The sequence below is a fragment of the Bombina bombina genome, chromosome 8, assembly GCF_027579735.1.
Source record: "Bombina bombina isolate aBomBom1 chromosome 8, aBomBom1.pri, whole genome shotgun sequence".
Classification (NCBI taxonomy): Eukaryota; Metazoa; Chordata; class Amphibia; order Anura; family Bombinatoridae; genus Bombina; species Bombina bombina.
The window spans coordinates 259,704,147-259,776,235 of record NC_069506.1 but is presented as its reverse complement, the minus strand read 5'-3'; the positions used below and the strand labels follow the sequence as shown (position 1 = coordinate 259,776,235).

At 40.6% G+C, this 72,089-nt stretch overlaps 1 protein-coding gene across 1 annotated transcript; it reads right to left on the bottom strand.

Moving 5' to 3' along the window:
• Positions 1–37,427: 37,427 nt before the first annotated feature.
• LOC128638170 (trypsin) lies at positions 37,428–70,472 on the bottom strand. The gene is made up of 5 exons (XM_053690033.1): positions 70,392–70,472; positions 68,831–68,987; positions 54,090–54,343; positions 48,381–48,520; positions 37,428–39,293 (listed from the first exon to the last, which is right to left on the bottom strand). Exons 1-5 carry the CDS (start codon positions 70,429–70,431, stop codon positions 39,087–39,089), a joined length of 798 nt encoding a protein of 265 aa, XP_053546008.1. The 5' UTR covers positions 70,432–70,472; the 3' UTR covers positions 37,428–39,086.
• Between the last annotated feature and the right edge of the window lie 1,617 nt (positions 70,473–72,089).

Sequence of the window (72,089 nt, the reverse complement as noted above, 5' to 3'; positions counted from 1 at the left end):
TTGGAAGAAAACCAGGCTTAGTACGCAAAACAACCTTATCTGAATGGAACACCAGATAGGGCGGAGTACACTGTAGAGCAGATAACTCTGAAACTCTTCTAGCAGAAGAAATAGCAACCAAAAACAAAACTTTCCAAGATAATAACTTAATATCTATGGAATGTAAAGGTTCAAACGGAACCCCTTGAAGAACTGAAAGAACTAGGTTTAGACTCCAGGGAGGAGTCAAAGGTCTGTAAACAGGCTTGATCCTAACCAGAGGCTGAACAAATGCTTGAACATCTGGCACAGCTGCCAGTCGTTTGTGTAGTAAGACAGATAAAGCAGAAATCTGTCCCTTTAGAGAACTCGCAGATAATCCTTTATCCAAACCTTCTTGCAGAAAGGAAAGAATCTTAGGAATTTTTATCTTATTCCATGGGAATCCCTTGGATTCACACCAACAGATATATCTTTTCCATATTTTATGGTAAATCTTTCTAGTTACCGGTTTTCTGGCCTGAACCAGAGTATCTATCACAGAATCTCAAAACCCACGCTTTGATAGAATCAAGCGTTCAATCTCCAAGCCGTCAGCTGGAGGGAGACCAGATTTGGATGTTCGAATGGACCCTGAACAAGAAGGTCCTGTCTCAAAGGTAGCTTCCATGGTGGAACCGATGACATATTCACCAGGTCTGCATACCAAGTCCTGCATGGCCACGCAGGAGCTATCAAGATCACCGAGGCCCTCTCCTGTTTGATCCTGGCTACCAGCCTGGGAATGAGAGGAAACGGTGGAAACACATAAGCTAGGTTGAAGGTCCAAGGTGCTACTAGTGCATCCACTAGAGTCGCCTTGGGATCCCTGGATCTGGACCTGTAGCAAGGAACCTTGAAGTTCTGACGAGACGCCATCAGATCCATGTCTGGAATGCCCCATAATTGAGTCAACTGGGCAAAGATCTCCGGGTGGAGTTCCCACTCCCCCGGATGGAATGTCTGACGACTCAGATAATCCGCTTCCCAGTTTTCCACACCTGGGATGTGGATCGCAGATAGATGGCAGGAGTGATCCTCCGCCCATTGTATTATTTTGGTCACTTCTTTCATCGCTAGGGAACTCCTTGTTCCCCCCTGATGATTGATATACGCAACGGTCGTCATGTTGTCTGATTGGAATCTTATGAATCTGGCCTTTGCAAGCTGAGGCCAAGCCCTGAGAGCATTGAATATCGCTCTTAGTTCCAGAATGTTTATCGGGAGAAGAGACTCTTCCCGAGACCATAGTCCCTGAGCTTTCAGGGATTCCCAGACTGCGCCCCAGCCCACTAGACTGGCATCGGTCGTGACAATGACCCACTCTGGTCTGCGGAAGCTCATTCCCTGGGATAGATGATCCAGGGTCAGCCACCAACGGAGTGAATCTCTGGTCTTCTGATCTACTTGAATCACTGGAGACAAGTCTGTATAGTCCCCATTCCACTGTTTGAGCATGCACAGTTGTAATGGTCTTAGATGAATTCGTGCAAAAGGAACTATGTCCATTGCTGCAACCATCAACCCTACTACTTCCATGCACTGAGCTATGGAAGGACGTGGAACAGAGTGAAGAACTCGACAAGTGCTTAGAAGTTTTGACTTTCTGACATCTGTCAGAAAAATCCTCATTTCTAAGGAATCTATTATTGTTCCCAAGAAGGGAACTCTTGTTGACGGAGACAGAGAACTTTTTTCTATGTTCACCTTCCATCCGTGAGATCTGAGAAAGGCCAGAACGATGTCTGTATGAGCCTTTGTTTTTGAAAGGGACGACGCTTGTATTAGAATGTCGTCCAAGTACGGTACTACTGCAATGCCCCTCGGTCTAAGAACCGCTAGAAGGGACCCGAGTACCTTTGTGAAAATCCTTGGAGCAGTGGCTAACCCGAATGGGAGGGCCACAAACTGGTAATGTTTGTCCAGAAAGGCGAACCTTAGGAACTGATGATGTTCTTTGTGGATAGGAATATGTAGGTATGCATCCTTTAGATCCACGGTAGTCATAAATTGACCCTCCTGGATAGTGGGTAGAATCGTTCGAATGGTTTCCATTTTGAACGATGGTACCCTGAGAAATTTGTTTAGGATCTTTAAATCCAGAATTGGTCTGAAGGTTCCCTCTTTTTTGGGAACTACGAACAGATTTGAGTAAAATCCCATTCCTTGTTCCGTCATTGGAACAGGGTGTATCACTCCCATCTTTAACAGGTCTTCTACACAATGTAAGAACGCCTGTCTCTTTATTTGGTTTGAGGATAAGTGAGACATGTGGAACCTTCCCCTTGGGGGTAGTTCCCTGAATTCCAGAAGATAACCCTGAGAAACTATTTCTAGTTCCCAGGGATCCTGAACATCTCTTGCCCAAGCCTGAGCAAAGAGAGAGAGTCTGCCCCCTACTAGATCCGGTCCCGGATCGGGGGCTACTCCTTCATGCTGTTTTGTTAGCAGCAGCAGGCTTGTTCCAGCCTTGCATAGGTTTCCAGGCTGGTTTGGGCTGTGAGGCATTACCCTCCTGCTTAGAGGATGCAGAATTAGAGGCCGGTCCGTTCCTGAAATTGCGAAAGGAACGAAAATTAGACTTATTCTTGGCCTTGAAAAGCCTATCTTGTGGAAGGGCGTGGCCCTTTCCCCCAGAGATGTCTGAGATAATCTCTTTCAATTCTGGCCCAAATAGAGTTTTACCTTTGAAAGGGATGTTAAGCAATTTTGTCTTGGATGATACATCCGCTGACCAAGACTTTAGCCAAAGCGCTCTGCGCGCCACAATTGCAAACCCTGAATTTTTCGCCGCTAATCTAGCTAATTGCAAAGCGGCATCTAAAATAAAAGAGTTAGCCAACTTAAGTGCGTGAACTCTGTCCATAACCTCCTCATATGGAGTCTGTCTACTCAGCGACTTTTCTAGTTCCTCGAACCAGAACCACGCTGCTGTAGTGACAGGAACAATGCACAAAATGGGTTGTAGAAGGTAACCTTGCTGTACAAAAATCTTTTTAAGCAAACCTTCCAATTTTTTATCCATAGGATATTTGAAAGCACAACTATCCTCGATAGGAATAGTAGTTCGCTTGTTTAGAGTAGAAACTGCCCCCTCGACCTTAGGGACTGTCTGCCATAGTTCCTTTCTGGGGTCGACCATAGGAAATAATTTCTTAAATATAGGGGGGGGGAACAAAAGGTATGCCGGGCTTCTCCCACTCCTTATTCACTATGTCCGCCACCCGCTTGGGTATAGGAAAAGCGTCGGGGTGCACCGGAACCTCTAGAAACTTGTCCATCTTGCATAATTTCTCTGGAATGACCAAGTTGTCACAATCATCCAGAGTAGATAACACCTCCTTAAGCAGTGCGCGGAGATGTTCTAATTTAAATTTAAATGTCACAACATCAGGTTCAGCTTGTTGAGAAATTTTTCCTGAATCTGAAATTTCCCCATCTGACAAAACCTCCCTCATGTCCACTTCAGATTGGTGTGAGGGTATGACAGAACAATTATCATCAGCGCCCTCCTGCTCTTCAGTGTTTAAAACAGAGCAATCGCGCTTTCTCTGATATGCAGGCATTTTGGATAAAATATTTGCTATGGAGTTATCCATTACAGCCGTCAATTGTTGCATGGTAATAAGCATTGGCGCGCTAGATGTACTAGGGGCCTCCTGCGTGGGCAAAACTGGTGTAGACACAGTAGGAGATGATGTAGTATCATGTCTACTCCCCTCATCTGAGGAATCATATTGGGCAATTTCATTATCTGTGGCAGTACTGTCCTTACTTTGTTTGGACGCTATGGCACAATTATCACACAATTTTGAATGGGGAGACACATTGGCTTTCATACATACAGAACATAGCTTATCCGAAGGCACAGACATGTTAAACAGGCTTAAACTTGTCAATAAAGCACAAAAACCGTTTTAAAACAAAACCGTTACTGTCTCTTTAAATTTTAAACAGAGCACACTTTATTACTGAATATGTGAAAAAGTATGAAGGAATTGTTCAAAATTTACCAAAATTTCACCACAGTGTCTTAAAGCATTAAAAGTATTGCATACCAATTTTCAGAGCTTTAACCCTTAAAATAACGGAACCGGAGCCGTTAACAAATGTAACCCCTATACAGTCCCAGCTACAGCCTTTGCTGTGACCTAACCAAGCCCAGAGGGGAATACGATACCAAATGACGCCTTCTAGAAACTTTTCCAACTACTTTCAGGTCCTCACACATGCATCCGCATGTCTTGCTCTCAAAAACAACTGCGCAGTAATGGCGCGAAAATGAGGCTCAGTCTACAACTGGGAAGGCCCTCCCTGACTGGAAAAGGTGTCTAACATAGTGCCTGACGTTAAAAAACGTTCCCCAAGTTTATAAGTGTGAATTATCAGCATAAACATGTATAAAATGTCCAAATAAAGCAATCGATTAAGCCCATAAAAGTGTCTACCAGTTTTATATCCCATATTAAGCCCTTTATTCTGTTTGAAACTAAGAAAATGGCTTACCGGTCCCCATGAGGGGAAATGACAGCCTTCCAGCATTACACAGTCTTGTTAGAAATATGGCTAGTCATACCTTAAGCAGAAAAGTCTGCTAACTGTTTCCCCCAACTGAAGTTACTTCATCTCAACAGTCCTATGTGGAAACAGCAATCGATTTTAGTTACTGTCTGCTAAAATCATCTTCCTCTCACAAACAGAAATCTTCATCCTTTTCTGTTTCGGAGTAAATAGTACATACCAGCACTATTTTAAAATAACAAACTCTTGATAGTTTAAACACCACATACTCTTAACCATCTCCGTGGAGATGTTGCCTGTGCAACGGCAAAGAGAATGACTGGGGTGGGCGGAGCCTAGGAGGGACTATATGGCCAGCTTTGCTGGGACTCTTTGCCATTTCCTGTTGGGGAAGAGATATTCCACAAGTAAGGATGACGCCGTGGACCGGACACACCAATGTTGGAGAAAATGTGTTTATTTTTTCTTTTCATACATAGTATAGAAATGCATAATGTACAGATATTTACTTCCTTTATATTTCTGCCTTTCAGAATATTTTATTACTTTGGTGACATTTAAAGAGATTGTTAAAATTAAATTTTCATGATAAAGAGCAGGCAGTTTTAAGAGATTTTTCAGATTACTTCCATTATCAAATTGTCTTTATAAATGTGCACTTACCAAGGCACCAGATCCTCCTCAGCATATATAAGAGTTCACAGTATTTACATATATGTCTATGATTGGCTTATGGCTGTCACATGATACAGTGGGGCGGTAGATTAACCGTTTAACGAACAAGGACATGCCAGGTACGTCCTACAAAAAGTGTCAGTTAATGACCAAGGACGTGCCTGGCATGTCCTCTGGGGTTTCAAGCACTGGAAGCGATCCAGGCACTTTCAGGGTACTGCAGTGATGCCTCGATATTGAGGCATCCTGCAATACCCTTTTTTTACCCATTGATGCAGAGAGAGCCCCTCTGTGGTCCTCTCTGCATCAGACAGCGATGGTTCTGATCATTGGTGGGAGGGAGCCATAGCAGTCCCATCGCTGAAGTAGTTCTGGCCATTGTTCCGGGAGTGCTCAGAGGTAGGTGGGAGTGCATGAGGGGGGCGGGAGCCTGCATGCGCAAAGAGGTGGCCACGCGCAAACAACCGGTACAATGCACAGTGTCTAAGGGAAAGAGGGAGAGGAAGAAAAGGGGGAATAATTATTGGGAAAGGAGTCTGGAAGGGGAGGGGGTAGGATATTGAGGGGGGCAACTACACTACGAAAAAATGGGGTTATAAAAAATAAAACAAAAACAATGAGAAAATTTGATTAGAAACTGGGTACTGGCAGACAGCTGCCAGTACCTAAGATGGCCACAAATAGGAATTGGGGGAGCTTAAGAGAGCTGTTTGGGGGGAAGGATCGTGGAGGTTGGGAGGTTAGGGGGAAACCTACACTGCAGAAACTATTTATATACAAAAAAATGCTAAAAGGCTTTTATTTTAGTACTGGCAGACTTTCTGCCAGTACTTAAGATGGCGGTGATAATTGTGGGGTGGGGGAGCGAAGAGAGCTGTTTGAGAGGGGTCAGGGAGAGATCAGGGGGTGGGATATGTCAGGTAGGAGGTTGATCTCTACACTAAAGCTAAAATTAACCCTACAAGCTACCTAATTAACCCCTTCACTGCTGGGAATAATAAATCTTCACTGCTGGGCATAATACAAGTGTGGTGTGCAGCATCATTTAGCGGCCTTCTAATTACCAAAAAGTGATGCCAAAGCCATAAATGTCTGCTATTTCTGAACAAAGTGGATCTCAGAGAAGCATTTACAATCATTTGTGCCATAATTGCACAAGTTGTTTGTAAATAATTTCAGTGAGAAACCTAAAGTTTGTGAAAAAGTTAGGAAAAAAGTTAACAAATGTTTTTATTTGATTGCATTTGGCAATGAAATGGTAGCATGAAATATACCAAAATGGGCCTAGATCAATACTTTGAGTTGTCTACTAAAAAAAAATATAACATGTGAAGGGTTATTCAGGGGTTCCTGACAGATATCAGTGTTACAATGTAACTATCGCAAATTTTAAAAAAAAAATGCTTTGGAAATAGCAAAGTGCTACTTTGCCCCATAACTTCAAAAAAAGCAAAGAACATGTAAACATTGGGTATTTCTAAACTCAGGACAACATTTAGAAACTATTTAGCATGTTTTTTTTTTAGTGGTTATAGATGTGTAACAGATTTTGGGGGTCAAAATTAGAAAAAGTGTGTTTTTTTCCATTTTTTCATCATATTTTTTTTTATAGTAAATTATATGATACTAGTCCTAAAGCCCACGGGCCATTTTTTGCAGGGTACAGCGGTCCCACCCCTTGCGCTCTCTCCCTCCCCCTCTCTTTTGCTCTCTCTCTCTCCCCCTCTCTTTTGAGCTCTCTCTCTCCCCCCTCTCTTTTGCGCTCTCTCTCCTCCCTCTTTTGCGCTCTCTCTCCCCCCCCTCTTTTGCACTCTCTCTCCCCCTCTCTTTTGCTCTCGCTACCCCCCCCCCCCTTTTGCACTCTCTCTCCCCTCTCTTTTGCGCTCTCTCTATCCCCCCTCTTTTGCGCTCTCTCTCTCCCCTGTCTCTCTCCCCCCTCTCTCTCTCTCCCCTCTCTCTCTCTCCCCTCTCTCTCTCCCCCTCTCTCTCTCACCCTCTCTCTCTCACCCTCTCTCTCACCCTCTCTCTCTCCCCCTCTCTCTCTGTCTCCCCTCTCTCTCTCTCTCTCTCTCTCTCTCCCCTCTCTCTCTCTCTCCCCCCCCCCCCCTCTCTCTCTCTCTCTCTCTCTCTCTCCCATCTCTCTCTCTCTCCCATCTCTCTCTCTCCCCCTCTCTCTCTCTCTCTCTCTCTCTCCCTCTCTCTTTCTCTCCCCTCTCTCTCTCTCTCCCCCTCCCCCTCTCTCTCTCTCTTCCCCCCCTCTCTTTTGATCTCTCTCTCCCCTTTCTTTTGCTCTCCCTCCCCCTCTCTTTTGCTGTCTCTCTCCCTCTCTTTTGCTCCCTCTCTTGTGCTCTCTTTTTCTCCCCTCTTGATCTCTCTCTCCCCTCTTGATCTCTCTCACCTTTCTTATCTTTTCCCTACCCCCTCTCTCCCCTCTTTTGAGCTGTTTTGAGCTCTCAGACTGCACAGCCTTTCACTGCCACCTGGCCCCGCCCCCTACACGCTCGACCATGCCCCCTTCATGGCCGTTCACGCTCGGCCACGCCCCATTCACGCTCGGTCACGCCCACTTCTGCTTGCACTGCAGAGACTTAGGGACTGTAAGGCCAGGTGTGTTTGTCCTCGTGCTGTCTCTACTGCGCATGACAGCTTCGGACAAACACACTTAGCCTTTTATAGTATAGGATGATGAAAATAATGGTGTCTTTAAAAAGTCCATTTAATAGGAAAAAAAGACAAAAAGCTAGCTCAACTATAATATGTGATATAATATCTAGAATCTTATAAATAGAATCTTATGAATGAGGTGCATTATGGGTACAAATTATACAAAAGGAGTAATGAAGAAAAGTGGATGAACCAAAATAAGGTACGTCCAAAAGACCAGATATAAAGCACACTCCATTTAATGGCGAGAAAAACGGTATATAATATGTATGGGTACAGTAAATGAGTAAGAGGAAAATTACAGTAAAAATAGCCCTGGCCCCTAACGGTAAGAAAATTGAAAAATGGTCCGGTCACTAAGGGGTTAAAGAAAAATTAGTCAGAAAAAATACTGTTCATTTCAAATTAAGAGTAAAAACTGTTGGACTGTCTTTTTATTATGCACTTGTTAATTACACAGTTATACAGAAATTATTTTAATGGTCCTTTAATTAATTAATTAATTAATTAATAATGAAAGTTTATATTGTCACATTTTGTTTTTTACTACATGAATCTTTTATGGCAGCTCTACTTCTGTCTTTATGCTATGACAAGAAAAGGATTATTGCTGGGTTTCTTCTGTATGTGTTTTAGTTCATGAATGTTTTTCTTGGCAACTTTCATATAGGTTTAACTTAATATTTACTGCTTACATTCTGTGTCAATATTACATTTGATTTTACTTGATACATTAATCTCACATTCTGTTTCCTGGTGTGTGTATGTTGTTTTTCATTATAGTTTTATGCACTGCCCATATTGGTATTCTCTACTTTTTATATGAATAAAATGAGCAGCGCCTTGAGACCCTTACGGGGGATTAGCTGCGCTTTACAAGTACCCCATACATCCATTGAAGCTGATGAACTTATTGAACAATATTCTCATATCAATTCCCCATTTCAAGGAAAAATGTATCCATAAATATGTGTTGAATTTGAGTTTACCCTATTGTTCAAGTGGTTTAACAAATGTTTGGAACCATTCAATAATGTGCACCCACATACTTATATATTTATGTGTCAACAGGCATGTTCTCAACGTTCCATGTAATACCACCACTAGCCAAGCACCCTCAACCAATAACAGCCACTGTAGTTATTTTGTGCTTTTTATATTTCAAACTACCTACAGAATCCTTGAATAAGCAAGATTCAATGATAATAAAAGTGCATTAGGAAAAACTGAATATAGCTGCATCTACTTTAGGATCCTTCCCCTAGAGTTGTATAACTAAACAAGGAGAGCTGAAATGCACCTGCAGCCATTATAAAATCTCTATGGGTCTACTGAATTTGACCTAAAAAAATCGTGAATCTCAATTCTTTAGAAAAATGTATCAAAGGATTAATCTACAAAAATCTATATAGACTTTTGATGAAAAATCATTAGATAAACTTTTCTAAAGAATTGTGATTGCCCCAAAATTCAGATAAAACAAAGTCAATAGAAAAAGTCTCCAAATTCTGAGCACTGCCCTCAGAAGGAGAACAAATATATACGAGGCACAGAATCAAGTCTTTACAAGGTAAAAAAAGGGAAAATCTATGTTGTTGTCTTTTAGAAACAATAGATTCATAAAGGTTGAATTAAAAAAGAATATATTTTACTGCCTTAAAGAAATATAAAGAACCTTGTAATTTCAAGACTTTACTGAATAATGAACTGTTGAGTATAAAACCTTTAAAAAAAGCATGTTTGCTGCAATTGCTTTTTTCATCTCCTCCCCACCCAGGCAATGTTCATTACTGTTATTTTTGTTATGTTTTATTATTTAGCAAAACTTGTATCCCCTCTGCTGAGGTCACTTACTGACAGATATGTAGCAAAGCTAGATTGTGAAGTCTGCAGCATGCAAATCAAGTGACATAATTGCAATAACCACATACATAAATAATAAAAGTATATTACAATGTGTTTTTTAATATAACAGATAAGGAAACACATATTGGGCTAGATTACGATTTTTTTCCCTAACTGTAGTGTGCAAGCAATAAGATCACCCTACCTTGAGCCATCTTCACCCAGCCGGGCACAAGTGGTCCTCCATACGGCAGAATTCTTCATCCAATCGGGGCAGAAGAGGTCCTCCAGATGGCAGAAGTGTTCATCCAGGCGGCATCTTCTATCTTCATCCTTCCGGAGCGGGTCCATCTTCCATCCAGCCGATGCGGAGCATCATCTTCAAACGAAGTCCTAACGAAGAATGAAGGTTCCTTTAAATGACATCATCCAAGATGGTGTCCCTTGAATTCCGATTAGCTGATAGAATCCTATCAGCCAATCGGAATTAAGGTAGGAAAAATCATATTGGCTGATGCTATCAGCCAATCGGATTGAAGTTCAATCCTATTGGCTGATCCAATCAGCCAATAGGATTGACCTTGCATTCTATTGGCTGATTGGATCAGGCAATAGAATGCGAGGTCAATCCTATTGGCTGATTGGATCAGCCAATCGGATTGAACTTCAATCAGATTGGCTGATTACATCAGCCAATAAGATTTTTCCTACCTTAATTCTGATTGGCTGATAGGATTCTATCAGCCAATCGGAATTCTAGGGACACCATCTTGGATGACATCATTTAAAGGAACCTTCATTCTTCGTTAGGACTTCGTTTGAAGAGGATGCTCCACGTCAGCTTGATTGAAGATGGACCCGCTCCATTCCGGAAGGATGAAGATAGAAAATGCCGTCTGGATGAAGAGTTCTGCCGGTCTGGATGTCCTCTTCTGCCCGGATCGGATGAAGACTTCTGCCCCTCTGGAGGTCCACTTGTGCCCGGCTGGGTGAAGACGGCTCAAGGTAGGGTGATCTTCAAGGGGGTAGTGTTAGTTTTTTTTAAGGGGGGATTGGGTGGGTTTTAGCGTAGGGTTGGGTGTGTGGGTGGTGGGTTTTAAGGTTTGGGGGGTATTGTTTTTTTTTTTTACAGGTGAAAGAGCTGATTACTTTGGGGCAATGCCCCGCAAAAGGCCCTTTCAAGGGCTATTTGTAATTTAGTATAGGGTAGGGAAATTTTATTATTTTGGGGAGCTTTTTCATTTTATTAGGCGGATTAGATTAGGTGTAATTAGTTTAAAATTCTTGTAATTCTTTTTTATTTTCTGTAATTTATTGTTTTTTCCCGTAATTTAGTTTATTTAATTTAATTAATTGTAGGTAGTTTAGGTAATTAGTTTAATGATAGTGTAGTGTTAGGTGTAATTGTAACTTAGGTTAGGATTTATTTTACAGGTAATTTTGTACTTATTTTAGCTAGGTAGTAATTAAATAGTTAATAACTATTTAATAACTATTCTACCTAGTTAAAATAAATACAAAGTTGCCTGTAAAATAAATATAAACCCTAAGCTAGCTACAATGTAACTATTAGTTATATTGTAGCTAGCTTAGGGTTTATTTTATAAGTAAGTATTTAGTTTTAAATAGGATTAATTTATTTAATTATGTTAAATTTATTTCGTTTAATTTAAATTATATTTAAATTGGGGGGGTAGACTTAGGTTTAGGGGTTAATAAATTTATTATAGTAGCGGCGACGTTGGGGGGGGAGATTAGGGGTTAATAACTATAATGTAGGTGTCAGCGATGTTGGGGGCAGCAGATTAGGGGTTCATAAGTATAATGTAGGTGGCGGCAGTGTCCGGAGAGGCAGATTAGGGGTTAAAAATATAATATGGGTGTCAGCGATAGCGGGGGCGGAAGATTAGGGGTTAATAAGTTTAAGATTAGGGGTATTTAGACTCAGGGTTCATGTTAGGGTGTTAGGTGCAGACGTAAATTTTATTTCCTCATAGGAAACAATGGGGCTGCGTTAGGAGCTGAACGCTGCTTTTTTGCAGGTGTTAGGTTTTTTTTCAGCCCGCTCAGCCCCATTGTTTCCTAAGCGGAAATCGTGCACGATTACGTTTTGCCAGCTTATCACTGACTTAAGCAGCGCTGGTATTGAGGTGAGATGTGGAGCTAAATTTTGCTCAACGCTCACTTTTCTGAGGCTAATGCCGGCTGGTAGAAAACTCATAATACCAGCGTTGGCTTAAGTGAGCGGTAAGAAAAAAAGGCTCGTTAGCACCGTACAGCCTTACCGACAAAACTCGTGATCTAGCCGAGTGTTTTTTAAAAAAGTAACATGTATGGAAGCACCTCCCAGATGACAAGTTCACCAGCTGAAAAATGTATGGAAACACCTCCCACATGAAAGTTAAATTGCTGAAAACCAGCTGTGGACTGATATTGATTGATGAAATGAACTGAATTATTTCTGCGACACACAGCACATAACATGGCAGGTATTCTGTTTTTATCATAAATGCATCATTATACGAGCACAGAGTTGTTGGTTTAAAGGTAATATGTATGGAAACACCTCCCAGATGACAAGTTCACCAGCTGTAAATGCATGTAAGCACCTTCCAGATGACAAGTTCACCAGCTGTAAATGCATGTAAGCACCTACCAAACGACAAGTTGCCCAGGTGTAAAGGCATGTAAGCACCTCCCAAACGACACGTTCACCAGCTGTAAATGCATGTAAGCACTTTCCAGATGACAAGTTCACCAGCTGTAAATGCATTTAAGCACCTCCCAGATGACAAGTTCACCAAGTGTAATTGCATGTAAGCACCTCCCAGATGATAAGTTCACCAACTGTAAATGCATGTAAGCATCTCCCAGATGACAAGCTCACCAGCTGTAAATGCATGTAAGCACCTCCCAGATGACAAGCTCACCAGCTGTAAATGCATGTAAACACCTCCCAAACGACAAGTTCACCAGCTGTAGATGCAGGTGTATGCTTGATATTGATTGTGCAATTAACTTAATTACTTATGCCTCACACATGAGTATTTAAATATAGATAAATTCATGACTCTGGTTTTCTGTTTTTGGATGGCAGTGTCGTGGAGGCTTAAAAGGTTAGACAGTGATTATGGCGTTTTTAGACTCCAATATTAAAGAACAATGTGGTGTATTAACATTGCCAAACATGACTTATAAAGAGAATGCCATTTTAAACGCATTTGTATGTATTTTTGTATGGAATCATTTTCATTCTCTTGCTATCCTTTGTGGGAATGCAAATGCAAATGAAATTTTAAACACATTTGCATGTATTTTTGTATGGAATAGTTGTCATTCTCTTGCTATCCTTTATGGGAAAATATTTGCTGAGTGTATTGAAGATTAATGTGGTGTATTAACATTGCCAAACATGACTTAGAAAGAGAATGCAATTTCAAAGATTTGTATTGGTTTTATTAGTATCAGCGTCTACAAAGTATCACAAAACTTTTTGTGTTTTCAGTCCCATTGATTTCTATGGCATTCAGGCCTCTGAGGTGGCGGTTTAAACGATTGGTCGGAATAAAGGCGAGCGTGCCTATTGAATATTTGATAACTTGGTAAGAGGTTCGAATAGGGTCGAATATGAGGGCGAATGATCAGTATTCTGCGCAAATAACACAAGCATTGATCTGCGTCTGATTAATTGCACGGGAGCATATAGTACGTCACACATTTCAACATTTGACAATATTGATGCTTTGTTAATTACAGCTGATTCAATTTGCGTTTAATTTGACGCAAGATTCAAGCGGATTCCATCGTATTATCAGTTGAAGCTTTGATAAATCGTCCCCATGGGCTCAAAGATTTGAGGTATTAGGTGTTAGAAAAGGCATGCAAAGGGCTTTAACATAGATATACATCCATATACATGTCTAAACAAGTATATATATATATATATATGTTTATATGTGTGTACATTACATATTTATATGTGTATATATGTATTTAAAGACATATACACACATATAAACACAAAAATACATATGTATACATAAATAGAAAATATTCGGCTATGAGAAGAACTTTGGAATGTGAAATATTTGATGTCAGGTTAGTGCACTTGAGAAAACACGATCGGGTTTACGAGTGAGAAAGGGTGTTCAGTTTTTTTTTCTAGTTTTCATGCTCCATTGAAGTCTATGGGGGAATACATTAACACAGTCGGGTTAGTGTTCCTGGGAAAACCTTTTATTTTCAACTTGTAATACGCACTCTACCTGACGCTTGCAAAAAGCTTACTTCTAGCAAATTTAACTTGCGAGTGGGAGCGATAAATAGAGCTACACTCGTAATCTAGCCATTTGTAAGTAATAAAGTAATATGTCACATACTGTACAAGAATACATTGGCCTCCATTTACTAACCAGAAAAAGGAACAAAACTACAACGCATTATTATTACCTGTATTGCAACACTTAGGGCTGCATTTATTATGCTGTGATCACTGCTTCCTAACCTCCGCCTACCTCAGAGGTAGAGGCTTTAAAGCATCCTAAACTGATAACAAGCCCTCTTCTCATGCAATTGATTGTGCAAGAGCAGGGCATAGGGCCACCAAAGTGCTTGCTTGTGAAATAGTAAATTCTGGCAGAAGATTCTACCTTGCTTCTGGTGAAAACCTTGTCCTCCTTAACTATAATAAATGGGCCCCTAATGTGTTTAATTAATAAAAATGCTATATCTTATTTTATTAATATTTATTTAAATACAGTAGGGTACTTTTACCATTGTGTGGACGGACATGATACACTGTAGCGATCAAGTCTGCCACACAACTGCTTGTGCAATGCCGCCCCCGGCCGATAGCAGGGGGTGTCAATCAACCCGATGGTATGTGATCGGGCGGATTGCTGTACACCGCCTTAGAGGTCTTAAAACCGCTGCTCCTGAAGGCTCACGCGGAAACAGATGAATTGGGGGAAATAGGACCGCTAATAAATCGGCCCCAGTGAGTTTTTTTTTTTCCAGCATATTCACAAAACATTTATAAACACTTACAATGCATGATATTATTTCATATTAAATTCAATATTGACTCTCTAACATGATCCAGCTGTTTATAAAAATACTAGTCCTAAAGCCCGTTCAAACGGGCCATTTGTTGCAGTACAGCGGTCCCACCCCTTGTGCTCTCTCCCTCCCCCTCTCTTTTGCTCTCTCCCTCCCCCCTCTCTTTTGCTCTCTCCCTCCCTCCTCTCTTTTGCTCTCTCTCTCCCCCTCTCTTTTGCTCTCTCTCTCCCCCTCTCTTTTGCACTCTCTCTCCCCCTCTCTTTTGCGCTCTCTCTCCCCCTCTCTTTTGCGCTCTCTCTCCCCCTCTCTTTTGCGCTCTCTCTCCCCCTCTCTTTTGCGCTCTCTCTCCCCCTCTCTTTTGCGCTATCTCCCCCTCTCTTTTGAGCTCCCTCCCCCTCTCTTTTGAGCTCTATCTCTCCCCCTCTCTTTGTGCTCTCTCTCTCCCCCTCTCTTTTGCGCTCTCTCTCTGTCTCTCTCTCTCCCTTTCTTTGCGCTTTCTCCCCCCTCTCTCCCCTCTCTTTTGTGCTCTCTCTCTCCCTTCTCTTTTGCACTCTCTCTCTCCCCCTCTCTTTGGTGCTCTCTCTCTCCCCTCTCTTTTGCGCTCTCTCTCTCTCTCCCCCTCTTTTGCGCTCTCTCTCTCCCCCTCTCTTTTGAGCTTTCTCCCCCCCTCTCTTTTGTGCTCTTTCTCTCCCCCCTCTCTTTTGTGCTCTCTCTCTCCCCCTCTCTTTTGAGCGCTCTCTCTCTCGCCCCCTCTCTTTTGTGCTCTCTCTCCCCCTCTCTTTTGTGCTCTCTCTCCCCCCTCTCTTTTGCGCTCTCTCTCCCCCCTCTCTTTTGCGCTCTCTCCCCCCTCTTTTGCGCTCTCTCCCCCCCATCTTTTGCGCTCTCTCCCCCTCTCTTTTGCGCTCTCCCCCCCTCTCTTTTGCACTCTCACTTCCCCCTCTCTTTTGTGCTCTCCCACCTCTCTTTTGCTGTCTCTCTCCCTCTCTTTATCCCCCCTCTTCTGCTCTCTCCTCCTCTCTTTTGAGCTCTCTCTCTTCCCCCTCTCTTTTGCGCTCTCTCTCTCTCCCCCTCTCTTTTGCGTTCTCTCTCTCCCCCTCTCTTTTGCGCTCTCTCCCCAATCTCTTTTGCGCACTCTCCCCCTCTCTTATGCGCTCTCCCCCCCTCTCTTTTGCGCTCTCTCCCCCCTCTCTTTTGCGCTCTTCCCCCCTCTCTTTTGCCCTCTCTTTCTCCCCCCCTCTATTTTGCGCTCTCTCTCCCCCCTCTCTTTTGCTCTCTCCCCCCTCTCTTTTGTGCACTCTCTCCCTCTCTTTTGCTGTCTATCTCCCTCTCTTTATCCCCCCTCTTCTGCTCTCTTTCCCCCCTCTCCTTTGCGCTCTCTCCCCCTCTCTTTTGAGCTTTCTCCCCCCCTCTCTTTTGTGCTCTCTCTCTCCCCCCTCTCTTTTGTGCTCTCTCTCTCCCCCTCTCTTTTGAGCGCTCTCTCTCTCGCCCCCTCTCTTTTGTGCTCTCTCTCCCCCTCTCTTTTGTGCTCTCTCTCCCCCCTCTCTTTTGCGCTCTCTCTCCCCCCTCTCTTTTGCTCTCTCTCCCCCCTCTTTTGCGCTCTCTCCCCCCATCTTTTGCGCTCTCTCCCCCTCTCTTTTGCGCTCTCTCCCCCTCTCTTTTGCGCTCTCTCTCCCCCTCTCTTTTGCGCTCTCTCTCCCCCCTCTCTTTTGCACTCTCTCTCCCCCCTCTCTTTTGCGCTCTCTCTCCCCCCTCTCTTTTGCGCTCTCTCCCCCCTCTTTTGCGCTCTCCCCCCCCCTCTTTTGCGCTCTCTCCCCCCTCTTTTGAGCTCTCTTTCTCCACCCCCTCTCTTTTGAGCTCTCTCTCTCCAACCCCTCTCTTTTGTGCTCTCTCCACCCCCTCTCTTTTGTGCTCTCTCTCCACCCCCTCTCTTTTGGGCTCTCTCTCTCCCCCTCTCTTTTGTGCTCTCTCTCTCCCCCTCTCTTTTGCGCGCTCTCTCTCTCGCCCCCTCTCTTTTGTGCTCTCTCTCCCCCTCTCTTTTGTGCTCTCTCTCCCCCCTCTCTTTTGCGCTCTCTCTCCCCCCTCTCTTTTGCGCTCTCTCCCCCCTCTTTTGCGCTCTCTCCCCCCCATCTTTTGCGCTCTCTCCCCCCCATCTTTTGCGCTCTGTCCCCTTCTCTTTTGCGCTCTCTCCCCCTCTCTTTTGCGCTCTCTCTCCCCCTCTCTTTTGCACTCTCTCTCCCCCCTCTCTTTTGCACTCTCTCTCCCCCCTCTCTTTTGCGCTCTCTCTCCCCCCTCTCTTTTGCGCTCTCTCCCCCCTCTTTTGCGCTCTCCCCCCCTCTTTTGCGCTCTCTCCCCCTCTCTTTTGAGCTCTCTCTCTCCACCCCCTCTCTTTTGAGCTCTCTCTCTCCAACCCCTCTCTTTTGTGCTCTCTCCACCCCCTCTCTTTTGTGCTCTCTCTCCACCCCCTCTCTTTTGGGCTCTCTCTCCACCCCCTCTCTTATGTGCTCTCTCCACCCCCTCTCTTTTGTGCTCTCTCTCCACCCCCTCTCTTTTGTGCTCTCTCTCTCTCACCCCTCTCTTTTGCGATCTCTCTCTCCCCCCTCTCTTTTGCGCTCTCTCTCCTCCTCTCTTTTGCGCTCTCCCTCCCCCCTCTCTTTTGTGCTCTCTCCCCCCTCTTTTTTGTGCTCTCCCCCACCTCTCTTTTGTGCTCTCTGCTCTCCCCCCTCTCTTTTGCGCTCTCCCCCCCCCCCTCTTTTGCACTCTCTCCCCCTCTCTTTTGTGCACTCTCCCCCTCTCTTTTGCTGTCTATCTCCCTCTCTTTATCCCCCCTCTTCTGCTCTTTCTCCACCCTCTCTTTTGCTCTCTCTCTCTCTCTTTTGGGCTCAAAGATTTGAGGTATTAGGTGTTAGAAAAGGCATGCAAAGGGCTTTAACATAGATATACATCCATATACATGTCTAAACAAGTATATATATATATATATATATGTTTATATGTGTGTACATTACATATTTATATGTGTATATATGTATTTAAAGACATATACACACATATAAACACAAAAATACATATGTATACATAAATAGAAAATATTCGGCTATGAGAAGAACTTTGGAATGTGAAATATTTGATGTCAGGTTAGTGCACTTGAGAAAACACGATCGGGTTTACGAGTGAGAAAGGGTGTTCAGTTTTTTTTTCTAGTTTTCATGCTCCATTGAAGTCTATGGGGGAATACATTAACACAGTCGGGTTAGTGTTCCTGGGAAAACCTTTTATTTTCAACTTGTAATACGCACTCTACCTGACGCTTGCAAAAAGCTTACTTCTAGCAAATTTAACTTGCGAGTGGGAGCGATAAATAGAGCTACACTCGTAATCTAGCCATTTGTAAGTAATAAAGTAATATGTCACATACTGTACAAGAATACATTGGCCTCCATTTACTAACCAGAAAAAGGAACAAAACTACAACGCATTATTATTACCTGTATTGCAACACTTAGGGCTGCATTTATTATGCTGTGATCACTGCTTTCTAACCTCCCCCCTACCTTAGAGGTAGAGGCTTTAAATCATCCTAAACTGATAACAAGCCCTCTTCTCATGCAATTGATTGTGCAAGAGCAGGGCATAGGGCCACCAAAGTGCTTGCTTGTGAAATAGTAAATTCTGGCAGAAGATTCTACCTTGCTTCTGGTGAAAACCTTGTCCTCCTTAACTATAATAAATGGGCCCCTAATGTGTTTAATTAATAAAAATGCTATATCTTATTTTATTAATATTTATTTAAATACAGTAGGGTACTTTTACCATTGTGTGGACGGACATGATACACTGTAGCGATCAAGTCTGCCACACAACTGCTTGTGCAATGCCGCCCCCGGCCGATAGCAGGGGGTGTCAATCAACCCGATGGTATGTGATCGGGCGGATTGCTGTACACCGCCTTAGAGGTCTTAAAACCGCTGCTTCTTAACTCCTGTTTCCGGCGAGCCTGAAGGCTCACGCGGAAACAGATGAATTGGGGGCAATAGGACCGTTAATAAATCGGCCCCAGTGAGTTTTTTTTTTCAGCATATTCACAAAACATTTATAAACACTTACAATGCATGATATTATTTCATATTAAATTCAATATTGACTCTCTAACATGATCCAGCTGTTTATAAAAATACTAGTCCTAAGCCCGTTCAAACGGGCCATTTGTTGCAGTACAGCGGTCCCACCCCTTGTGCTCTCTCCCTCCCCCTCTCTTTTGCTCTCTCCCTCCCCCCTCTCTTTTGCTCTCTCCCTCCCCCCTCTCTTTTGCTCTCTCCCTCCCTCCTCTCTTTTGCTCTCTCTCTCCCCCCTCTCTTTGGCTCTCTCTCTCCCTCTCTCTTTTGCTCTCTCTCTCCCCCTCTCTTTTGCGCTGTCTCTCCCTCTCTTTTGAGCTCTATCTCTCCCCCCTCTCTCTCCCCCTCTCTTTTGTGCTCTCTCTCTGTCTCTCTCTCCCTCTCTTTGTGCTCTCTCCCCTCTCTTTTGTGCTCTCTCTCTCCCTTCTCTTTTGCGCTCTCTCTCTCCCCCCTCTCTTTTGTGCTCTCCCCCCCTCTCTTTTGCTGTCTCTCTCCCTCTCTTTATCCCCCCTCTTCTGCTCTCTCCTCCTCTCTTTTGAGCTCTCTCTCTTCCCCCTCTCTTTTGCGCTCTCTCTCTCCCCCTCTCTTTTGCGCTCTCTCTCTCCCCCTCTCTTTTGCGCTCTCTCTCTCCCCCTCTCTTTTGCGCTCTCTCCCCAATCTCTTTTGCGCACTCTCCCCTTCTCTTATGCGCTCTCTCCCCCCTCTCTTTTGCGCTCTCTCCCCCTCTCTTTTGCGCTCTCTCTCCCCCTCTCTTTTGCACTCTCTCTCCCCCCTCTCTTTTGCGCTCTCTCTCCCCCCTCTCTTTTGCGCTCTCTCCCCCCTCTTTTGCGCTCTCCCCCCCCTCTTTTGCGCTCTCTCCCCCTCTCTTTTGAGCTCTCTCTCTCCACCCCCTCTCTTTTGAGCTCTCTCTCTCCAACCCCTCTCTTTTGTGCTCTCTCCACCCCCTCTCTTTTGTGCTCTCTCTCCACCCCCTTTCTTTTGGGCTCTCTCTCCACCCCCTCTCTTTTGTGCTCTCTCCACCCCCTCTCTTTCGTGCTCTCTCTCTCACCCCTCTCTTTTGCGATCTCTCTCTCCCCCCTCTCATTTGCGCTCTCTCTCCCCCTCTCTTTTGCGCCCTCCCTCCCCCCTCTCTTTTGTGCTCTCTCCCCCCTCTTTTTTGTGCTCTCTCCCACCTCTCTTTTGTGCTCTCTGCTCTCCCCCCTCTCTTTTGCACTCTCCCCCCCTCTTTTGCGCTCTCTCCCCCTCTCTTTTGTGCACTCTCCCCCTCTCTTTTGCTGTCTATCTCCCTCTCTTTATCCCCCCTCTTCTGCTCTTTCTCCCCCTCTCTTTTGCGCTCTCTCTCTCCCCCTCTTTTGCGCTCTCTCTCTCCCCCTCTCTTTTGTGCTCTCTATCTCCCCCCTCTCTTTTGTGCTCTCTCTCTCCCCCCTCTCTTTTGCGCTCTCTCTCCCCCCTCTCTTTTGCTCTCTCTCTCCCCCATCTCTTTTGCGCTTTCTCCCCTCTCTTTTGCGCTCCCCCCCTCTTTTGCGCTCTCTCCCCCTCTCTTTTGTGCACTCTCCCCTCTCTTTTGCTGTCTATCTCCCTCTCTTTATCCCCCCTCTTCTGCTCTCTTTCTCCCCCTCTCTTTTGAGCTCTCTCTCTCCCCCTCTCTTTTGCGCTCTCTCTCCCCCCTCTCTTTTGTGCTCTCTGCCCCCTCTCTTTTGTGCTCTCCCCCCCTCTCTTTTGTGCTCTCCCCCCCTCCCCCCTCTCTTTTGCGCTCCCTCCCCCTCTCTTTTGTGCACTCTCCCCCCTCTCTTTATCCCCCCTCTTCTGCTCTCTCTCTCCCCCTCTCTTTTGTGCTCTCTCTCTCCACCTCTCTTTTGTGTTCTCTCTCCCCCCTCTCTTTTGCGCTCTCTCTCCCCCCTCTCTTTTGCAAGCTTTCTCTCCCCCCTCTCTTTTGCGCGCTCTCTCTCCCCCCTCTCTTTTGCACTCTCCCCCCCTCTCTTTTGCGCTCTCTCTCCCCCCCCTCTCTTTTGTGCTCTCCCCCCACCCTCTCTTTTGTGCTCTCTCTCCCCCCTCTCTTTTGTGCGCTCTCCCCCTTTCTTTTGTGCTCTCTCCCCCCTCTCTTTTGCTGTCTATCTCCCTCTCTTTATCCCCCTCTTCTGCTCTCTCTCTCCCCCTCTCTTTTGAGCTCTCTCTCTCCCCCTCTCTTTTGCGCTCTGTCTCTCCCCCCTCTCTTTTGTGTTCTCTCTCCCCCCTCTCTTTTGCGCTCTCTCTCCCCCCTCTCTTTTGTGTGCTTTCTCTCCCCCCTCTCTTTTGCACGCTCTGTCTCCCCCTCCCTTTTGCACTCTCCCCCCTCTCTTTTGCGCTCTCTCTCCCCCCTCTCTTTTGTGCTCTCTCCCCCCCTCTCTTTTGTGCTCTCTCTCCCCCCTCTCTTTTGTGCACTCTCCCCCATTTCTTTTGTGCTCTCTCCCCCCTCTCTTTTGCTGTCTATTTCCCTCTCTTTATCCCCCCTCTTCTTCTCTCTCTCTTCCCCTCTCTTTTGTGCTCTCTCTCCCCCCTCTCTTTTGTGCTCTCTCTCTCCCCCTCTCTTTTGTGCTCTCTCTCTCTCCCCCTCTCTTTTGTGCTCTCTCACTCCCCCTCTCTTTTGTGCTCTCTCCCCACTCTCTTTTGTGCTCTCTCTCCCCCCTCTCTTTTGTGCTCTCTCTCCCCCCTCTCTTTTGTGCTCTCTCTCTCCCCCTCTCTTTTGTGCTCTCTCTCTCTCCCCCTCTCTTTTGTGCTCTCTCTTTCCCCCTCTCTTTTGTGCTCTCTCTCCCTCTCTTTTGTGCTCTCTCTCTCCCCCTCTCTTTTGCGCTCTCTCTCTCCCCCCTCTCTTTTGCGCTCTCTCTTTCCCCTCTCTTTTCGCTCTCTCCCCCTCTTCTGCTCTCTTTCTCTCCCTCTCTTTTGTGCTCTCTCTCCCCCCTCTCTTTTGCGCTCTCTCTCCCCCTCTCTTTTGTGCTCTCTCTCCCCTCTCTTTTGCGCTCATTCCCCACCTCTTTTGCGCCCCCCCTTTTGAGCTCTCTCCCCCTCTCTTTTGTGCTCTCCCCCTCTCTTTTGCGCTCTCTCCCCCCTCTCTTTTGCACTCTCTCTCCCCCGTCTCTTTTGCGCTCTCTCCCCCCTCTCTTTTGCGCTCTCTCCCCCCTCTCTTTTGCGCTCTCTCCACCCCCTCTCTTTTGCGCTCTCTCCACCCCCTCTCTTTTCAGCTCTCTCCACCCCCTCTCTTTTGCGCTCTCTCCACCCCCTCTCTTTTGTGCTCTGCCCACCCCCTCTCTTTTGTGCTCTCTCCACCCCCTCTCTTTTGTGCTCTCTCCACCCCCTCTCTTTTGTGCTCTCTCCACCCCCTCTCTTTTGTGCTCTCTCCACCCCCTCTCTTTTGTGCTCTCTCCCCCCCTCTCTTTTGTGCTCTCTCCCACCCTCTCTTTTGTGCTCTCTCCACCCCCTCTCTTTTGTGCTCTCTCCACCCCCTCTCTTTTGTGCTCTCTCCACCACCTCTCTTTTGTGCTCTCTCTCAACCCCCTCTCTTTTGTGCTCTCTCTCCACCCCCTCTCTTTTTTGCTCTCTCTCCACCCCCTCTCTTTTGTGCTCTCTCTCCAACCCCTCTCTTTTGTGCTCTCCCCCCCTCTCTTTTGTGCTCTCTGCCCCCTCTCTTTTGTGCTCTCCCCCCCTCTCTTTTGTGCTCTCTGCCCCCTCTCTTTTGTGCTCTCCCCCCTCTCTTTTGTGCTCTCCCCCCTCTCTTTTGTGCTCTCCCCCCTCCCCCTCTCTTTTGCGCTCTCTCCCCCTCTCTTTTGTGCACTCTCCCCCCTCTCTTTATCCCCCCTCTTCTGCTCTCTCTCTCCCCCTCTCTTTTGTGCTCTCTCTCTCTCACCCTCTTTTGTGTTCTCTCTCCCCCTCTCTTTTGCGCTCTCTCTCCCCCCTCTCTTTTGCGTCCTTTCTCTCCCCCCTCTCTTTTGCGCTCTCTCTCCCCCCTCTCTTTTGCACTCGCCCCCCTCTCTTTTGCGCTCTCTCTCCCCCCTCTCTTTTGTGCTCTCTCCCCCCTTCTCTTTTGTGCTCTCTCCCCCCTCTCTTTTGTGCGCTCTCCCCCCTTTCTTTTGTGCTCTCTCCCCCCTCTCTTTTGCTGTCTATCTCCCTCTCTTTATCCCCCCTCTTCTGCTCTCTCTCTTCCCCTCTCTTTTGTGCTCTCTCTCCCCCCTCTCTTTTGTGCTCTCTCCCCCTCTCTTTTGTGCTCTCTCTCTCCCCCTCTCTTTTGTGCTCTCTCACTCCCCCTCTCTTTTGCGCTCTCTCTCTCCCCTTTCTTTTGTGCTCTCTCTCCCCCCTCTCTTTTGTGCACTATCCCCCCTCTCTTTTGCTGTCTATCTCCCTCTCTTTATCCCCCCTCTTCTGCTCTCTCTCTCTCCCCCTCTCTTTTGTGCTCTCTCTTTCCCCCTCTCTTTTGTGCTCTCTCTCCCTCTCTTTTGTGCTCTCTCTCTCCCCCTCTCTTTTGCGCTCTCTCCCCCCTCTCTTTTGCGCTCTCTCTTTCCCCTCTCTTTTCACTCTCTCCCCCCCTCTTCTGCTCTCTTTCTCTCCCTCTCTTTTGTGCTCTCTCTCCCCCCTCTCTTTTGCACTCTCTCTCCCCCTCTCTTTTGTGCTCTCTCTCCCCTCTCTTTTGCGCTCATTCCCCACCTCTTTTGCGCTCCCCCCCTTTTGTGCTCTCTCCCCCTCTCTTTTGTGCTCTCCCCCTCTCTTTTGCGCTCTCTCCCCCCTCTCTTTTGCACTCTCTCTCCCCCGTCTCTTTTGCGCTCTCTCCCCCCTCTTTTTTGCGCTCTCCCCCCTCTTTTTTGCGCTCTCTCCCCCCTCTCTTTTGCGCTCTCTCCACCCCCTCTCTTTTGCGCTCTCTCAACCCCCTCTCTTTTGCGCTCTCTCTACCCCCTCTCTTTTTCGCTCTCTCCATCCCCTCTCTTTTGTGCTCTCTCCACCACCTCTCTTTTGTGCTCTCTCTCCACCCCCTCTCTTTTGTGCTCTCTCTCCACCCCCTCTCTTTTGTGCTCTACCCCCTCTCTATTGTGCTCTCTGCCCCCTCTATTTTGTGCTCCCCCCCCTCTCTTTTGTGCTCTCCCCCCTCTCTTTTGTGCTCTCCCCCCTCCCCCCTCTCTTTTGTGCTCTCTCCCCCTCTCTTTTGTGCACTCTCCCCCTCTCTTTATCCCCCCTCTTCTGCTCTCTCTCTCCCCCTGTCTTTTGTGCTCTCTCTCTCCCCCTCTCTTTTGCGCTCTCTCCACCCCCTCTCTTTTGTGCTCTGCCCACCCCCTCTCTTTTGTGCTCTCTCCACCCCCTCTCTTTTGTGCTCTCTCCACCCCCTCTCTTTTGTGCTCTCTCCACCCCCTCTCTTTTGTGCTCTCTCCACCCCCTCTCTTTGTGCTCTCTCCTCTCTCTTTTGTGCTCTCTCCCACCCTCTCTTTTGTGCTCTCTCCACCCCCTCTCTTTTGTGCTCTCTCCACCCCCTTTCTTTTGTGCTCTCTCCACCACCTCTCTTTTGTGCTCTCTCTCCACCTCCTCTCTTTTGTGCTCTCTCCACCACTTCTCTTTTGTGCTCTCTCTCCACCCCCTCTCTTTTGTGCTCTCTCTTCACCCCCTCTCTTTTGTGCTCTCTCCATCCCCTCTCTTTTGTGCTCTCTCCACCCCCTCTCTTTTGTGCTCTCTCCACCCCCTCTCTTTTGTGCTCTCTCCACCCCCTCTCTTTTGTGCTCTCTCTCCACCCCCTCTCTTTTGTGCTCTCTCTCCACCCCCTCTCTTTTGTGCTCTCTCTCCAACCCCTCTCTTTTGTGCTTTCCCCCCTCTCTTTTTTGCTCTCTGCCCCCTCTCTTTTATGCTCTGCCCCCTCTCTTTTGTGCTCTCCCCCCTCCCCCCTCTCTTTTGCGCTCTCTCCCCCTCTCTTTTGTGCACTCTCCCCCCTCTCTTTATCCCCCCTCTTCTGCTCTCTCTCTCCCCCTCTCTTTTGTGCTCTCTCTCTCCCCCTCTCTTTTGTGCTCTCTCTCTCCCCCTCTCTTTTGTGCTCTCTCTCTCCCCCTCTTTTGCGCTCTCTCTCTCCCCCCTCTCTTTTGCGCTCTCTATCCCCCTCTCTTTTGTGCTCTCTTCCCCTCTCTTTTGTGCTTTCTGCTCTCCCCCCTCTCTTTTGTGCACTCTCCCCCTCTCTTTTGCTGTCTATCTACCTCTCTTTATCCCCCTCTTCTGCTCTCTTTCTCCCCCCTCTCTTTTGCGCTCTCTCTCCCCCCTCTCTTTTGTGCTCTCTCTCCCCCCCCTCTCTTTTGCGCTCTCTCCCCCCTCTTTTGCGCTCTCTCCCCCCTCTTTTGCGCTCTCTCCCCCCCCTCTTTTGCGCTCTCTCCCCTCTCTTTTGCGCTCTCTCCCCCTCTCTTTGCGCTCTCTCCCCCTCTCTTTTGCGCTCTCTCCCCCCTCTCTTTTGCGCTCTCTCCCCCCTCTTGTGCTCTCTCCCCCCTTCTTTTGCACTCTCTCCCCCTCTCTTTTGCGCTCTCTCCCCCTCTCTTTTGCGCTATCTCTCCCCCCCTCTTTTTTTTCCCTCTCTCCCCCCTCTTTTGCGCTCTCTCCCCCCTCTTTTGCGCCCTCTCCCCCCCTCCCTTTTGCGCTCTCTCTCCCTCCTCTCTTTTGTGCTCTCTCCCCCCTCTCTTTTGCGCTCTCTCCCCCTCTCTTTTGCGCTCTCTCTTTTGCGCTCTCTCCCCCTCTCTTTTGTGCTCTCTCTACCCCCTCTCTTTTGCGCTCTCTTTACCCCCTTTCTTTTGTGCGCTCTCTCCACCCCCTCTCTTTTGTGCGCTCTCTCCACCCTCTCTCTTTTGTGCGCTCTCTCCACCCCCTCTCTTTTGTGTGCTCTCTCCACCTCCTCTCTTTTGTGCTCTCTCTCCACCCCCTCTCTTTTGTGCTCTCTCTCCACTCCATCTCTTTTGTGCTCTCTCTCCACCCCCTCTCTTTTGTGCTCTCTCTCTCCCCCTCTCTTTTGTTCTGTCTCCCCCCCTCTCTTTTGTGCTCTCTCCCCCCTCTCTTTTGTGCTCTCCCCCACTCTTTTGTGCTCTCTCCCCCCTCTCTTTTGTACTCTCTCTCCCCCCTCTCTTTTGTGCTCTCTCTCCCCCTCTCTTTTGTGCTCTCTCCCTCTCCCTCTCTCTCTCTATCCCCTCTATCTTGCGCGAGCGACCGTGCCCGACCACGCCCCTTTATACCAGGCCACGCCCCTTTCACTACCCTTTTTTTTGTCCGGCCACGCCCCCTTCACGTCCAGTCACTTCCACTGCACGCTGTCTGCATTTATCATTGCACCAGCAGTTCTTGTGAACTGCTGGTGCAATACCGCTCCCTGCATTCACGGCCAATTGGCCACTAGCAGGGGGTGTCAATCAGCCCGATCGTACGTGATCGGGCGGATTGCTATACGCTGCCTCAGAAGCAGCGTATGAGTTTAGGAGCAGCGGTCTTAAGACCGCTGCTTCTTAACTCCTGTTTCCGGCGAACCTGAAGACCATTAAAGCCCAGTATCAAAAAATAATCTTAAAAACAGGGGCACTTTAATTAATTAAAGTTTACAAAGAAGCTTATTTTTAAAAATACTTACCACTGTGTTAGCAGATTGATGACAGATCTAGCTTCCTCCAATCATTGTGTGTCCCAGCAACGATTGGAGAAAGCCGCATTCGTCATCCATATGCTAAATAAAGCAGGAGATGCGGTCGGAGGATCAGTGTTATGTTTACCATAACGCAAAGGTAAATATTTAGAAAAATAAGCGTCTTTGTAAACTTTAATGAATTACAGTGCCCCTGTTTTTAAGATTTATTTGTTATACTGGGCTTTAAAGGGACATTCCAGTCAAAATATAAATGCACATAGATTTATTACATCCTTGAATAGAAACATATTGGCAATATACATGTACAGGTTGCCCTCAGTTTACGCAGGGGTTAGGTTCCAGAAGGAATGGTTGTAAATCGAAACCGTTGTAAATTGAAACCCAGTTTATAATGTAAGTCAATGGGAAGTGAGGGAGATAGGTTCCAGGCCCCTCTCAAAATTGTCATAAGTAACACCTAATACATTATTTTTAAAGCTTTGAAATGAAGACTTTAAATGCTAAACAGCATTATAAACCTAATAAAATAATCACACAACACAGAATATATAATTAAACTAAGTTAAATGAACAAAAATATTTGCTAAACAGCATTATAAACCTAATAAAATAATCACACAACACAGACTTCACTTGCATTTCTCTGCAAAAAGTTATTTCTATGCATTCCAATCTGGATTGATTTATAGACAGGAAGATCTTGTTCCTTTGAAATCTGCTCGATAGCTCAGGTCTGGTTAAACTGATTAATTTCAGCTTGCTTGGCTTTGCTGCAACACAAGCGGACAGTTCCACCTACTGGCTATTTTAATAAATGCACTGCTTTTCAATAGCAGTCACATGACTGGAAAAAAAGGTTGTTATTTTGAAACAGGGGCCATCTGTATTGGCAAAAATGTGTCTAGTAAAAGTTATCACTGTTTTAGAGTTAACATTTTTCTCTGCACGTGCATGTGAAGCATAGCTAGATATTATCACTGCTCCCACGTTGTAAATAATGCAGCTGCTCAGATAATCAGTGGGGCTTGCATCATGTCAGCAATTAACAAATTGAGTCATTACCAGATGGTGCAAGCACCTTAGGCTATCCGAGCAAGTGTTGTGTTTAAAATGCTGGTGCACGCTGCATACTTAAATACACTTTGGAAACAGCTATAGCTTTTATTAGAAGCATTTTTGCTAATGCATGTATATTACAAAATTTCTTCTGTTCAATACTGAAATGCATCCATGTGGTTTCCAATTTTGGCTGGAATATCCCTTCAATTAAAGTTTACAATCACTTTTCTTACTTATTTTGTGCATGAGCACATAGTTCCTCACAGTCTGCCTTGGCAAGTTCCCATATCTCCTCTAGGATGACATTGTTATAAAATAAAAATATTTGGCCCTACTCATGTTCAGTATTTACCTAATCAGTATAAAAGGGGCTAATAAAACATAGATTATAAGTGGAGTTCAATGATATTAGCGCTATTGTGTATTAACTCCCTTCAAGTGCAATCAATAGCGCTTCTATTTTTGTGCTTAAATTAAATAAGTACAAACTTATTTTTATTGCTCAAGCTAAAGTCTAGCGAGCGCTAACATCTGCATGTTGTATAGCGTGGGAGCGCTAAATTCCTCACATAATAGACTTCTAAGGGTGAGCTCAGTAAAATTCATGTTAAATATTGCTCAAGCCCGCAGCTGATGGTGCGCTAAGCCAATGGTGCACAAGTGGTTGAGTTCTTCATGTGGTTCTGTGCTATATTATTAATAATAATGAATTTATTCAGGTCTTAAAAAGTGCTACATTTTACAGCAGTATTTTGGATTGCACTTGAGGGACAGTAAAGTTAAAACTAAACTTTCATGATTCAGATGGAGCGTGGAATTTTTATACAACTTTCCAATTTACTTCTGTTATCTAGTTTGCTTTTTTCTCTTGGTATCCTTTGTTGAAAAGCATATCTTGGTAAACTCTGGGGTAGTAATACATTACTGGGAGCTAGCTGCCGATTGGTGACTACACATAAATGCAACTTCTTGTCATAGGCTCACCAAATGTGTCCAGCTAGCTCCCTGTGCATTGTCGCTCCTTCAACAAAGGTTTTCATGACATGCAAGATAGCTGTAGCAAAAACTGGATTTTTTTTTTATATTTTTATTAAGATTTTAGTAAATAATATTGAAAATGAAAATAATATAATATTCTACAATATTATATCATATCAGGGGCACCAAACAAATGATCTTATAGCAAATATACCAGACATAAAGTACAGAATAAAGTACAATTGTGCAATAAATCAGGACAAAAAATGTGCCAAACAAATATTAAGGGGTAGATTTATCAAATGAGAGGCGTAGGCATTTATCATTGCACAAGCATTTCTGGTGAAATGCTTGTGCAATGTCATCCCTTGCACATTAAAGGTTAATCGGCCGCTAGCAGAGGGTGTCAATCACCTCGATTGTATCTGATCGAGATGATTGCTTTCCGCCACCTCAAACGTGGCGGATGAGTTAAGGAGCAGAGGTCTTACAACCGCTGCTTCTTAACTTTAGTTCAAGGCGGACCTGAAACTTTGGGGGTAGATTGCAACATTTGCTGCTTGATAAATCTACCCCAAAGTGTCAACTCACATTTGAACCTACACATAAAGTGCAATTCAAGCAGGCCGGATCGTCCAAGTGGCCTGGCAGACTCTCCTCCTGCAACAGGAATCTCTTGTAGTTAGTTGTAGTAGGTGGCGCAAACCAAGTTGCTATTCCCAATGTGTCTTACTGTAAATATGTGTGATAATATGTGGGCTCAATATATGTTAATGTTTTGATGAGTACTATTTTATATTCTCTTTCGGAAAAAAATTGGATGTCGAAACTTGTTTAAGAAATAAATATGATCCTTTATTTGATTATGGTAAATTTACCCAATACTAGTGATGCTAAAAGTACAATTAAACAAAAATTATTACAAATTCCTTCAAAGTTTAAAAAATGACACAGGTGTCTCTATGTATAAAAATGTACGTAATTTTCTAAAAAATATAAAAAATTAAATTAAAATAATATCATTGAAATCTTGCAATTTATACAGTTATAGGTTTATCACAAGTTGTAATTTCTAACAAAATGTTTTTAAATACAATAACATAGTGGATAAGACAATAGTTGCTGTATAGTTCATATAGGATACTTTGTTTCAAGTTCAGCTGTGCAATTGAGATCTTATCTTAGGTAACTATATATCAAATGTAGAGGTATGTTGGTGCGATTTTTATCACACTGTGATATAAGTATACAAATTAGTACCTTGAAGTGTATCTGTTTGATATCACTTTTGTGAGATGATTGCGGTTAAATAAACGCCGCTATGCCAATGATTTGCTTAGGTTTCTAGATCAAGCTGGTGGCAGTTCTATATGAGCTGCTGGCGGTAAAATAAATGCCGCTTTGGTTTCCTCTTGTTAGGTGGGCTTATCTGTTTGCTGCGAGAAAATTCACTTTTATATGAATGCTTGTGTAGTTGCCGTGGCCGCTCTGTTATCTTGTCCTTTATCGGTCAGTGACCTATCGCGCTCTTAAGGGTTTCTTGGTGGGATCTTCGTTGCGGTTAGGTGCTAACCGTTTGCTGATGTTTTTTAAGTATCTTGAAAAAGGCTGTCCAGCCGAAACGCGTTGATACCAGAGCACACCTGCACAGGATCTGAGAAGACAAAGAGAATACCTGCTATACCCTGTTGAAATATTCAAGTTCCCACTTAGCGGCATATATTTAACCGCAAAGATCACATTGATAACTAGAATTCCTTTTTCTACTTATCCTACAAACTTTCTACTTATCCCACAACCACATTTCAGTACCCAGATCGGTCACTGACCGACATCTATGAAACCTGGGAACAACGGACCGGAGAGGCACGCAAATATTCCACATCAGGAGGTTATCCAGCAACCATACCATAGTGATCGGTCACTGACCGACAGACAAGCCACAGAAAAGAAAAACCGGAGATACTTAAAAAACATCAGCAAACGGTTAGCACCTAACCGCAACGAAGATCCCACCAAGAAACCCTTAAGAGCGCGATCGGTCACTGACCGACAAAGGACAAGATAACAGAGCGGCCACGGCAACTACACAAGCATACATATAAAAGTGAATTTTCTCGCAGCAAACAGATAAGCCCACCTAACAAGAGGAAACCAAAGCGGCATTTATTTAACCGCCAGCAGCTCATATAGAACTGCCACCAGCTTGATCTAGAAACCTAAGCAAATCATTGGCATAGCGGCGTTTATTTAACCGCAATCATCTCACAAAAGTGATATCAAACAGATACACTTCAAGGTACTAATTTGTATACTTATATCACAGTGTGATAAAAATCGCACCAACATACCTCTACATTTGATATATAGTTACCTAAGATAAGATCTCAATTGCACAGCTGAACTTGAAACAAAGTATCCTATATGAACTATACAGCAACTATTGTCTTATCCACTATGATATTGTATTTACAAACATTTTGTTAGAAAATACAACTTGTGATAAACCTATAACTGTATAAATTTCAAGATTTCAATGATATTATTTTAATTTAATTTTTTATATTTTTTAGAAAATTACGTACATTCTTATACATAGACACCTGTGTCATTTTTTAAACTTTGAAGGAATTTGTAATAATTTTTGTTTAATTGTACTTTTAGCATCACTAGTATTGGGTAAATTTACCATAATCAAATAAAGGATCATATTTATTTCTTAAACAAGTTTCGACATCCAATTTTTTTCCGAAAGAGAATATAAAATTAGGACTCATCAAAACACTAACATATATTGAGCCCACATATTATCACACATATTTACAGTAAGACACATTGGGAATAGCAACTTGGTTTGCGCCACCTACTACAACTAACTATAACTCTTTAAACTTTGGGATAAAGTTTACTTCAGGTGTGCTAGATTCCCCACCAGCTAGACAGTCTAACCCTACCAAACAGGAATCTCTTGTGTCTTCAATCACCATCTGCTGGGCGTAAAACCAACTGATGGGCAAATCACTCCTCCGCCAACACAGCTCAACTTAAACTTTATCTAACCAGCTGCCCACTCCAGCAATCAGTGGGAGATGAGCGTAATCAAATTGTAGCCTTGTCAAGTAAAAACTATTTATTAAAATGGCAAGTGACATGTTTCTCAGTGCTACCAGCACCTTTTCATAAGCCTAACAATTATCTTTCAAATGAGGGAGATCATGGGTTTCATCTCCCTTTAACTCACCACTTGCTCATGAACATGCCCATACTGTGCCTGCACAATTTACTAAAAGTATAGGGCACACTTAGAAATTAATGGCCACATTGAGATGTTTTGGTTAAAATATTTAATCATTCACTTGCCCTCTGTATTTTAATTAAAGGGACATTGCACACTAAATTTTTCTTTGCATAAATGTTGTGTAGATGATCCCTTTATATAGCCCATCTGGGAGTGTTTTTGTAACAATGTTTAGTTTTGCTTATTTTTAAATAACATTGTGCTGATTTTCAGACTCAGACACCTAACCAAGCCCCAAAGTTTTAGATGTATGCTGACGTATACAAACTTCCGATTCCTGTTTGCTCCTGTTTGTATAATGGGTCTTTTCATATGCAGGGGAAGGTGAGGGTCTGCTCTCAGCCCCTTTTGATGGATTTTCCAGCCTAACCTCACCAGCAGTGCTAAACTGGGAGCTTCTAAGTAAGTTTTTAAAAGGTTTTACACTGGGTTTTTAGATCAGTGTTTGTGCATATTCTTCTTTATAGTAATGTATATTACATGCAATGAAATGAAAAATTGTGTATACTGTCCCTTTAAATATATTTTTAATTTGCCAAAAACTTTAAATTTACTATAACATTATATAAATGAATAGTATGCTTGATACAAAAGCCAATGTATACTGAGTAAACACATATAAAAGTTAAGGAGCTAGGAGGCATATTTTTTCCTAGTCTAACTAGGCTGTTGCCTAGGTTAGCAGAATTTTTTTTTTTTTTGGGGGGAGCAGCTCATTTTGAGGGTTATTTCTGTTGTATGATGTCTTCATACTACTATGCTACTATTTCCCAGGGCTTAGGGCCAAACAAAATAAAAATAAATAAAAAAAAACATTTTTGAATTTCACAAACATTTTATAACTGAAAAGTACACTTTGATACTAACATTAAAATGCTGTACAATGTTTAAGAAAAAAAAAATCATGTTTAAAGGATAGAAATGGAAAATTAAAAAACAAGTAACAGGTCTTACTCCATGTACTGTATTAATGTATATGATTCCTAATTGTTGATAACATTTTTTGTATCTTAAAGGGACAATCATGGGACCACTAAATAAAGTAGAAATGCATAATAACAAGGTCATAATAAAAAAACAATGCAATAACACTTATTCTGAATTTTAAATAAGCAGTAGATTTTTTTATGGCAATTTTATTTTTTCTCCTATTTTCCGACCCCCCTGTATCATGCGACAGATATCAGCCAATCACAGACTAGTATACATATACCCTGTGAGCTTGTGCACATGCTCAGTAGGAGTGGTGCCTCAGAAAGTGTGATTATAAAAAGACTGTGCAAAATTTGATATATGGAAGTATAATGGAAAGTCTCTTAAAATCGCATGCTCTATCTGGATCATGAAAGTTTATTTTGATTCTGGTGTCCCTTCAAGTAAAAATTAAACTTTCATTATTTAAACATATAATGCAATTTTAAACAGGTTTTCAATTTATTTCTATGATCTTATTTGCTTCGTTCTTTTAGTATCCTTTTAAAAAACACATGTCTAGGTAGGCTCAGGAGCAGGAATGCACTACTGAGAGTGATTGGTGGCTGCACATATATGGCTCCTGTTATTGGCTCACTTGATGTGATCAGCTAGCTCACAGTAGTGCATTGCTGCTCTTTCATCAAATGATACCAACAGAATGAAAGAAATAAAATTTAATAATAAAAGGAAATTGGAAAGTTGTTTAAAATTGTATGCACTCTCAAATATCAAAGTGTTGGGCTCTTGTGTCCCTTTAATCTTTTGGCAAATTTAAAAATAACCTTTCACATAAACCAAATATCACATATTGTACTTGAAAATTGGGTGTATGCTATAAAAATAAATAAAGTGTAAAAAGAATAACACTTATAGGCTGGTACAATTCTGCAAATTTAAGACATATCTTTTTTATTTTATATGCAGTAACTTGCATAATTTGATGTAAATAGAAAAGCTGGGCTACCAATTTCTTATTGAATTGAAACTAATAGGATAAATATTTTATATTAAGATAATAACAAAATCACTTATAATAATACCTTAATTAGATGAATTATATAAACACAGTGTAAGTGTTAGATACTACTTGGTATTATTGTTAGGCTTGGTGTAGTCTTGAAAAATTTCACAGTATTTGTATCTTGTTGGTCCAAGAAATACAACTCTTATATTTTCTTAGGCCTAGATTTAGAGTTTGGCGGTAGCCGTGAAAACCAGTGTTAGATGCTCCTAACGCTGGTTTTAGGCTACCGCCGGTATTTGGAGTCAGTCAGGAAAGGGTCTAACGCTCACTTTTCAGCCGCAACTTTTCCATACCGCAGATCCCCTTACGTCAATTGCGTATCCTATCTTTTCAATGGGATCTTTCTAACTCCGGTATTTAGAGTCGTGTCTGAAGTGAGCGTTAGAAATCTAACGACAAAACTCCAGCCGCAGAAAAAAGTCAGTAGTTAAGAGCTTTCTGGGCTAACGCCGGTTTATAAAGCTCTTAACTACTGTGCTCTAAAGTACACTAACACCCATAAACTATCTATGCACCCCTAAACCGAGGTCCCCCCACATCGCCGCCACTCGATTAAATTTTTTTAACCCCTAATCTGCCGACCGCCACCTACGTTATACTTATGTACCCCTAATCTGCTGCCCCTAACACCGCCGACCCCTATATTATATTTATTAACCCCTAACCTGCCCCCCACAACATCGCCGCCAGCTACCTACAATTATTAACCCCTAATCTGCCGACCGCAAAGAGCCGCCACCTACATTATAGCTATGTACCCCTAATCTGCTGCCCCTAACACCGCCGACCCCTATATTATATTTATTAACCCCTAATCTGCCCCCCTCAACGTCGCCTCCACCTGCCTATACTTATTAACCCCTAATCTGCCGAGCGGATCTCACCGCTACTATAATAAAGATATTAACCCCTAATCCGCCTCACTCCCGCCTCAATAACCCTATAATAAATAGTATTAACCCCTAATCTGCCCTCCCTAACATTGCCGACACCTAACTTCAATTATTAACCCCTAATCTGCCAACCGAATCTCGCCGCTATTCTAATAAATGGATTAACCCCTAAAGCTAAGTCTAACCCTAACACTAACACCCCCCTAAGTTAAATATAATTTAAATCTAACGAAATAAATTAACTCTTATTAAATAAATTATTCCTATTTAAAGCTAAATACTTACCTGTAAAATAAATCCTAATATAGCTACAATATAAATTATAATTATATTATAGCTATTTTAGGATTAATATTTATTTTACAGGTAACTTTGTATTTATTTTAACCAGGTACAATAGCTATTAAATAGTTAAGAACTATTTAATAGCTAAAATAGTTAAAATAATTACAAAATTACCTGTAAAATAAATCCTAACCTAAGTTACAATTAAACCTAACACTACACTATCAATAAATTAATTAAATAAAATACCTACAATTACCTACAATTAAACCTAACACTACACTATCAATAAATTAATTAAATACAATATCTACAAATAAATACAATGAAATAAACTAACTAAAGTACAAAAAATAAAAAAGAACTAAGTTACAAAAAATAAAAAAATATTTACAAACATTAGAAAAATATTACAACAATTTTAAACTAATTACACCTACTCTAAGCCCCCTAATAAAATAACAAAGACCCCCAAAATAAAAAAATTCCCTACCCTATTCTAAATTACTAAAGTTCAAAGCTCTTTTACCTTACCAGCCCTGAACAGGGCCCTTTGCGGGGCATGCCCCAAAGAATTCAGCTCTTTTGCCTGTAAAAAAACACATACAATACCCCCCCCAACATTACAACCCACCAGCCACATACCCCTAATCTAACCCAAACCCCCCTTAAATAAACCTAACACTAAGCCCCTGAAGATCTTCCTACCTTGTCTTCACCATGCCAGGTATCACCGATCGTTCCAGGCTCCGAAATCTTCATCTAAGCCCAAGCGGGGGCTAGACATCCATCATCCGACAGCTGAAGAAGTCCAGAAGAGGCTCCAAAGTCTTCATCCTATCCGGGAAGAAGAGTAGATCCGGACCGGCAACCATCTTCTTCCAAGCGGCATCTTCTATCGGAACAGCCAATAGAATGCGAGCTCAATCTGAATTCGAGGGACGCCATCTTGGATGACGTCCCTTAAAGGAACCGTCATTTGTCGGGAAGTCGTTGTCGGAAGAAGATGGGTCCGCGGTGGAGGTCTTCAAGATGGAGCCGGTCCTCATCGGATGAAGATAGAAGATGCCGCTTGGAAGAAGATGGTTGCCGGTCCGGATCTACTCTTCTTCCCGGATAGGATGAAGACTTTGGAGCCTCTTCTGGACTTCTTCAGCCGTCGGATGATGGATGTCTAGCCCCCGCTTGGGCTTAGATGAAGATTTCGGAGCCTGGAACGATCGGTGATACCTGGCATGGTGAAGACAAGGTAGGAAGATCTTCAGGGGCTTAGTGTTAGGTTTATTTAAGGGGGGTTTGGGTTAGATTAGGGGTATGTGGGTGGTGGGTTGTAATGTTGGGGGGGGGTATTGTATGTTTTGTTTTACAGGCAAAAGAGCTGAATTCTTTGGGGCATGCCCCGCAAAGGGCCCTGTTCAGGGCTGGTAAGGTAAAAGAGCTTTGAACTTTAGTAATTTAGAATAGGGTAGGGCATTTTTTTATTTTGGGGGTCTTTGTTATTTTATTAGGGGGCTTAGAGTAGGTGTAATTAGTTTAAAATTGTTGTAATATTTTTCTGATGTTTGTAAATATTTTTTTATTTTTTGTAACTTAGTTCTTTTTTATTTTTTGTACTTTAGTTAGTTTATTTCATTGTATTTATTTGTAGATATTGTATTTAATTAATTTATTGATAGTGTAGTGTTAGGTTTAATTGTAGGTAATTGTAGGTATTTTATTTAATTAATTTATTGATAGTGTAGTGTTAGGTTTAATTGTAACTTAGGTTAGGATTTATTTTACAGGTAATTTTGTAATTATTTTAACTATTTTAGCTATCAAATAGTTCTTAACTATTTAATAGCTATTGTACCTGGTTAAAATAAATACAAAGTTACCTGTAAAATACATATTAATCCTAAAATAGCTATAATATAATTATAATTTATATTGTAGCTATATTAGGATTTATTTTACAGGTAAGTATTTAGCTTTAAATAGGAATAATTTATTTAATAAGAGTTAATTTATTTCGTTAGATTTAAATTATATTTAATTTAGGGGGGTGTTAGTGTTAGGGTTAGACTTAGCTTAGGGGTTAATACATTTATTAGAATAGCGGTGAGCTCCAGTCGGCAGATTAGGGGTTAATGTTTGAAGTTAGGTGTCGGCGATGTTAGGGAGGGCAGATTAGGGGTTAATACTATTTATTATAGGGTTAGTGAGGCGGATTAGGGGTTAATAACTTTATTATAATAGCGGTGCGGTCCGGTCGGCAGATTAGGGGTTAATAAGTGTAGGCAGGTGGAGGCGACATTGTGGGGGGCAGATTAGGGGTTAATAAATATAATATAGGGGTCGGCGGTGTTTGGGACAGCAGATTAGGGGTACATAGGGATAATGTAAGTAGCGGCGGTTTACGGAGCGGCAGATTAGGGGTTAGTAATAATATGAAGGGGTCAGCGATAGGGGGGGCGGCAGAATAGGGGTTAATAAGTGTAAGGTTAGGGGTGTTTAGACTCTGGGTACATGTTAGAGTGTTAGGTGCAGACGTAGGAAGTGTTTCCCCATAGCAAACAATGGGGCTGCGTTAGGAGCTGAACGCGGCTTTTTTGCAGGTGTTAGGTTTTTTTTCAGCTCAAACAGCCCCATTGTTTCCTATGGGGGAATCGTGCACGAGCACGTTTTTTAAACTGGCCGCGTCCGTAAGCAACTCTGGTATCGAGAGTTGAAGTTGCGTTAAATATGCTCTACGCTCCTTTTTTGGAGCCTAACGCAGCCATTCTGTGGACTCTCAATACCAGAGTTATTTAAAAGGTGCGGCCAGAAAAAAGCCAGCGTTAGCTACGCGGGTCGTTACCGACAAAACTCTAAATCTAGCCGTTAGTATCCAGGTATTGGCCCCTAATGATCCATGGCTAACACAATAATACACTTAAATTACAATTAAACCAATACAGTTCTGCATGACCTACCACAGTCTGGTGCTGAAAATATCACTTTAAAGACTTGCGTTTAATCGATTTTTCATTTATATTGCATAAACAAATGGCTCCATTATTTATAAGCATAAATATATCTATATGGTTACAATTTCCTTGATAAGAGATACTTTATGATTTAATAACAACATTTTTATATATATTTAACCTATTGAGGCCTAGGTTACAAATCAAACACAAAAATAGTAGCTCTATTGTGCGTTAACATTGTTTGAGGAAAATCAGTAGCGCTTCTATTTATGCCCTCATGAGTTCAAAGTTATTTTTTGGCAGTTGACTGATACTCTAGGGAGTTTAACATCTGCATATCAGATAGCATGGTTGTGCCCTATATCCCTCAGACAATAAACGTCTAAGAAGGTGTGCAGTAAAATTCATTTTAGAGATTGTTGGAGCGCTAAGCTGAGGGTGCACTAAACTGAGGGTACACTAAGGCTGTGTACAAGTAATATAGTTATTCATGTACAATTATTGTTAGGTATAGCGTTTTGTGCTATAAATAAAGCACTTTGTTTATAACGCGAAACGCGTCAGTGGTTTATATCTATGGTGTCCTTATTGGAATATTAACTTTTAGTAATACTAACAATAAAGCACTTACTTTTCCCTCTCTGGCATCATTATTTACTCTGTGAAGGAGGTTTGGATTTTGCCACTGTACAAAGGTAATTGTTTCTTTGAATAACTAATAATTCTTGTCTATCAAATTGAATCCTGCTTGGGAAAAGGCTTGAAGGAGCAAGTACTCCCAAATTGGACTATTCCCCAGGATTGGGTGAGTGAACCAATTTTTTCAAACTTATGTTATATTTTGAGTTATTTGTGTAGTTCTGTTCTATACTATTAATAATAAAATGGTTTACTTCAGGTCTTAAAAAGCTCCAAATTGTGTGTTACTCTTTGCACAAGGACATACAAAAGACAACACACATTAATCTATTATGCTCCATTTGTAATTTAGCCCTGAATATATTGTCTTTATAATTGTATAATTAGTAGTTATTTATTGTATAATTAATACCATAGCATGTCCACATATGAAATGTAACATTCACCGAAATACTTTACAAAAGGAAACAATATTAAATGGGATTACAGGGACATCTTGTACATAGATTTGAACCTACATCACAAATGTCTGGATTTGCCATAATACAGTTGATCCATGGAATGAAGTTGATGAGCTTGGTGTATATGCCTGGCTTGTCTGGTAGAGCACAGGGGATCTCTCCCCAAGATGTGATTCCTTGAAGCACAGAATTACAAATGAATGGTCCACCAGAATCTCCCTGTATAGTAAAAAGAATTGTTGTGAGAATACTGAATGTAATATGTAGCTTTAAACAGAACTTCTCATTCTGAGCCAACTGAAATGTGCAATTCTAGGGTTAACAAACTAGCATTAACATTTTCTGTCAAAATAAGAACATGCTGTATTTGTTTTAGAAGCTATGGAAAACTTTGTATTATGTATATAGATATAGCTAGGTAGAAAATAAGTAATATTGCAGTTCCAATGCATTTGCCAAGACATGGTTTAGATCCACGAATTAGAAGCTAAATTCATAGATTAACCAGCCAGGGATATAATTAAAATTAAAAAAAAAACTCTAAGTGAAGCTGATGCTTTTTCCCCAATCGGCCAGTAGGCATTAAGGATATTCCCAGAGGGTATTCATTTGAGGTTCCCCATAGAAGTTATTTGTGCCTCTTTATTAAGAATGGGCTCAATTTATTATAGGTCTAGCAGACATGATTTGCTACAGTGAATCATGTCTGCTGGACCTCGTTATGAGTGGACATTATACGCTGTCTGCTTTTAATATTGCACAAGAAATGTTTGGCAATGCTGTCCCTGCCCGCTAGTGGTCACTAACAGGGGCTGTCAATAATCCCAATCGGATCACACCGCTGCAACTTAACCGGGGCTCTGAAGCAGCTATTGCTGCTTGGAAATGGTGCCCATTGTTGGATTATGTATTATACTTAATGGTTAGTAATAAGCATAACAATGTTTACAGCAGAATCCTTAAGATTATTTATATGTTGTTTTGAATGTTGCTTTAATTCTTTATGCAACAGATAACAGAGGCATAGAGTAAAAAAAATATAATTTATACTTACCTGATGCATTCATTTATTTCATGGTGGTGAGAGTCCACAAGCCATTATTTCTGGGAACTAATACCCAAGCTGTGAAGTCCACAATTAATCTTGGTGGGACCAGACTTACAGGTGAAACTCGAAAAATTAGAATATCGTGCAAAAGTTCATTTATTTCACTAATGCAACTTAAAAGGTGAAAATAATATATGAGATAGACTCATTACATGCAAAGCAAGAAAGTTCAAGCCGTGATTTGTCATAATTGTGATGATTATGGCTTACAGCTCATGAAAACCCCAAATCCACAATCTCAGAAAATTAGAATATTACATGCAATCAATAAAACAAGGATTGTACATAGAACAATATCGGACCTCTAAAAAGTATAAGCATGCATACTGTATTTGGTTTGGGCCCCTTTTTGCAGCAATTACTGCCTCAATGCGGCGTGGCATGGAAGCTATCAGCCTGTGGCACTGCTGAGGTGTTATGGAAGACCAGGATGCTTCAATAGCGGCCTTCAGCTCTTCGCCATTGTTTGGTCTCCTGTCTCTCATCTTTCTCTTAGCAATGCCCCATAGATTCTCTATGGGGTTCAAGTCAGGCGAGTTTGCTGGCCAATCAAGCACAGTAATCCCATGGTCATTGAACCAGGTTTTGGTGCTTTTGGCAGTGTGGGCAGGTGCCAAGTCCTGTTGGAAAATGAAGTCAGCATCCCCATAGAGCTCATCTGCGGAAGGAAGCATGAAGTGCTCCAAAATCTCCTGGTAGACGGCTGCGTTGACCCTGGACTTAATGAAGCACAGTGGACCAACACCAGCAGATGACATGGCTCCCCAAATCAACACAGACTGTGGAAACTTCACACTGGACTTCAAGCATCTTGCAGTGTGTGCCTCTCCATTCTTCCTCCATACTCTGGGTCCTTGGTTTCCAATGAGATGCAAAATTTGCTCTCATCAGAAAAGAGGACTTTGGATCACTGAGCAAAAGACCAGGTCTGTTTTTCTTTAGCCCAGGTAAGACGCTTCTGACATTGTTTGTTGTTCAGGAGTGGATTGACAAGAGGAATACGACATTTGAAGCCCATGTCCAGGATCCATCTGTGTGTGGTGGCTCTTGATGCACTGACTCCAGCATCAGTCAACTCCTTGTGAAAGTCCCCAACACTTTTGAATGGCCTTTTCCTGACAATCCTCTCCAGGATGCGGTCATCCCTGCTGCTTGTGCACCTTTTTCTTCCACACTTTTCCCTTTCACATAACTTTCTATTAATGTGCTTTGATACAGCACTTTGGGAACATCCAACTTCTTTTGCAATTACCTTTTGAGGCTTTCCCTCCTTATGGAGGGTGTCAATGATGGTTTTCTGTACAACTGTCAGGTCAGCAGTCTTTCCCATGAATGTGATTCCTACTGAACCAGACTGAGAGACCATTTAAAGGCTCAGGAACCCTTTGCAGGTATTATAACTTAATTAGATTAGAGAGGGACACTTTGAGCCTAGAATATTGCACCTTTTTTATTCTAATTTTCTGAGATTGTGGATTTGGGGTTTTCATGAGCTGTAAGCCATAATCATCACAATTATGACAAATCATGGCTTGAACTATCTTGCTTTGCATGTAATGAGTCTATCTCATATATTAGCTTCACCTTTTAAGTTGCATTAGTGAAATAAATTAACTTTTACACGATATTCTAATTTTTCGAGTTTCACCTGTATACTATTCCAAATTTATTGGATGATTGTTTTTTTTATCATGCATAAAAAAATATAAATACAAAATATTTAATGCCCTGAAGGACTTTCCTACCAAAATAATGCTTTAGAAGAAGCAAAAACATCAAAATGGTAGAATGTAGAAAAAGTATGTAAGAAGGACCAAGTCGCTGCCTTCCAAATTTGATCAACAGAGGCCTCATTTTTAAAGGCCCAAGAAATAGCAAATTATCGTGTATAATGGAAAGTAATATGTTTAGGAGGAGACTGACAAACTTTCAAGTAAGCTTTATTAATCAAAAGCTTCAACCAACAGCCTTATAAAAAGGCAGGAACCTTCTGACCCTTTATGGCACCAGAAAAATTAACAAACAAGCTAGAAGATTGTCTAAAATCCATAGTAGCCTGTAAATAGTACTTAAAAGTTCTGACCACATCTAAATTATGGAGAAGCCTCTCCTTGGAATTCTTTGGATTAAAACAAAAAGAGGGAACAATCTCAGAAACCAAGTTAGGCAAACACTTAGTTCTCAAGACTTCCTTATCCAGATGAAAAACAAGATAAGGAGGTTCACAACAAAGAGCAGACAATTCAGAATCTATTCTAGCAGAAAAAAATGTCCAAAAGAAAGAAACACTTCCAAGAAAAAAGCTGAATATCCAAATCATGCATAGGTTCAAAAGGAGGAACCTGCAAAACTCTTAAAACTAAATAAAGATTCCATGGAAGATAAATTGGTTTAATTACAGGCTTAATCCTGAATAAAGTCTGTACAGAATCCTGAATATCCATAAATTTAGCAATCTTCTCGTGAAACAAGTAAAATAGAGCAGAGATATGGCCCTTTAAGGAACTAGTGGATAAACCATTATCCAAATCATCCTTAAGAAATTGAAGAATTCTAGGAATTCTAAAAGAGTGCCAACTGAACCCATGTTGCACACACCAGGAAATAAAAGCCTTCCAAACCTTGTGATAAATCTTCCTTGTCACAAGTTTACAGGCTTGAACCAAAGTTTCAATGACAGAATCAGTAAAACCTCTCTGTTTTAAAAGCAAGAATTTAATCTCCAAGCCATCAAGTTTAGAGATTTTAGATCCTGTTAAAGAATGGACTTTGAGACAGAAGGTTGTGGCACAAAGGAAGGGACCATGGAGGACAACTAGACATCTGTACCAGATCTGCAAAATAAATCCTGTGAGGCCAAGCTGGAGCAATCAGGATTACTGAAGATACCAGATACCTCCTTCTTGATCCTGGCTATTATTCTTGGAAACAGAACAAGAGGTGGAAAAATGTAAGCCAGATGAAACAACCAAGAAACTACTAGAGCATGCACAAACTCTGCCTGAGGATCCCTGGACCTCCTAGTCAAAACTGCTAGTGGCATATTCTTAGGATTGATCTTAATACTATCAAGAACTGCATCACAAATGAAAACATTGGCTGTTTTCAAGAGTTTTATTTGATTAAAAAAACTCTTCATCAACAGATTCCTCAGAAAAATGCTCAGATAAACCCTAACACCAAAGGGCAAAAGCTGCAGCGACGCAAGCATTACTAATGGCTGGCCTAAAAAGTAAACCTGCTTTCTATTAAAAAACTGCAATTTCCTATCCATAGGGTCTTTAAAATAGGTACTATCCTCAAGAGAAATAGTAGTGTGTTTAGCTCAATAGCCCAATCCATTGTACTAATAGCTCTAAATTAGAAGCAGGCAAAGAAAACACTCTTTTAAATCTCTAAATCAGATTAAAGGGGATACCAGGTTCAGACCACTCTTTCTAAACTATCTCAAAGGTAGCATTAGGAACTGGAAATAACTCTGGAGTTTTAACAGAGGGATTTAAAAATTAAAATCCAGCTGTTTAACTGATGTTTTTTCTTCAAAGAAAATAAAGGAGTTAACATTTAAACAAAAAAGAGGAAGATTCTGTTTCTTGATCAAAGACTGACTTTTGATCATCTGAAAAAACTTCACCGTCAGAGGATAAATCAGAAGAAGCAGGATGTGGAATGTTCAGCTTAACAGATTTAGACGTACTTAAATCAGATAAGCCGGTAGAGGGATTATCAGAAACCCCCTTTTTACCCTTACTTGGTTGGGGGCATTGCCACTAACATATCATATATATTACAGCATACAAAATATTTAAATCCTGGAGCAAAATCTGAAGAACTCCCCTGTGTAGTATAAACAGAGAGAGAGCACATGATTTGCAAAGCTGAACAGGGTGGATTATATCAACCATCTTGCAAAATATACTCTTAATATTAGTAGGAAAGTGTTCAAAGAAACCATAGAGAATTGGATGAGCACTAACCCAATGACAGAACAATTACACAGATATGCCTAAATACTAAGTGTGTGCATGTAAAATAAGACACGTGCAAGCAAACCAACAACCTCAAGGCCCACATAGGATGAAAATAAGGTACTTATAAACCCATGCCTAAAATGCCTGACATAATAATTGCCAGGCTGTGATATACCCATAAGTGAGTACCTACTTATAGCCTACAGGCTTAGCAGGTGCCAACAACAACCCCCCACTTACCTGATAGGCACCCATACTATAGAGAGAGAGATAGAGAGAGAGAGTATACGTTGACGTTAAAACCAACAGGAGGAAACTAGGGACCGGTCCCTGCGACACCTGTGGCAGGCCTGCAACTAACTCCCATAAGGTGTTCTTGTGCCACTCCCATACTCCAAAGACATCCCTCTGTTCAGACTGTAGCTCTCTGAAGGGAAACTGAGCCTCAAATCGTTCTGAGAACCTGTCTTACAAACACCTGGAGAACCTTCCTTCTTCAACTTCCGAAGGCAAAGACGATACTAGTTTCCAGTAATGTGGGAGGAGTTTTAAGGGCTATTAGAGTTTTTGGATCTTTGCCTTGCCTAGTGGCCAGGAGTATAATTTCCAGGAGTAACAGATTGTGGACTCACCACCTTTATAAAAGAAAACCTGTTCATAAAATATCTCACTGAAAAAAACTCATCTCATCTTCACTGCTTGAAAATGGAAGAATTCATAAAGATTTATAGTCTCTCTCCTTATCACAGCGAGTTCTGCTGTAATATAATCAATTGAGCCACATTTTTCTTGCTACTATTGTCAAGGATGAGGGCATCACAAAAGCGCCTACAAAACATTACTAAATAATACACCCTCTATAAAACAGTCCATGCTAACATATGCACAAAGGAAAGCTTGAAAAAGAACTAAACAAAAATGAAACATAAGACAACCACTTAAGCTTTGAAATAGCGAGACACTACCACAAGATGCAAAACTTAGCAATGACTATCAAGTCTTTAAATTCTGTATGCTGAATCTAGGTACAGCTGAAAAAATCCATACCACACCTTGAGAACACATTGGAACATTTCAGAATGCCCATGCTCAGCTTCTTGTTTGTCTAGTGAACACTTTATTTAAAAAAAAAAATCTACACAAGTGAATATTTAAAAATGTTTTTGTTTTTTTCACTTTGCTAGTGGTTCTCATTAGATGTGGATATATTGTAGCACAGTCTGTTTCATTGTTGTAATAACAAAATCACTAAGCAGTGGCTTATACTTCATACAAATAATTACAAAATGTATTATTTATCTTTTTAAAAGGATTTTACCTTTTATTTCTTTTTTTTTAAACTTAATTTGCGCAGTGTCCTTTGCTAACTGTCAAAGCCCTACAAGGATCCAGTTGAAGAAGAGGGCCAGGGACCGTTGAACACAGCTTGTAATGTAATGAGGGGGCACAATCCCTAACACTTGAAACTATTTTGCTGCTACACTTCAACCTGTCATCTTATCATATTCCACTCTCCTGCAGCCTTAATTATTAGCATGCTACAGGCCCATTCTGGGCCCTATACTACCTTTTATAGCTTGAGGTCATAACATTTCTAGAGTAACATGAGCTGGTTTAGTATAAAGTGAATATTAGATAAACAGGGAGTCAGATTTGCCCATGCTCAGTAGAGGCAGAATGCAACCAAAATTGCTAACATGCCTAATCAAGTGGCAGGCAGTGGCTACACTGAGACATTTTTAAGTGTTCATTTTGAAGGAAAAAAATTAAGTTGTTTGCTGTTTTTTAAACAATCTTTTTCTTTCTGTCTTTATTTTAACATATTTGATTTTACTATGGGAACACTGTTTAATATCCCTTTAACACAACTATATATTTTAATTGCATGGATGGGTCCATTGTTGATAGGTTGAAAAAAATAGATGAAGAGAGTCTCAATTCACTTTGAACATGATTTGTTCTGGTCAACAGCATCTTTCGGCAACCCATGAAGCTAGCCTAATGTGTCTTCCTCCACATTCCCAACTCTGGGCTAGATTACGAGTGGAGCACTATTTATCGCTAGAAGAAAAACTTTTGAAAATGTTGGGTTTTGCTCATATTACAAGTTAAAAGCAAAAAGTGTTTGCAAAAAGCAGAGATTAGAATATTGCGGCCGTACATACAGTATTTATACATATATCTTATGGTGTCTTCATAAAATATATATCTGTACCTATATATACTCTCTCTCTCTCTCTCTCTCTCTCTCTCTATATATATATATATATATATATATATATATAACGAGAAAAACTAGTAAACCTTACCCAGTGTATATATATATATATATATATATATATATACTGTATATATATATATATGCATCCATATGAAAAATAGAGGTTACTCACAGGTCTTTTCTTTTATTCTAGATATAGATAGATAGATAGATAGATAGATAGATATGTATAGATATATATAGGAATATCTATTTAAAAATACTTGGATCATATTCCCTTATGTGGAGAACAATGGAATATGAAATATTTACAGTAACTATAAAGCTAAACACTTTATTAAATATTAATATTGCATAAAGATGATTTTTTTTACATTTCTCAGCTACTACTGCAAAGGGCTCCAATGCACTTTTATAAATGTCTTTATATGTATTTATATTATGTGTATATATGTCTGTAAATACATATATACGCATATAAATACATATGTACACACATATATACATATATATATTTAGACATGTATATGTATGTATCTTTATGTTAAAGCCCTTTGCAGCCTTTTTTTTTCCTAACACCTGAGGCATTATATCTTTGAGCCTTTATAACATTTTATTGCAATTTTTTAAAATCATTTTTATTAGATAGTGTTCTTATGAATGTAACTGTACTTTTAAATGTAATTTTAATGTGTTTTGTGTAACTTTTTAATCGAGAGTAACAGTTAACCAGAGCCCTGAAGTTGCGCTATTCTGACGCGCTTTAAATTCAATTGCGCTTGAGCTAACGCATTTACTTTTAACTTGTAATACGTGCGCTACTTCTGATATACGCCAAGAGACATGATAAAACCCTTATCGCTCGCTCACAACAGTTAGCGTGCCACTCGTAATCTATCCCTCAGTTAGAAAAAAGGCAGTGTCATTCTACTACACAGAACAGAGCTTAGAAGAAGGGTTTGAGATGATGTGTGATATCATCCCTCATTTTTTCATTGTTAGAGCCCTTGATCACGTAAAGAAACAGAAGACCTCTTATTTAAAAGGGGGAGGGTCTAAGTTGCAGAATCACCATAAAATAGTGATGGTATTGATATATGTTTTTGTCTTTTATATTATTTAACATAGTTGCAGCTTGAAGATCTAAAAATACACCATCAGTAGGTAGAGTAACTATAACATATCATACTACTACTAGGGATGGGCGAATGTGTTTATATACGAATTCGAATGTTAGAACGAATGTTATTGTAGAAATTCGATTTACATAATAGAATGTTGATATGAACAAATATTCTTAAAAATTCGATTTTCAAATGTTATTTACAGTTTTCGAATGTCACATTCGAATGTTACATTCGAATTCGAATATTACATTTATAAAACACAGTATTAGACTAGAAATACTATTTTCGAATTTGAATGTCACATTCGAATCGAATATCACATTTAAAACACAGTATTAGACTAGAAATACTATTTCAAATTCGAATGTGACATTCAAATTCGAATGTAGCATTTGAATTTGAATATTACATTTATTAAACACAGTTGTAGACTAGAAATACTATTTCAAATTTGAATGTCACATTCGAATTCGAATGTCACATTCGAATTTGAATATTACATTTCGAAATTGAATGAATACATAGCTAAACATTCTATTATTTGAACGAATATTTTCGAATTTTATTGAAAAATTCAAAAAAGAAAATTCCAAAATAGAATGTTAGAATGTTATATAAACATTCGAAATTCGATTCGAACGAAAGAATGTATCAAAATTCGTTTTAAATTTCGAATTTTTAGAAACATTTGCCCATCCCTAACTAATACATATTCAGGTTTTATGTGACTGCCTGGTATTCAAATATGGGGACAAAGGATTCTATAAATATAAAACACCTGAATTGATGTCATGATGATATAGTCCTTGATAGGTAAATATATTATTATTTTTGCAGAGTTAGACTCATCATAGAGGGTAACAAAAAATGGCATCTCACCTGACAAGTGTCTATTCCACCTTCAGCAACCCCAGCACACAGCATGTTGTCAGTTATATTATCATTTGGATAACATTCTTGGCAGTGAGAATGCGACACTACGCTAACACTGGCACATTGCAGCACATCTGGATGTGTATCTGATAGATAAAAAATAAATCATAACGTTAATATTCAGTAAATAAATATATATTTTTTAACATTTCTTCCATTTGTGGTTTCTTTGTGGCTTCCCTAAGCTAAGGACATGTTTGTACTATGAATATATTTAAATTCATTAAAACAACAGCTGAAAATGCACCTTAAAATGTTGTATCTTACTTGTATAGTTTTAGCATATTTCCTGCATCCAGCACGCCCCTTTTGTTTTTTATGCTCTGACAAGGTGCAGCTATAGATTTCAATAGCGAGGGAGGTACAGCATTGGATGTACCTCCCTGGCTCCTGAGCTCTACAGCTGAGCGTTCTCAAACCTTTGCTACAGAGGTGAAGAGCGAAATTGTCGGTTATCTATCAAAGGCCTTCACCTCTATTTCAGTACTGGATGAGGAGTCTGCAGCTATCGATTTTAAAAGCGCAGGCAGTAGTACAGTTTTCCATTGGCTGTACAGCCGGCCTTATCAGAGGACAAGAAAAATGCTGAGCAGATGGGGTGGTTGACTTCAAGAAAGAAGATAAAACTAACTAAAATATCTTACAGTGCGCTCTCAGATGGATAATTAATCTGCGAAATATACTCACAAAAAGTTTGAAAAAATGCATTTTATATAAAAAATTTAATAAACTATGTTATAAAAAACAGTCTGTGTGTTTTTTCCCTCCTGCTAAACATTATACTGAAAAGATGGGTTTGATCACATATAAATAAAGGACTTTAAGTATAATTATATAACTTTGATCTGCACATATGGGATCCCATGAGCCTCTGTGCACATAAATGCAAATGTTTTTCAAGCCAGGTGATTATTATTACCACAGTGATCACCTGGCTATTAAAACTTATATAACAGCTTTTTAAGAGTGGCTTATGGGGTTTAAAGTAATGGATCTTGGGGTGTCTATGCCTTTTTGATGGCCTTTTGTATTTATATTTTGTGCTAAAACAAGTGTTTACTTTTTTTTATTATTTATTTAAAAAGCTGTGTTTAAACATTTCAAATGGTGGGTTTTGGAGATTACTAGGGCTTAAGGGAGTTGAGACCGAGGGATTTGAACCCCAACCCCTCTATCCAGATCTATTAAAGGTATAGTCAAGTCCCAAAAAACTTTGATGGCTCAAATAGGGCATGCAATTTTAAACAATTTTCCGCTTATAATCTGAGTACATTTTGACAGTTTTTTACAACTAGAGGGCGTTAGTTCATGTGCTTCATATAGATAACATGCAGCTCACGCACATGAAGTTACCTTTGAGTGAGCACTGATTGGCTAAAACGCAAGTCTGGCAAAATAATTGAAATAAGGGGGCAGTTTGCAAAGGCATAGATACAAGGAAATTACAGAGGTGAAACATGTATTATTATAACTGTGTTGGTTATGCAAAACTGGGGAATGGGTAATAAAGGGATTATTTGTCTTTTTAAACAACAAACATTCTGGTGTTGACTGTCCCTTTAAGCCCTCTTCTGTTTGATGATACTTCTGGGTTTCCAGGGTGTGGTGACAATGCTGAGTCCTAGATCCCCAGAGATTAAGTAGACTGCAAGAGGGGCACAATAAGCTCCAAGAGAGCCCCCCCCCCCCCCCACATGACAACACGTTCTCATTATCCTCAGTATATACAATGTGCAGATAATGACCACTCATAGAGAAGTGCCCTACAATAAAAGAGAATTTTGACTTTCATCACAAGAAGTTGCATCCCCAGAAGTTTCTTCTTGGAGGGGCACTTCTAAAAGGCTCACCAGTAATTTGGGAACAGGGCATTGATGTGAGGCCGAGATTGGGCATGTCATGACCGGTGTCAAGTGTGTCATGGGCAGATTGGGAGTGCCTTGGGCAGGGACTGGCTGGAGCTGCTCTAGTGCCTGGGCAGAGTGGGGGTGGGAAGCCACAGTTGGGATGTCACATAGGGGGCCAGCTATAGTGCCCCCCCCCCAGCACTTCCCCTGGTGACGCCACTGATCACAAGCAGTGTAAGGATGAACTTTTGTATTGCTGTTTAATTAAGTAGAGTTCTAGACACAAATTTTTGTATCAATCCACTAAAGTAGTGCTTTCTATTGAGACTTTGAAGCGCTACAGTGGTGAGTGAGGCAAACCAATGGAGTACATTAAGTGTTTCTGATCTGTGAAAAGAGGCTTCAAGTAAGTTTATGCTGTGTGATAATCTCTAGTGTGCCACAAACCTTTATGACATTGAGCGAAGGTTTTGTTTCATGTTGCTAGACATTTTTCTACTGCCTGCATAACTTGAATAGCACTAGCGTAGCTTAAAGGGACAATAAAGTCCAAATTAAACTTTCATGATTCAGATAGGGTGTGTCATTTTAAACAACTTTCCAATTTACTTTTATCATTAAATTTGCTTTGTTCTCTTGGTATTCTTAGTTGATAGCTAAACTTAGGTTAGGCTCATATGCTAATTTCTAAGCCCTTGAAGGCCGCCTCTTATCTGAATGCATTTGACAGTTTTTCACAGCTAGAGGACGGAAGTTCATGTGTACCATATAGATAACATTGTGCTCACACACTTGGGCCTCTATTTATCAAAGTCTGGCGGACCTGATCCGACAGTGCTGATCACGTCCGCCAGACCTCGCTGAATACGGAGAGCAATATGCTCTCCGTATTCAGCATTGCACCAGCAGCTCACAAGATCTGCTGGTGCAATGCCGCCCCCTGCAGAACAGGCCGCCAACAGGGAGGTGTCAATCAACCCGATCGTACTCGATCGGGTTGAATCGTGGCGATGTCTATCCGCCTGCTCAGAGCAGGCGGACAGGTTATGGAGCAGTGGTCTTTAGACCGCTGCTTCATAACTGCTGTTTCTGCAGGCTCGCCAGAAACACAGGGCCTCAAGCTCTATCCAGAGCTTGATAGATATGCCCCTTGGAGTTATTTAAGAGTCAGCACTAATTGCCTGAAATGTATGTCTGTCAAAAGAACTGAAATAAGGGGGCAGTCTGCAGAAGTTTAGATACAAGGTAATCACAGATGTAAAAAGGATATTAATATAACAGTGTTGGTTATGCAAAACTGGTAAATGGTAAATAAAGGGATTATCTATCTTTTTAAACAATAAAAATGTTGTTGTTTACTGTCCCTTTAATAGCACTGAGCACTGGATACACATTTTAACGTATGAGTTACAAAACCAACAAAAAATGTGTAAGGTAAAAAAAGGAAATAAAGAATACATTTAAGGGAATTAAATAGTAGGGATGTGCATAATTTGTATTCAACATTCTTTCAAAATCTACGTGGTCAGTGGCATTTAGCTAATTTTGGAACCAGATGTATTTGCACAGATATTTGTGAGTTGCACATTTACTATAATAAATCTACCTAAATTAGCTGAAATCTGCATACCCAGCCATTTTCGGCATTCGTTTCGCTAAGGAATGCCGAATAACAAAATGATGCACATCCCAAGTGGAGGAAAGCAATAATACACCCACATATATATAAAATGAAGACAATATGATTTTATCATGACAGTCAATCTGTCTTTGATGGCATGAGAACGAGGCTCACATTTGATCATATGGAAGAGTGCTCTCGTGAGTGCAATGCTTCCCATCAATAAAAAGATAAGCAAACAGATAATACCTGCACACTCTCTTTTGGACTAACCAACAGTTTGTTTATGGGGTCCCTTCCAAATCCCCAAAAATGGTAAGTTACAAATAACCATTAGTAACTGTTGCACAAAAAAAAACATTTTAAATGCTAAAAGTGTTAATGAAATCAGTTGTCTTATATTAAAAATAGGAAACAGATTCCGCAGCAAAGGAGCAAAGGTGTAAAGAAGGACTGTGAGAGATTTGCAAGTAAAATAGTATTTAATACATCTCAAAGCGTGTATAACATAACAGGCACAGCAAAACAAACCCGCTGACGCGTTTCCCGCTTCACAAGCGGTTCATCAGAGCTCTGATGAACATTCATGAAAGTTTACATTTCAGCGGTTTTGTTAAAATACTTACCTTTTCTTCTTACAAGTCGGAGCAGCGATTCCCCCGCATGCAGGTCGTCTCTTCTTACATCAGCAATGACGAATCCGGCTTCCTCCAATCACAGCTTTCCCCCCAGAGCAAACATTGCCTGAGGCCACGCAGTGAATATAGGAAGCCAGATTCGTCATTGTTGATTTAAGAAGAGACGAGCTGCGGCCGGACATTTATGTCATTTTTATAGCAACACAACAGAAATGTCTTGTAATTACAAGGGATTTACTGTCTCTTTAATGTCCTTTTAAATTAATATTATTTTTTAATGCTTGTCACTTACACAGTAAGGAAAAATGCCCTCCCTTTTAACATCTTCCCAATTATCCATTTATCTGCTAGCGAGTATTAAAGGGACATGAATTTAATTTTTTTTTCTTTAATGATTCAGAAAGAGAATGTGATTTTAAAAAAACTTTCCAATTTACTTCTATTATCTAACTTGTTTAGTTGTCTTGGTATCCCCTGTTGAAAAGGATAACTATGTAGGCTCAGGAGCTGCTTATTGGTGGTTGCACAAATATGCCTCATCTTATTGGCTCGCCCAGTGTGGTAACTAGCTCCCAGTAGTGCATTGCTGCTTTTTTAACAAAGAATACCAAGAGAACAAAGCGCATTAGATAATAGAAGTAAACTTGAATGTTGTTTAAAATTTTATGTTCTATCTGAACCAAGAATGAAAAAAATGTATTTCATGTCCCTTTAAACTGTTTTCAAATAGCTGATTTAAATTTAATTTAAAATAGCTGCTAAAGGGTGGTGGATTCATGAAGTAAAGTTCCAATAGAGGTGGTAAATACAAGGGGGCCTATTTATCATATGAATGTCGGACCTGATCCGACACTGCGGATCAGGTCTGACAGACATCGCTGAATGCGGAGAGCAATACACTGCTGGTGCAACGCCGCCCCCTGCAGACTCACGGCCAGCAGGGGGTGTCAATCAACCTGATCGTACTCGATCGGGTTGATTTCCGGCGATGTCTGTCCGCCTCATCAGAGCAGGCGGACAGGGTTATTAAGCAGCGGTCTTTAGACCGCTGCTTCATAACTTGTGTTTCTGGCGAGTCTGAACACTCGCCAGAAACACGGCCCTTCCAGCTCCACTCGGAGCTTGATAAATGGGCCTCAAGGACTGTAGAATAAAATGTCTTGGACATGCATAAGGCTATACTAAGTAAACAGTAACATGTTATATGGGTAGACTTGATGGGCGTTTTGGTTCTTATCTACCCTGAAATCCTGTTTCTATACATTTGCTTGTTGAAACTGTCATCAATACTGAACATATACTGCAGTATTGGGTATAAAGGAGTTATGTAAATGAGGAGCATAGTAAGAAATCAACCTCCCAATATGGTGTGGGAGAGAGAGAGACCAGACTATTTTAAATGGCATTGCTGCAGCTGCTTTGAATACAATTAACTTTTTAAAGCTACTTGCCTGAGTACATTGTCCCTTTAATCATATTTCATACTAACACTGATTATAAAGTCTTTATGCCAATGTTTTCTTATCTTGCATGCAACATGTAATCCTACCAGCCGGGCTTGTAGTAGATCCCCATCCAGAAATAGTGCAGCCTGTCCCTTCAGCCACAGGGTTATCAGGCAGGCCAGCTGTCTGTACATACTCAGTCATGTTGAATGGACTCCAAAGCCGGATAAGCATAATGTCACTTTCGTATGTTGCTGCATTGTAAGAAGGGTGAATGAATGCTTTCTCTGCAAAATTAAACTGCACCGCTTCATCAGGTTCCACACGATTATGCATTCCCATGCGAATCTGAATGTTTCTAAATTTAAAACAAAGCAACTAGTAAATCTATATTTAAGGGGACATACAATTTATTGTTATACATTTGTAGTATATATCAGTATACTGCATTGTAAAATATCTACATGCAAAACTCACTTTTAAAGCATCTGTCACATGTTTGTGTTGTTTTACAGCCCAGTAATAGAAAACTTGAAAGGCCTGTTTTATTTAAAAATAATCAAATATTTACTGTGTAGAGAGTTGTAGGGTCAGGGCTCTGGATCCTGTAAGATATCCAAAAGCCTCTTGGAAAAAAAATAAAAGTTACATTACAAAAATATATATATATGAATAATAAACAAAATAAATCATGAACATTTCTTTTTTTTTTTTCTTTTAAGGGGCAGTAAGTTTACAATTTCACTTTTATGGTGGAGAGAGAGGACATTTAAAGCAACTTTCGATATACTTATATTATCAATTTTCTTTGTTCTCTTCTCCTTTGATGAAGAGTAAACCTAGACAGGCTCATAGGAGAGTCCTTGTGTCTTTAGCACTTTTTTAGGCATATGTGGTCTTTTTGCAATCAATTTCCATTGTGCAGGTATTACAAGTCTTGAAAAATCATGATTGCGCGCGCATTCGTATTTTACACAACCATCCTTTTCACGCAACAAAAAAGTTTCACAAACTACTTAAAAAATACATTACAAAGTACAGTTACACTCATATTAAGACTGTCTATTACAAAATGTAAAAAAAAATATTGCACACAAAATTTATAAGGGTTAAAAGTTAAGAGATCTTGGGTGTTAGAAAGAAAAAAAAATCCGACACAGGGATATTACATTGACATACATACACATACATAGAGAAACATGGATTTATATGTATAGAGATACAGTGGCGCCTATCTATCAATCTCCGTATGGAGCTTGATGCCCCGTGTTTCTGGCGAGCCTGCAGGCTCGCCAGAAACAGCAGTTATGAAGCAGCGGTCACAAAGACCACTGCTCCATAACCTGTCTGCCTGCTCTTAGCAGGCGGACAGACATCGCCGGAAATCAACCTGATCGAGTTGATTGACACCCCTGCTGGTGGCCTATTGGCCGCGAGAATGCAGGGGGCGACGTTGCACCAGCAGCTCTTGTGAACTACTGGTGCAATGCTTAATACGGCGAGCGTATTGCTCGCCGTATTCAGCGAGGTCTGGCGGACCTGATCCTTACTGTCGGATCAGGTCCGCCAGACTTTGATAAATTGGGCCAGTATGTTTAACTATGGAGATAATGAAAAGATTTCACATTACAATCTTATGCACATTAAATAATATCTCAGAGGGATTTTCAAAGAGATTTTTGCATAAAGATCTCAAGATATATAGACATATATATATATATAATCATATACATATCTCGCAATAAATAGATTGACTGTCCAAAACTCATCACATATATAGAAAAATATTTATTTAGAATTAAATGGAATATATTCTGTTGCGAAAACATTTTCACAATATGAAATATTTGCATTTTCATGTACACTTTTCGAAGAGAGTATGTCATGGGCTTTGCGCAACAGATTAGGGTTTTTGTGTTGTTGTTTTTTTGTATTTGTCTTCTCCATTGACTTCTATGGGGAATACGTGAACATGCACGCGATTTCGAGTTTGCATTATGTGGCTTAATGCACATGCAAAATACGTTATTGCTCGACTTATAATGGCTGCGCAACCCCAAATGCGAAAAAGCCATGATTTGTTGTGCGACTTGTAATCTTGCCCTTTGAGAGCAGTGTTTGCAAACAAGGTATATCATTTGAACAAACATTCTACTTTTACTCTTTAACAAAGGATATCAATGAACAAATCAAATTTAATAATAGAATCTGATTGAAAATTTACTTAAAATCACTTGCTCTGTCTAAACCATGAAAGTTTATTTCTGACTTTACTGTACTTTTATCTTTAATTAAGAATTCAATTTTGAGTTTTATGTTTTCTTATCTCCAGGACATATGCACTGGCCAAACATGCTGCAGCCAAGACAGTGAGTTCACCTCCTATCCGTCCTCGATCCTGCGGGATTGTCATGGGTTGGGAAGATTGCCTTTAGGTGGCACATATATATGTTTGCTCCTATACTGATCTAGCAAGAACGGTTAAGAAGGTTGCAAACAGTTGAAAATATACGTCTAGGCTATAAAGGAAGCTCAATCAATAGCGCAAAGAATAACGCAATCTGGTATTACAGGTAAATGGTTAAATAGTTCAACCAAAGCATCATAACAAGGTCAAAAATATTTATACTTTTAGTGAATAACACAGGCATTAAAGGGACAGTAAAGTCATAATTAGGCATTCATGATTTAGACACAGTATACCATTTTAAACAAACTTCCAATTTACTTCTATTATTTAATCTGCTTCCTTCTCTTGTTATTCTTTGCTGAAATGTTTATCTAAGTAAGCTCAGGAGCAGCAAAGAACCTAGGTTATATATGCTGATTGGTGCTTGAGCCTTATCCAAAATAGTACTGTAAAATGTAGCACTTTGTGAGGCCTGAATAACTTTTCCAGTTGGCATAGCAAAACACATGAAAAAGCAAAGGGAATAAATGACAAATGTGGCAGAATTAAAGAGATATGGAATGTGACAAGAGACAGGACTTGGATGGGGTATAAGGTGCATGTATGTATGTATAGTATGTGTGTGTGTATGTATGTGTATGCATGTATGTATGTATAGTCTGTGTATGTATAGTATGTGTATGTATGTATAGTATGTATGTGTATGTATGTATAGTATGTATGTGTATGTATGTATAGTATGTATGTGTATGTGTATGCATGTATGTATGTATAGTCTGTGTATGTATAGTATGTGTATGTATGTATAGTATGTATGTGTATGTATGTATAGTCTGTGTATGTATAGTATGTGTATGTATGTATAGTATGTATGTGTATGTGTATGCATGTATGTATGTATAGTATGTGTATGTATGTATAGTATGTGTGTATATGTGTATGCATGTATGTATGTATATTATGTGTGTATGTATGCATGTATTTATGTATAATATGTGTGTATATGTGCATGCATCTATGTGTGTATCTGTGTGTGCATGTATGTATGTATAGTATGTGTGTATATGTGTGTGCATGTATGTATGTATAGTATGTGTGTATATGTGTATGTATGTATGTATGTATGTATAGTATGTGTGCATATGTGTATGTATGTATGTATAGTATTTGTGTATATGTGTATGTATGTATGTATGTATGTATAGTATGTGTGTATGTGTATGTGTGTATGTATGTATAGTATATGTGTATATATGTATGTATGAATAGTATGTGTGTATATGTGTATGTATGTATTGTATGTGTGTATATGTGTATGTATGTATGTATGTAACTTCAGAACAGGGGACAGCGGGCAGGGTTCACCTGCAAAGAGGTATGTTGCAGTATATTATTTTCTAAGGAATGGAATTGACTGAGAAAATACTGCTAATACCGTTAAAATGTAAGTACAGCCTTAAATGCAGTAGTAGCAACTGGTATCAGGCTGTTATGTATGTATGTTGGCACTGAAGTATTTCTGGGGAATGGCACTTCACTAAGAAAATACTGTATACATATAATTTATAGCCTTCTGCAGTAAAAGCAACTAGCAACAGGCTTTTTTATAACTTCATGTATTTATTTTTAAAACGTTTACTGGCATGTTAATCGTTTTAACTTTGAGGTACTTGGTGAAAAATTTTATGGGCATTAATTTCCACTTGGCTGTCGTTTGTTTTAAATAAAATCAGTTTATTGAGCTTCCCCACTGTTGTACTATGAGTGGGAGGGGCCTATTTTGGCGCTTTTCTACGCAGTAGAAATTCAGTCACAAGTCTTCCTTATTCTCTCTGCATGATCCAGGACGTCTCTACAGAGCTCAGGGGTCTCCAAAACTAGTTTTGAGGGAGGTAATCACTCACAGCAGACCTGTGAGACTGTGTTTTGACTGTGATAAAAACGTTTATATTTTATTGTTATACGTTTTTCCGGTATTAAGGGGTTAATCATCCATTTGCTAGTGGGTGCATTCCTTTGCTAAATCAATGCATTTACTGTAAAAAATTGGTTTCTATAACTAATCCGGTTAATTGTTATTTCAACTGTGACAGTTTTTGTGTGCTTCTTAAAGGCACAGTAACGTTTTTTATATTACTTGAAAATTGTTTGAAAAGTATTTTCCAAGCTTGCTAGTCTAATTGCTAGTTTGTTTAAACATGTCTGACACAGAGGAATCTCTTTGTGCAATATGTTCTAAGACCAATGTGGAGCCCAATAGAAATTTGTGTACTAATTGCATTGATGCTACTTTAAATAAAAGCCAATCTGTACATGTCAAGAAAATTTCACCAGACATCGAGGGGAAAGTTATGCCGACTAACTCTTCTCACGTGTCAGTACCTGCATCTCCCGCTCGGGAGGTGCGTGATATTGTGGCGCCAAGTACATCAGGGCGGCCATTACAAATCACTTTACAAGACATGGCTAATGTTATGACTGAAGTTTTATCTAAATTGCCAGAACTTAGAGGTAAACGCGACCACTCTGGGGTGAGAACCGAGTACGCTGATAATGTTAGAGCCATGTCTGATACTGCGTCACAAGTGGCAGAGCATGAAGACGGTGAGCTTCATTCTGTAGGTGACGGATCTGATCCAAATAGACTGGATTCAGACATTTCAAATTTTAAATTTAAGCTTGAGAACCTCCGTGTACTATTAGGGGAGGTATTAGCGGCTCTGAATGATTGTAACACGGTTGCAATCCCAGAGAAATTATGTAGGCTGGATAGATACTATGCGGTACCGGCGTGTACTGACGTCTTTCCTATACCTAAGAGGCTTACAGAGATTATTACCAAGGAGTGGGATAGGCCCGGTGTACCCTTTTCCCCCCCTCCTATATTTTGAAAAATGTTTCCAATAGACGCCACCACACGGGACTTATGGCAGACGGTCCCTAAGGTGGAGGGAGCAGTTTCTACTCTGGCTAAGCGTACCACTATCCCGGTGGAGGATAGCTGTGCCTTTTCAGATCCAATGGATAAAAAGTTAGAGGGTTACCTTAAGAAAATGTTTACTCAACAAGGTTTTATATTACAACCACTCGCATGCATTGCGCCTGTCACGGCTGCGGCGGCATTCTGGTTTGAGTCTCTGGAAGAGACCCTTGAATCAGCTCCATTGGATGAGATTACAAACAAGCTTAAAGCCCTTAAGCTAGCTAATTCATTTATTTCTGATGCCGTAGTACATCTAACTAAGCTTGCGGCTAAGAATTCCGGATTCGCCATTCAGGCGCGCAGAGCGCTGTGGCTAAAATCCTGGTCAGCCGATGTGACTTCTAAATCTAAATTGCTTAACATACCTTTCAAAGGGCAGACATTATTCGGGCCCGGTTTGAAAGAAATTATCGCTGACATTACTGGAGGTAAGGGCCATGCCCTGCCTCAAGACAGAGCCAAACCAAGGGCTAGACAGTCTAATTTTCGTGCCTTTCGTAACTTCAAGGCAGGAGCAGCATCAACTTCCTCCGCTCCAAAACAGGAAGGATCTGTTGCTAGATTCAGACAGGGCTGGAAACCTAACCAGACCTGGAACAAGGGCAAGCAGGCCAGAAAGCCTGCTGCTGCCCCTAAGACAGCATGAAGTGAGGGCCCCCAATCCGGAAACGGATCTAGTAGGGGGCAGACTTTCTCTCTTCGCCCAGGCTTGGGCAAGAGATGTCCAGGATCCCTGGGCGTTAGAGATCATATCTCAGGGATATCTTCTGGACTTCAAAGCTTCTCCTCCAAAAGGGAGATTTCATCTTTCAAAGTTGTCAACAAACCAGATAAAGAAAGAAGCGTTTCTACGCTGTGTACAAGATCTTTTACTAATGGGAGTGATCCACCCGGTTCCGCGGTCGGAGCACGGACTAGGGTTTTACTCAAATCTGTTTGTGGTTCCCAAGAAGGAAGGAACCTTCAGACCAATCTTGGATTTAAAGATCCTAAACAAATTCCTAAGAGTTCCATCGTTCAAAATGGAAACTATTCGGACAATCTTACCCATGATCCAAAAGGGTCAGTACATGACCACAGTGGATTTAAAGGATGCCTACCTGAACATACCGATTCACAAAGATCATTACCGGTACCTAAGATTTGCCTTCCTAGACAGGCATTACCAGTTTGTAGCTCTTCCCTTCGGGTTGGCTACTGCTCCAAGAATCTTTACAAAGGTTCTGGGTTCTCTTCTGGCGGTACTAAGACCGCGAGGAATATCGGTAGCTCCGTACCTAGACGATATTCTGATACAAGCGTCAAGTCTCCAAACTGCCAAGTCTCATACAGAGTTTGTACTGGCATTTCTAAGGTCACATGGATGGAAAGTGAACGAAGGAAAGAGTTCTCTATTGCCACTCACAAGAGTTCCCTTCTTAGGGACTCTTATAGATTCTGTAGAAATGAAAATTTACCTGACAGAAGACAGGTTAACAAAACTTCTAAATGCTTGCCGTGTCCTTCATTCCATTCCACACCCGTCAGTGGCTCAATGCATGGAGGTAATAGGCTTAATGGTAGCGGCAATGGACATAGTACCCTTTGCTCGCCTGCATCTCAGACCACTGCAATTGTGCATGCTAAGCCAGTGGAATGGGGATTACTCAGATTTGTCCCCTATGCTGAATTTGGATCAGGAGACAAGAAATTCTCTTCTATGGTGGCTTTCTCGGCCACATCTGTCCAAGGGGATGCCCTTCAGCAGGCCAGATTGGACGATTGTAACAACAGATGCCAGCCTGATAGGTTGGGGCGCTGTCTGGAACTCCCTGAAGACTCAGGGATCTTGGTCTCAGGAGGAGAGTCTCCTTCCCATAAACATTCTGGAATTAAGAGCAGTTTTCAATGCTCTTCTGGCTTGGCCTCAGTTAGCAACTCTGAGGTTCATCAGGTTTCAGTCGGACAACATCACGACTGTGGCTTACATCAACCATCAGGGAGGGACAAGGAGTTCCCTAGCGATGATGGAAGTCTCAAAGATAATTCACTGGGCAGAGTCTCACTCTTGCCACCTATCAGCGATCCACATCCCAGGCGTGGAGAACTGGGAAGCGGATTTTCTAAGTCGTCAGACTTTTCATCCGGGGGAGTGGGAACTTCATCCGGAGGTTTTTGCCCAAATACTTCGGCATTGGGGCAAACCAGATCTGGATCTCATGGCGTCTCGCCAGAACGCCAAACTTCCTTGCTACGGATCCAGGTCCAGAGACCCGGGAGCGGTTCTGATAGATGCTCTGACAGCACCTTGGGCCTTCAACATGGCTTATGTGTTTCCACCTTTCCCGTTGCTTCCTCGATTGATTGCCAGGATCAAACAGGAGAGATCATCAGTGATTCTAATAGCGCCTGCGTGGCCACGCAGGACCTGGTATGCAGACTTAGTGGACATGTCGTCCTGTCCACCATGGTCTCTACCTCTGAGACAGGACCTTCTGGTGCAGGGTCCTTTCAAACATCCAAATCTAATTTCTCTGAAGCTGACTGCTTGGAGATTGAACGCTTGATTCTATCAAAGCGTGGATTCTCGGAATCAGTGATTGATACTTTAATACAGGCTAGGAAGCCTGTCACCAGGAAAATTTACTATAAAATATGGCGCAAATACTTGCATTGGTGCGAATCCAAGAGTTACTCATGGAGTAAGGTTAGGATTCCTAGGATATTATCTTTTCTACAAGAAGGTTTAGAAAAGGGTTTATCCGCTAGTTCGTTAAAGGGACAGATCTCAGCTTTGTCCATCCTTTTTCACAAACGTCTGTCAGAAGTTCCAGACGTTCAGGCTTTTTGTCAGGCTTTGGCCAGGATTAAGCCTGTGTTTAAATCTGTTGCTCCACCATGGAGCTTAAACTTAGTTCTTAACGTTTTACAGGGTGTTCCGTTTGAACCCCTTCATTCCATTGATATCAAGCTGTTATCTTGGAAAGTTCTGTTTTTAATGGCTATTTCCTCGGCTCGAAGAGTCTCTGAGTTATCGGCCTTACATTGTGATTCCCCTTATCTGATTTTCCATTCAGACAAGGTAGTTCTGCGTACTAAACCTGGGTTCTTAACTAAGGTAGTTACCAACAGGAATATCAATCAAGAGATTGTTGTTCCATCATTGTGTCCTAACCCTTCTTCAAAGAAGGAACGTCTTCTGCACAATCTGGACGTTGTCCGTGCCCTGAAATTTTATTTACAGGCAACTAAAGATTTTCGACAAACTTCTTCCCTGTTTGTCGTGTATTCTGGACAGAGGAGAGGTCAAAAGGCTTCGGCCGCCTCTCTTTCTTTTTGGCTTTGTAGCATAATACGTTTAGCCTATGAGACTGCTGGACAGCAGCCTCCTGAAAGAATTACAGCTCATTCTACTAGAGCTGTGGCTTCCACTTGGGCCTTTAAGAATGAGGCCTCTGTTGAACAGATTTGCAAGGCTGCAACTTGGTCTTCACTTCACACTTTTTCCAAATTTTCCAAATTTGACACTTTTGCTTCTTCGGAGGCTGTTTTTGGGAGAAAGGTTCTTCAGGCAGTGGTTCCTTCCGTGTAAAGAGCCTGCCTGTCCCTCCCGTCATCCGTGTACTTTTAGCTTTGGTATTGGTATCCCGTAAGTAATGGATGACCCGTGGACTGACTACACTTAACAGGAGAAAACGTAATTTATGCTTACCTGATAAATTCCTTTCTCCTGTAGTGTAGTCAGTCCACGGCCCGCCCTGTTTTTTATGGCAGGTCTAAATTTTAAATTATACTCCAGTCACCACTGCACCCTATAGTTTCTCCTTTCTCGTTTGGTTTTCGGTCGAATGACTGGGTATGACGTAGAGGGGAGGAGCTATATAGCAGCTCTGCTTGGGTGATCCTCTTGCACTTCCTGTTAGGGAGGAGTTAATATCCCATAAGTAATGGATGACCCGTGGACTGACTGCACTACAGGTGAAAGGAATTTATCATTTAAGCATAAATTACGTTATAGTATGTGTGGGTATGTGTATGCATATATGTATGTATAGTATGTGTGGGTATGTGTATGTATGTATGTATGTATAGTATTTGTGTATATGTGTATGCATATATGTATGTATAGTATGTGTGGGTATGTGTATGTATGTATGTATGTATAGTATGTGTGGGTATGTGTATGTATGTATGTATAGTATGTGTGTATATGTGTATGGCTATATTTGTGAAGTGTTTTATGCTTACAAGGACATGAAATCCTAATTTTTTTTCTTTCATGATTCAGACAGAGCATATGATTTTACACTTTCCAATTTACTTCTATTGTTAAGTTTGCTTCATTCTCTCTGCAGCTCTGCATCAGTTTTTATTTGTTTCCTTTTAATAATTTTAAAGGTTTAATACTTAGCTTAACTCTCTCTGGAGAGCACAGTAACCCGATTCTTTAACTTTAGTGCAGGTCCTGGGACCCAAACAGCTAAGCTTCCTGATAGCATGGCCAGAGCTCTGGCAAGAAGAGGATCGGGTAACTATGTAGCAACGTTTCTTTTTTCACCTTTAGCTTTGAAACATTTACATTTGTTTAATTAAAACTAATATAAATGTTTAACAAAATTTTGATGTAAACCGAATAGTGTAGGCAACAAATATTCGATGAAATGAATTTCCTTGAATATTCGGCCCGAAAATGTAATCCGAAACTAAAGTTTCTTCTCTGCACAGTTCTAATCTTAACTAGGGATAGGCCATTGTACTGAAAGTGTAATTAGCCTGGTAGAACGAATAGTCCTGTAGACATTCATTTTGAACAATAGAATGGTGATAAGAACGAAAATCCAGTAATATTCGGAAATTCAAAGTTATTTCCGGTTTTCGAATGTTACTTTCGTTTTCGAATGTTCATAATTAGATCGAATATACACATTTGAAATTTTAAATGTAACATTCTATTTAACCAATATTGTTCAGAGTTTATGTATTAGGGAATATAGAGAATTAATACATAAAAGATACAAATATATCAATTCAAATTTTTCTGTTTCGAATATTGACGGAAGAAGGAGATTTTAACACAGAGTGCTCTGTAAGGAATCTTATTCATAGAGAACTGTTACTGTAAAGATTGGTTCTGATTCTAAACACAACAGTTCAAGCTGATTGGAGTATACAATATCCACGTGTTGGAACACATCAGACCCTAGAGTAACAGAAGCGGTAACGTCACCACAGAGATCCTTACACGGAGGATCCCAGGGCGGAGGTGAAGCCATTACTAAAACAGTGGTGCGGTGTACCGGGACACAAACACAGAGAATTCCAAGGCAAAAGTACAGAATATCTGGGGATACGAGCCACTACATATTCAAAGGTTACCAGTGCATAAGTGGAACCATATACTAATTGGTAAGGTAATCCGGGACTATCATGGAGAATTCAGGTAGCTATCGCTATATTTATCCCATGCTGGATTGCAAGTGAATGTTCCACCTCTAATATAATTTGATTCCTCCTTTAAATACGAGACTTTTGGATATTTTGAGATTGTACTTTATAGATTGATTTTAATATTAGAACTACTGGTGGTTTTAGACATTGTATCGTTTTCAGAAACTGTTCTTTTATTTTCGCTTTATTTTAACATTGTATTATTTTCAGGAATTGTTCCTTTTAGTACTGTACCTTAAATAGGCATATTCTATATTGAATGCCAATACCGGCATTTCACTTATAAAATAAACATTTATTTGCTGACATTAGTTTACATTCTTTTATGGTCCTTTGTTTGCTTAGAGACGTTTTCAGCTTTTTTTAGCGCACCTTATTTTTTTTTTCTAATGATTTGATTTGATTCAAATTATGCAATACAGGTAGAAAAGCCTTTATCCAAACTGTTTGAGACAAGAAAATGTGTGGATTTCGGAATAGTTTGGATTTTGGAATGCTTGCATCTTTAAAATGGGACAGGTGGGAGAGGGAATGGAACCAAGAGCAATAACAATCATCTAGATTACGAGTTTGGCATTATGAGTGAAAAAGCAGCGTTATGGCCCATAATGCTTTATTTTCCCTAACGCTGCTATTACAAGTCTTGTCGGTATAGGTGTACCGCACACCTTTTAGCCAGCCACGCAACGTCAGTACCGAACTTTTAAAAATGTACTTTTTCAATGTAATCAGTGTAATTGATGTAATTAATGTCAATGTAATTTCAATTCAATCCTATAGCGCCGGTATTACAAGTTTTCCTGGGAGGCTAAAAAGTGAGCGGGGCACCCTATACTGACAAGATTCATACTGCCATCTGAAAGTCAGTAGTTATGAGTTTTACGTTACAAAGCTGTAACATAAAACTTATAACTAAAGTGTTACAAAGGACACCCATAAACTACCTATTAACCCCTAAACCGAGGCCCTCCCGGACATTGTCGCCACTATAATAAACCTATTAACCCCGCCCTAAACCACCGCCCTCCCACATTGCAAACCATTTAAATATTATTAACCCCTAATCTGCCATCTGCCCACACCGCCGCTATAATGAACTATTAACCCCTAAACCTAACTTTATATTAAAATTACAAATTCCCTATCTTAAATGAAATTAAAACTTACCTGTCAATTTACAAAAATGTATTTTAAACTAACAATGAAACTAATATAATTATGAAACTACAATTAAACTAACTACCAATTAAAAAAACATAAACTACACATTAAAAAAATCCTAACACTACTCTAAAAATTACAAAGTAACTAATTACAAAAAAATATAACTAAATTACAAAAAATACAAAATAAAAAATTACGAAAAATAAGAAACAAATTATCAAAAATAAAAAGGAATTACACCTAATCTATCAAAATAAAAAATAAAAACTCCCCAAAAATAAAAAAAAACCCTAGCCTACAATAAACTACCAATAGCCCTTAAAAGGGCCTTTTGTGGAGCATTGCCCCAAAGATATCAGCTCTTTTACCTGTAAAAAAAATACAAACAGCCCCCAACAGTAAAACCCACCACCCACCCAACCAACCCAACCAACCCCCCCAAATAAAATAACTATCTAAAATAACCTAAGCTAACCATTGCCCTGAAAATGGCATTTGTATGGGCATTGCCCTTAAAAAGGCATTTAGCTCTTTTGCCATGCCCTGAAAAGGACAATCAGCTCTTTTATGAAAAGCCCAAACCTTAAGCTAAAATAAAAACCCACCCAAAAAACCCTTAAAAAAAACCTAACACTAACCCCCCGACGATCCACTTACAGTTATTGAAGTCCCACTTGAAGGATCCATCCAGCCGGCGAAGTCCTCATCCAGGCCACGAGAAGTCTTCATCCAGACGGCCTCTTCGATCTTCATCCAGCCGGCAAAGTCCTCATCCAGGCGGCAAGAAGTCTTCATCCAGACGGCATCTTCTATCTTCATCCATCCAGCGCGGAGCGGGTCCATCCTGAAGACATCCGGCACGGAGCATCCTCTTCATACGGTCTCCGCTGTACACTGGAACTTCAATGCAAGTGACACCATCAAAGATGGCTTCCCTTGCATTCCTATTGGCTGAAAGATTTCTATCAGCCAATAGGATTTAAAGCTGCCAAAATCCTATTGGCTGTTCCAATCAGCCAATAGGATTGAGCTCTCATCCTATTGGCTGTTCCAATCAACCAAAATGATTGAACTCTCATTCTATTGACTGATTGGAACAGCCAATAGGATGGGAGCTCAATGCTATTGGCTGATTGGAACAGCCAATAGGATTTTAGCAGCTTTAATTCCTATTGGCTGATAGAAATCTTTCAGCCAATAGGAATGCAAGGGACGCCATCTTTGATAGCGTCACTTGCATTGAAGTTCCAGTGTACGGCGGAGACCGTATGAAGAGTATGCTCTGTGCCGGATGTCTTCAGGATGGACCCGCTCCGCATGAATGAAGATAGAAGAAGAAGAGCTGATTGCCCTTTTCAGGGCATGGCAAAAGAGCTAAATGCCCTTTTAAGGGCAATGCCCATACTAATGCTCTTTTCAAGGCAATGGTTAGCTAAGGTTATTTTAGATAGTTATTTTATTTGGGGGGGTTGGTTGGGTGAGTGGTGGGTTTTACTGTTGAGGGGGTGTTTGTATTTTTTTACAGGTAAAAGAGCTGATATCTTTGGGGCAATGCCCCACAAAAGGCCCTTTTAAAGGCCATTGGTAGTTTATTGTAGGCTAGGGTTATTTTTATTTGGGGGGACTTTTTTATTTTGATAGGGCTATTAGATTAGGTGTAATTAGTTTTTAGTTTTGAAAATGTGTTTCTTATTTTTTGTAATTTTTATTTTTTTATTTTTTGTAGTTTATTAATTTTAATATTAGTAATTTTAGTGTTTTGTTTTTTTAAATGTAAGGTTTTAGTGTAAGGCAGGTTAGGTTTTATTTCACAGGTAAGTTTGTATTTATTTTAACTAGGTAGTTAATAAATAGTTAATAACTATTTACTAATTAGTCTACCTAGTTAAAAAAAAATTCAAACTTACCTGTGAAATAAAAATAAAACCTAAGCTAGCTACAATATAACTATCAGTTATATTATCGATAGCTTAGGTTTTATTTCACAGGTAAGTATGTATTTAGTTTAAAATAGTTATTATTTTGTTAATAATTGTAACTTTAATTTAGCTGTATTTAAAATATGTTAGGGGGGTTAGGCTTAGGGTTACGTTAGGGTTAGGTTTAGGGGTTAATATATTTATTTAGTGGTAGTGATGTGGGAGGCCAGAGGTTTAGGGGTTAATAGTATTATGTAGGGGGCAGCGATGTTAGGGGCAGCAGATTATGAGTTAATAGTATTATGAAGGGGCAGCGATGTTAGGGGCAGCAGATTAAGGGTTAATTGTATTATGTAGGGGGCGGCGATGTAAGGGGCAGTAGATTAGGGGTAATAACTGTATGTAGGTGGCGGCGATGTTCGGGGCAGCAGATTAGGGGTGTTTAGACATGGGGTTTATGTTAGGGTGTTAGGTTTTTACATTAAATGTATTTCCCCATAGACATCAATGGGGCTGCGTTACAGAGCTTTTCATTCTGCGATCGTAGGTGTTAGACTTTTTTTTTGGCCGGCTCTCCCAATTGATGTCTATGGGGAAATCGTGCACGAGCACGTAACAGCAGTGCTTGTTTTCGATGCGGAACGGAGCTCAACACCCCCATATCGCCCGCACAAGCCTGCTCTTTTAAACTCGTAATATCAGCGCTATAGGGGGTTGAAATAACGCCGCTTTTGTGGCGGTCGTTAAAAACCCTATAGCGCTCAAAACTCATAATCTAGCTGATTAACAGGTTATACTTCTTATTTTTGTTCCTTAAAAATCAATGTCAACCTGTTTAAATGCTACTGTTTCATAAAGATGACAGAGAATATATGAGTAAAGATTCCATTTAAGACAATGAAACAGAATTGAGATTAGAACTTCAATAAATGATATACATACGCTGTACAGCAGTGGGCTGCTGACAGTACCCAGTTCTCATTTATTAGCACACCTCCACAGGTGTATGAATCAAAAAAATACAGGGCGGCTTGCCATGGCTGGGAGTGAGGCACACATTCCACTCCTCCTATGATCCTCTCTGCGCCACGCACCCAAACTGTGAAAGAAGGAAGTCCGTTAACATTGTCAGACCCAAAGCATCCTGCGTTAAAAGTGTATAGTTACATATTTTCAATATAGTAAGTTATATACTTGGAAAACGGTTAATTATTATTATTTTTGTAATCAAATGTTCTGTACTTTAGTGAACATATATGCAGCACAGTAATATTTTATAACAGCTGTTAAGAAGACAGGTCTTGACTATTATCTATTACAATACCTGTAATGCAAAACAAACTCCTAACCTCATTACACTAAAAAATAATATAAAAAAACAGATAATTGCATATAAAAAAGTTTAGGTGGGAAATTTAATTTCTCATTAAAAATAGTTTAACCCACAAATATGGAATTCTCTGGATGCAATGGGGAAAATATTTTGCTTTCATGTGGGGGTGAATCCCATAAGGAAGCAAAACTAAGCAACGCTCTTTAAAGTGCCACTTCAGCCAAAATTGGAATCCACATGGTTGCATTTCAGTTTTGAATAGAAGAATTTTTGTAATATACATGTAATAGCAAAAATGCTTCTAATAAAAGCTATAGCTGCTTCACAAGTGTTTTTAAGTATGCACTGTGCACCAGCATTTTAAACAGAGAAAGCCTAAGGTGCTTGTACTATTGGGTATTGACTCAATTTGTTAATTGCTGAGACGATACAAGTCCCCACTGGTGCTCTGAGCAGCTACATTATTTAAAATGCTTGTGCACTGAGAATATCTAGCTATGCTTAACATTCACGTGCAGAGAAAAATGTCAACACTAAAACAGGGATAATTTTCATAAGAAGTATTTTTGCTAAAACCTGTATATTGCAAATATGTGTCTATTTAAATATGTAATTCATCTATGGGCATTTAAATGTTGACCAGAATGTCCCTTTAAGATAGATCAACATACAAGAAACCTGCATAAATTCACACCTACTTACTTTCCAACAGTCAAGACAGTTCATAGGTACAGTATATATAATAAATATTGAAACATTTTCTATAAAATTGTAAATTTATAAATCTTTCAAAACCAAATGGGTCTTTCTTTCAACTTTTATTTTATGTGAAAACAGCTTTCTTTCTTGCAAAGGCTCTAATGACACCTTTGTCTCAAGTACATTTCACTTCTGTGATACCCTTTCTGGCATACAAGGAGTAAAAATGACAATGTGCAAGTTTTCAGTATCCTAATGCACCTTTAAAGCAATTTTGAAACATTTTATTTTTTGTATGATGTGAATATAGAAATAATATAGTGTAAATTTCATTACAGGTAGACAGCAGCAGCTCTATAGCTTGGCAAAACATATGAGATTTTGCTCATCCAATCAATAATTTTATAGGAATTGCTTAAATTGATGTAACGGTGCTGATTTGTAAATAAATTATTTCCTGAACTTACTTACCTGCTGATTCCAGCAATGCAACCAAAATTGTAAGATACATTTCTGAGATGTTTGTGGAAAACGTTCATGGGTTTTCATTTTATTTCATGGCTTAGATTATAAAGTAAATTATTAACAACATAAAAACCTTGGCTAAACAACGAGATTCAAAGGGGAGGAACGAAAGTAAAAGAGTTGTAATGAACTTGCCACAAATAATAACTGTACTTTTAAAGGGACACTGAACCCAATTTTTTTTTTCGTGATTCAGATACAGCATGCAATTTTAAGCAACTTTCTAATTTACTCCTATTATCAATTTTTCTTCATTCTCTTGCTATCTATATTTGAAAAAGAAGGCATCTAAGCTTTTTTTTTTTTTTTTTTTTTTTTTTTGGTTCAGTACTCTGGACAGCACTTTTTTTATTGGTGGATGAATTTATCCACCAATCAGCAAGAACAACCCAGGTTGTTCACCAAAAATGGGCCGGCATCTAAACTTACATTCTTGCATTTCAAACAAAGATACCAAGACAATGAAGAAAAGTTGATAATAGGAGTAAATTATAAAGTTGCTTAAAATTGTATGCTCTATCTGAATCACAAAAGAAAAAATTTGGGTTCAATGTCCCTTTAAGTTTTGGTTTTTGGTTAATGCCATATATTTCCTAATCATCTTTTATATAAAGGGATATGAAACCCAATTTTTTTTCTTCTTCCATGATTCAGATAGAGCATGCAATTTTAAGTAACTTTCTAATTTAATCCTATTATCAATTTTTCTTCATTCTCTTGGTATCTTTATTTGAAATTATTTATCGTGCGCAGGCAAAAAGCCTCAGAATCACACTTTGTATAGTCATTATATAATGGGCTAACCTCTTTCTCATTTTCTTTCTCATTATCAGAGATGTTAACCAGTTCCAATGATTTCTTCAAGTTTTTAGCTGTCACTCTAGGTTTTTTTTTTACCTCATTGAGAATTGTGCATATGCCCTTTGAGTCATCTTGGCTGGACGGCCACTTCTATGAAGAGTAGCCACAGTACTAAATCATCTCCATTTATAGAGATAAGCTTTTGTTGATGTCATTAGCCTAGGGTTTCACATACTTTTTCCAACCTATACTGTGAGTATTTGAATGATATATTCAATATGTGCAAGAATAATACAATTATTTTTTGTGTTATTAGTTATTATTTTAAGACAAATGTATACATAAATGCAGTCATTTCTAAAGGATTCATAAACTTTTTCTTGCCACTGTATCTATATGTATATATATATATGTATGTATGTATGTGTGTGTGTATAAAGTGTTAGATATTTAACTTATTAAAATAATATTGCACAAAACTACAGGAACTCAACTCCACTAATATGAGTTGCTGTTTTTGTCTGACAAATATAAAAGTTTCCTTTAAATGTACTGTCCCCGTCTCACATGATCGCCATTAGTTAAACACAGAATCATATATGTATTTGAGCAGTGAACTCTTGCACATGCTTAGTGGGAGCACATAAAAAACTGTGCACAATACCCCAAGAATGAGGCGCAGTCCTTTTAAAAATTTTAGTTTGTTCTAGTTCTATTACAGACAAAGGTTTCTGTCTGACTCCAACAACTAAAGATGAGCAACAAAAGAAAGTGCAGAAATCCTCCAATGCATTAAAAATTCAAAATATTTATTAGGAACTGGATAAAAAACCCAACAGCATA

Excerpts from the sequence above, each read along its gene's own strand:
- LOC128638170 (XM_053690033.1), bottom strand. The coding sequence starts at position 70,431 with ATGTATCTTACAATTTTGGTTGCATTGCTGGAATCAGCAG. Across the intron at positions 68,988-70,391 it reads TGCATTGCTGGAATCAGCAG|TTTGGGTGCGTGGCGCAGAG; the intron begins GTAAGTAAGTTC and ends CTTCTTTCACAG. Across the intron at positions 54,344-68,830 it reads GCAGCCCACTGCTGTACAGC|AAACATTCAGATTCGCATGG; the intron begins GTATGTATATCA and ends TTTTAAATTTAG.